The sequence below is a fragment of the Hypanus sabinus genome, chromosome 24, assembly GCF_030144855.1.
Source record: "Hypanus sabinus isolate sHypSab1 chromosome 24, sHypSab1.hap1, whole genome shotgun sequence".
Classification (NCBI taxonomy): domain Eukaryota; kingdom Metazoa; phylum Chordata; class Chondrichthyes; order Myliobatiformes; family Dasyatidae; genus Hypanus; species Hypanus sabinus.
In genome coordinates this window covers 13,684,917-13,737,895 of record NC_082729.1, presented here as the reverse complement: position 1 = coordinate 13,737,895, position 52,979 = coordinate 13,684,917, and the positions used below count along the sequence as shown (strand labels likewise).

Here is a 52,979-nt window from a genome sequence, read left to right as displayed (position 1 = left end):
GAGTGATTGTGAGAGGGACACAGAGAAAGGAGAGAGGACAAAAGGGGAAAAATAATAAATAAAAAGATAAATAGATAAATAAGGGATGGGATAAGAAGGGGAGGAGGGGCATTAACAGAAGTTAGAGAAATCGATGTTCATGCCATCAGGTTGGAGGCTACCCAGACGGAATATAAGGTGTTGTTCCTCCAACCTGAGTGTGGCTTCATCTTGACAGTTATTTTTTCCCTTTTTTTTCCTGTCCCATGATCCTCCCTTCTCCAGCTCTGTATCCTTTTCGCCAATCACCTTTCCAGCTCTCAGCTTCACCCCATCCCCCTCCGGTCTTCTCCTATCATTTTGGATCTTCCCCCTCTCCCTCCTACTTTCAAATCTCTTACTACCTCTTCTTTCAGTTAGTCCTGACGAAGGGTCTCGGCTCGTAACGTCGACTGTACTTCTTCCTATAGATGCTGCCTGGCCTGCTGCATTCCGCCAGCATTTTGTGTGTGTTGCTTGAATTTCCAGCATCTGCAGATTTCCTTGTGTTTGCGCCATAAGTTGTGGGAATAGTTCAGCACAAGAAGCAGAAGACGGGACTTAAACTCAAAACTGGAAGTGGTTCAAGCCATCCTTGAACCTGAAGCTCAAAGTAAATTTATGATAAAACTACATATATGTCAAAAAAGGATCTAGTACCTTCCCAGCCTGTATGACTCATAAACTCTTCAGGAGAGACAGATGCCAGGAGTTGACTTTATATACCGCTGGGCTAGACATGCCTAGGCATCATCCCCGATGAAGATGTTAGAGTTTGTCATTGAAACATCAGTTAAAATCAACACCTGGACCTGGCTAGAAGCCCAAGAAGAGTTTATATGTCTGTATGTGTCACTATATGCAACCCTGAGATATATTTTCTTGCAGGTATGCCTATAATAGAATCAATGAAAGACCACAGCAACAGGGCGGACAACCAGTAAAAGGCAATGAACTGCAAAATCAAAGAGAAAGGCAGAAAAAAATAATAATAATAAGGGGGAAAGAGAAATAACAGACATAAAATATCTACACAACAGTCAGATGAAACTTCTAAGGATATACTTTCATCAGTGAAAACAGGAATCTCTCCATGGAAGCATATGCAATTCTGGTAAGAAGTAAACACCACTAAAGTTAGATGAGAGCAAAACCCAGACAAATTAAGACATTATCACTAATGAAGAATGTTACGAAGGATGAACAACTCTGATGAGCAGAAGGGTGCAGAGTTGCCCATGCCCCCCCTTTTGGAGAATCGCAAATCGCTACTATTTCGATGCTGTTATCAAGGAAGTAAGAGAGACAAAGGAATGCTGCCAAGGCAGTTGTTATTGATAACAGCTCATGAAAGTTAATGAGAGAGAGACACAGCTCAGAGATACACAAGGTGGAATGTCTCCCACTGACAAAAGCTGTTGATTACTACTATTGTCTTTTGGAGAAGGATTGTTTACTTGGTACTGTTCTATTCATTGAAACCCCTCAGGGGGCAACCAGAGTGGGCTGGTTTGATGGGTTACATCATCCCAATCTGATTGATACCTGAGACCCTGTGAGTGGGGATAAAAGTGAGGTCTGGGGTAACAACCCTCAGACGCACCAGGAGAAACGCTAGTGAGCATCAGAATCCCCACGAAACAGGGTGGGAGACCGAAGACCGAACGAAGGGTCGGTAAATCTTAACTCACAGTGTTTTGTAGCGAGACCGGTGGAGGCTTGTGTGTGTGTCCACCCTTGCCTGGGTGACGAGTCCACCATGGAAGAACGGTCTAGCTAAAGGACAGAGGGGTCATACGTGAATGGCCACAACAACAACGCATCAACGGATCAAAATCGTAAAGGAAGGTTGGCAAGATAATAGCTGTTACTGTTCACACGTTTTCTCTCTCTCTCTCTCTCTCTCTCTCTCTCTCTCTCTAACAATTGCAACACATCGACAAACAACTACCGCAGCCTGCATGAACTGAACTGTACTTTATATTTCCATCTGACAATTCATTATCCCCAAGACAACGCTAGAGCTTGTTTCATTAGTGATTATTATTGTACCCGCACTTTTAGTTTTAGCATTGCTAACATATGTTCTCTGTATATTCGCATTGATATTATTTTGTATATTTTTTTGTAATAAATATTGTTGAAAATAGTATCACCAGACTCCAATGGACACTTCTATCTTTGTTGGTAAGACACCCAGTTACGGGATACGTAACAAGAAAAACCTTACCAATGATAAGCATGACCCTCCATGGAAGACATTCCCATGGTCTGAACAGACTAGATGTCAACAAGGAAGCATTGGCTCAAAGCTGGAGTCCTCTTCTCAGAAACAAAGGGGTTCCTTGTGGCCATACAAGGCCAGATGGTTAACACAAAAAATGATCAAAATTACATAATAATTAATCAACAACTTCAAGATGGTAAATGTAAAAAATGACAAGGAAAACCAGAAACAAGCCAGGATCCTGCAGCAATTTTACACAATCTGATTACTAATGTACAATGTACTGTGTATGTTAATCAAAATGGCTTCTTTGGTTTGCTAGAGTAGGAATGCTTTTATGTCTGATAAGTGTTTTCTCTTGCAGTTGTTTAGCATTGGACTTGCTGATATGGGGATTGTATTCATTTTTTAACCAATGGGGAATGTTATTTTGTCTTGTGGGGCTGGGAGCTTGGGGGTTTTCGCGGTCTTTTCAGGGGAGGCGGGAAGGAGACGCCGAGGAAGGTGGACGTGCGCTGCACTGCTCGGTTGACCACTGGGGTGGTCCCAGGTGCGAGGACGTGGAGGTCGGAGGAAAGTGACGAGGGGTTGAATGGTTTGATGGTTGAGCTCCAACGATGTACACTAAACTGACTGAACTTTGATAAGTTGGCGCCTTTTACTTTATTTTCTTTTCCTTCATATATACTGTATTGCATAGTACTCGTTTAGTTTTAGTAAAATCTTCAAAGTGTATTCCATAACAGTATCTGGTGTGAGTTTGATATTGTGTGTGTACGCACGGCATAAACTTGATTCTCACAGCGCCTGCGTGTACGGGAGGTGGGGTTGGTGAGTGGCTGGATCTCCTTTTCCCCTAAACATATACCAGCCTGTTGGGTAAGTGTTACATTTACTATCAAGTGGCAAACGTCATTCAAAATCAAAATCTTGCGTTAAAATACAAATGACTACAAATACAAGCCAGATCCAGTTTTAGAGTCAGAATACCACAGATGATATTATGACCGATCAGCAATTACAGATAAGATAATCATAATAACTGTCCGGATTTAAAAACACAAGCTAAACAAGCAATAACAACTTATTTAATAGCCATTTCAAACGCACATATCTTACAGAGATCAATAAGTGAAAAACACCACAAACAAAAGGAGGAAATTGAAATACTTTGGAACATGAACAGGCTCTACATTGTCCCGATAGTGATATCTACAACTGGTGTCATCCCAAAGTCACCACACAGCAGCATTAAACAATTAGGGCTATGTAGTAATATCTAGGTAAATCTTCAGAAAGTCTCAATAATAAACAGCACTAGAATAGTCTTAAAGTTTCTAGCAATTGAGAAATGAGTGCGTTCGGCTATGCCCGTACCTCAGGCTTTACCAGCTTGAGCTGAGAAAAAAATAAACAAACAAATAATCAACAAATAATCAATAAATATCAAGAACATGAGGTGAAGACTCCTTGAAAGTGAGTCCATAGGCTGTGGGAACACTTCAGTGCAAAAAGCAGAGGATGGGAATAGTGAATTTGTAACTTAAGTTCCTCATCATAAGGTATTTCATCTATTTATATTTATTGTGCATTATCTATTTATTTACAGATACAGCACAGAATAGGCCCTTCCAGGCCTTCGAGTTGCACCTCTGACAACCCAAGTTATCCCTAACTCAATCAGGGGACAACTTACAGCAACCAATTAACCTACCCGGTATGTTTTTGGACTGTGGGATGTCTTTATCTTTTGTGGGGGGGTTTTTCGCCTCGCATCAGGGTAACAATTATTTTGTTCTCCTTTACGCTTGTGTACGGGAAATGACATGAAACAACTTTTAAAACTTCAGCAGGGAAACTAGCTGCTCCAGAAACCCTGTCCCCCCTCCAGTTAACAAACAGCCTTTTTGTAATTTGGGAGGCAGCCACATATGATAGTTTGTTTACTGTGGAGTAAAGTCATGGGCACTTATGTTAGGATAGAGTTCTTCAGTATGTTGCTTTCAGCTGACATTCTGCTATCTGTCTCCCAGTATTTGATAAGATTGCCTGTGTTCTTGGCTCTGAAAGGTTGGATCTTTCACTGTTTCGTCCGTGGATTATCTACAATCACAGCACCTATTACCAAGTTGTCTGCTCTTTCTACCCATCATTTTTCCTTCAGTTAATGAGTTCCCTTATGAACCTCAGTCTTCAAGTGTTTGAAGAGCTGCTTTTTTATCATTCATGTTTGGGGGGAGCTGTGTAAACCAAGGTTCAAGTTCAAGTTGCTTTTCATTGTCATTTCGACCATAAACTGCTGGTACAGTACACAGTATAAACAAAACAACGTTCCTCCAGGACATGGTGCTACATGAAACAACACAAAAACTACACTAGATTACAGACCTGCACTGGACTACATAAAGTGCACAAAACAGTGCAGGGCAGTACAATAATTAATAAACAAGACAATAGGCACAGTAGAAGTCTGGACACACATTACAATGTCAGTCTAGACCCTGAGTATTGAGGAGTCTGATGGCTTGGTGGAAGAAACTTTTACATAGTCTGGTCGTGAGAGCCCGAATGCTTTGGTACCTTTTGCCAGATGGCAGGAGGGAGAATATTTTGTATAAGGGGTGTGTGGGGTCCTTCATAACGCTGTATGAGGGGTGCAGCGTGTAGTGTAAATGTCCGTGATGGCGGGAAGAGAGACCCCGCTGATCTTCTCAGCTGACCTCACTATCCGCTGCAGGGCCTTGCGATCCGAGACGGTGCAATTTCCGAACCAGGCAGTGATGCAGCTGCTCAGGAAGCTCTCACTGCAACCCCTGTAGAATGTGGTGAGGATGGGGGGTGGGAGATGGATTCCCACCTCTGAATGTATGGAGTTTGCGCATTCTCCCCGTGACATCATGGATTTCATCCAGATTTCCCCCCACATTCCATAGACATACAGGTTACGGTCAGTAAGTTGTGGGCATGCTACGTTGGCACTGGAAGCATGGCAGCACTCGCATGTCATCGCGTTGGTTGTTGTTGCAAATGGTGCATTTTACATGTGTATGCAATGCGACAAATAAAGTTAATCTTTATAAGTATATTCAGTTGGCTTTGATGGGTAACCAACTCAATGTCTCAAAGCAGATACTTTCCTGACTTCCATTACAACAACCAGGTGGACAGAGAAAACAATTCAAATATGTTTTTTATCTACCTTGAGGTATAAATATTGCCTCTGGGTATCCCTGGTCCATAACTTAAAACGCATAAAAAGGATTTGAGGGTCCTCAAACCTGTTGGTTCGAAGCGCATGGAACTTCAGCATAAACAACAGCAGGAGCTCCCAAACCACTCACCCACCCAACCCGCCCACAACCTCCAGCCCACTCCGAGTGGCGGAATCTGTGCTTGCCACACGGCCAATCCCAGAACCCACCGGAGCGACAGAAGGGAGGGCGATTGGAATAAAGAAAGAAGCTGCCGGCCGAACTCAGCCGATCACAACGTTTGGGAAGGGGAACTGACCGCTTCATTTTGGACTGTCTATTCAAAGTAACAGGTTTCCGAGTACACGGAGAAAATAATTCAGATACATTCAGACTGTCCAAAATGTCAAGTGTACATTTTCCTCCATGGATGCTACTTCTGAGTTCTTCTAGCAGTTTGCTTTTTTTAAAAAGAAAAATACAGATTCCAGCGTCTACAGTGTCCTGGGAACATAGAAAAACATTAAAATGTGTTTTTTTTTATTTCATTAGCCATCCTCTAACTTCCGAGAGACTGCTACTGTAAGGAGTCAGCCGATGAATATTATTTTTCAAGAAAGCTCACGCGTGATAGCATTGGGGTCCCTCATACTGTGACCCCGAGCTGAATTGGGTTACTAGGTGGGCAGAGAAAACTGCGGACATATTGCTTACTGCCCTCTACTGTGCCCATTGTCTTGTTTATTATTTATTGTAATGCCTGAACTGTTTACTGCACTTTATGCAGTCTCGGGTAGGTCTGTAAGTCTAGTGTAGTTTCTGTGTTGTTTTACGGAGTTCAGTGTAGTTTCTGTGTTGTTTTACGGAGTTCAGTGTAGTTTCTGTGTTGTTTTACGGAGTTCAGTGTAGTTTTTGTATTGCTTCATGTAGCACCATGGTCCTGGAAAACGTTTTCTCGTTTTGACTGTGTACTGTACCAGCAGTTAGGGCTGAAATGACGATAAAAAGTGACTTGACTTGGGAAAACTCTGAATACAGCATCCACTCACTACCCGGCCATTCGGTCAGCCTGCCCCGTGCAGTCGCCGCGCTCGTCCGGGGCGGGTCCTCCGCTGCGGCAGGTGGCGCTGTGCGCGCCGGTGGGGGCGGGCATAGGGGTGGAAGGAGCGGGCAGGCGGGCGTCACTGCATCGGCGTTCGGGCGGAAGGCGGAGCGGGTGACCGAGGCCGTTAAATGTATTTCATCGGGCCGAGGGTCGGTTGAGAGGAAGATGTCGCGGAGCCTGTGGATGGGCGATGTGAGTGGGGCGGGAGGGGAGGGGAGGGCGCCGCGTTGCCAGGGCTCCCTCCCTCCCTCCCACCGCAGGAGCCGCGTCCTCCTGCCCGCCCGCCCGCCCGGGCAAAGCCGGGTCACGGACACGCACCCCCTCCATCTACCGGTCTCGGGCCTTTCGGGGAACCGAGTGATTCTACACACACTTCTGCAAATGACGCCACGCCGGTAAAGTTGCGGCGATCCTGCAGTGAGTTGAGAGGGAGAGGGAGAGGAGAAACCCGGGGCCCCGGCGGGTAGGAGGGGGAGAGGGGGGAATCCGGGGCCCCGGCGGGTAGGAGGGGGAGAGGAGAAACCCGGGGCCCCGGCGGGTAGGAGGGGGAGAGGGAGAAACCCGGGGCCCCGGCGGGTAGGAGGGGGAGAGGGGGGAATCCGGGGCCCCGGCGGGTAGGAGGGGGAGAGGGGGGAATCCGGGGCCCCGGCGGGTAGGAGGGGGAGAGGGGGGAATCCGGGGCCCCGGCGGGTAGGAGGGGGAGAGGAGAAACCCGGGGCCCCGGCGGGTAGGAGGGGGAGAGGAGAAACCCGGGGCCCCGGCGGGTAGGAGGGGGAGAGGGGGGAATCCGGGGCCCCGGCGGGTAGGAGGGGGAGAGGAGAAACCCGGGGCCCCGGCGGGTAGGAGGGGGAGAGGGGGGAATCCGGGGCCCCGGCGGGTAGGAGGGGGAGAGGGGGGAATCCGGGGCCCCGGCGGGTAGGAGGGGGAGAGGGGGGAATCCGGGGCCCCGGCGGGTAGGAGGGGGAGAGGGAGAAACCCGGGGCCCCGGCGGGTAGGAGGGGGAGAGGGGGGAATCCGGGGCCCCGGCGGGTAGGAGGGGGAGAGGGGGGAATCCGGGGCCCCGGCGGGTAGGAGGGGGAGAGGAGAAACCCGGGGCCCCGGCGGGTAGGAGAGGGAGAGGAGAAACCCGGGGCCCCGGCGGGTAGGAGGGGGAGAGGAGAAACCCGGGGCCCCGGCGGGTAGGAGGGGGAGAGGGGGGAATCCGGGGCCCCGGCGGGTAGGAGGGGGAGAGGGGGGAATCCGGGGCCCCGGCGGGTAGGAGGGGGAGAGGGAGAAACCCGGGGCCCCGGCGGGTAGGAGGGGGAGAGGGGGGAATCCGGGGCCCCGGCGGGTAGGAGGGGGAGAGGAGAAACCTGGGGCCCCGGCGGGTAGGAGGGGGAGAGGAGAAACCTGGGGCCCCGGCGGGTAGGAGGGGGAGAGGGGGGAATCCGGGGCCCCGGCGGGTAGGAGGGGGAGAGGGGGGAATCCGGGGCCCCGGCGGGTAGGAGGGGGAGAGGGAGAAACCCGGGGCCCCGGCGGGTAGGAGGGGGAGAGGGGGGAATCCGGGGCCCCGGCGGGTAGGAGGGGGAGAGGGGGGAATCCGGGGCCCCGGCGGGTAGGAGGGGGAGAGGAGAAACCCGGGGCCCCGGCGGGTAGGAGGGGGAGAGGGAGAAACCCGGGGCCCCGGCGGGTAGGAGGGGGAGAGGGGGGAATCCGGGGCCCCGGCGGGTAGGAGGGGGAGAGGAGAAACCCGGGGCCCCGGCGGGTAGGAGGGGGAGAGGAGAAACCCGGGGCCCCGGCGGGTAGGAGGGGGAGAGGAGAAACCCGGGGCCCCGGCGGGTAGGAGGGGGAGAGGAGAAACCCGGGGCCCCGGCGGGTAGGAGGGGGAGAGGGGAGAATCCGGGGCCATGGGGGTGTGGCAGTGAGAGAGCTGAAACCCGGACCTCAGTAAGAGGGAGAGGAGAAATCCAGATCCCTGTGAGAGGGAGAGGGAAAAAGGGAGGGGTAGCCCGATTCCAGTAAGTGGGAGAAGGAAAGGGAGAATCTGGATCTCAGTAGGTGGGATTGAGGGAACCCTGATCCCAGTAAGAGGGAGGGGAGAAATCCAGGTCCAAGAGGGAGTGGGAATCCGGATCCCAGTGCAAGGGAGAAGGTGAATCTGGATCCAAGTGAGAGAGAGAGGGGGAATCCGGATCCAAGTGAGAGGAACGGGGTGAATCCGGATCCAAGGGAGAGGGGGAATCGGATCCATGAGAGGGAGAAGGAAAAAGAGAGGGGTAGCCCAATTCCAGTATGTGGGAGAAGGAAAGGGAGAATCTGGATCTCAGTAGGTGGGAGTGGGGGAACCCTGATCCCAGTAAGAGGGAGAGGAGAAAACTGGATCCAAGTGAGAGGGAGAGGGAAAAAGAGGGATAGATGGATCCTTGTAAGTGGGAGAAGGAAAGGGAGAATCTGGATCCCAGTAGGTGGGAGAAGGAAAGGGAGAATCTGGATCCCAGTAGGTGGGAGAGGGGAATCTGGATCCCAGTAAGTGGAGGAGGGAGAAGAGAAACCTGGGGCTATGGCAAGTGGGAGTAGGAGAGGGTGAACACCGGGTCATGGGGATGTTGGGGAAAGAACCCTGGACCCTGATAAATTCTCAGGAAGCTAGGACCTCGTTAATGGCAATTGAAAATGTTTGGTAAACCAGATGCTTCACCATTGGGATCTCTGAATGGTTGGATAGTGGATTATCAGAGTTGAACTAAAGAAATAAATCCACTGTTTTCTCTGCCCACCTAGTAATCTGTTGCAGATTTAGCACCGGGTCACATAAACGTGAGGGTTCCCAATACAGTACTATCTTGCATAAGCTTTCTTTAAAAAGAAGTTCGACTGACTCCATACAGTATCACTCTCTCTCAGAAGTTAGAGGATGGCTAATGCAAAAAATGTCACAGCAGTTAATCCAGAGGGTCTGCAGTTTAAAAATAGCCATGGCCAGCCTTTTTAGCTACATCCTGATGTAGCTTGTCAGGCCACTATAATCACAGAGAGATTAGCACAGAGACAAACATTTCAACCTACTAGCTCCACACAAATTATCGTTTATTGTAACCCTACAGTAATCCTTTTTTATTCTTCCTACATTTTCATAAAATCATGCTACCACTTGCCAACACTATAGCGTTAATTTACCATGGCCAACTAACCAACCAACCCACACATCTTTAGGATGTGCGAGGAAAACGGAGCACCCAAAGGAAACACATATGCAGTCTCGGGGAGCCTGTGAACTCGACACAGACGGGACCTGAGATCAGGCTTGAACTTTGGCCTCTGGTGTTGTAAGGCAAAGTTTCCACCAACTGGGTCAACCTATACAAAGTCAGAATCACAATCAGGTTAAATATCACTACTTGTTGTGAACTTTGTTGTTTTGTGGCAGAGTACATTGCAATGCCTATTGATAAAAACTATAAATTGCAATAAGAAATATATATATAAAATGTTAAGTAGTGCAAAAAGCAAAATAAAAGTGAGGTAATGCTCATGTGTTCATTGTCCATTCAAAAATCTGATGGCGGAGGGGAAGAAGCTGTTCTTGAGACGTTGAATATGTGCCTTCAGGCTCCCGCACCTCCTCCTTGATGTTAGTAATGATAAAAGGACTGGTCCTGGGTGATGGGGGTCTTTACAGATGGATGCCGCCTTTTGAAGGTGTCCTTGATGTGAAGGAGGCTAGTGCCCATGATGGAGCTGGCTGAGTTTACAACTTATGGTAGCCTTTTCCGATCCTGTACAGTGGCCCTTCCATACCAGACGGAGATGCAACCAGCTAGAATGCTCTCCACAGTACGTATGTAGAAATGTGTGGGAGTTACTGGTGACATACCAAATCTCCTCAAACTCCTAATGAAATATAGCTGCTGATGCCTTCTTTGTAACTGCATCAATATGTTGAGTCCAGGATAGATCCTCAGAGATCTTGACACCTCGGAACTTGAAGCTCCTCACCCTTTCCACTGTTGATCCCTCTATGAGGACTGGTGTATGTTCCTTTGACTTCCCTTCCTGAAGTCCACAGTAACGTCTTTCTGATGTTGAGTGCAAGGTTGTTGCTGCAACGCCACTCAACCCGCTGATCTGTCTCGCTTCTGTACACCCCCTCATCACCATCTGAAATTCTGCCAACAATAGCTGTGTCATCAGTAAATTTATAGATGTCAACCACTAAATTCCAGAACAAAATTGCCAACCGTACAGTTGGGGGTAAGGATATTAGTGAACTTGTTTGATTTTTTACAACAGTGACTTTTTTTTTGTAAGTTAGTTCCGTTTATGTAATTGTCATAGTGGAGTTCAGAGCCTTGTTTGCTGAATTGTTGCTGTAGAGTATTATCACCATGTCCTTTCTCAAAATATATCTGAGTAGATCTTCTTAAGAGGAAGTTAGATATGGCCCTTGTGGCTAAAGGGATGAGGGGGTATGGAGAGAAAGCAGGTACAGGGTTCTGAGTTGGATGATCAGCCATGATCATACTGAATGGCAGTGCAGGCTCGAAGGGCCAAATGGCCTACTCCTGCACCTATTTTCTACGTTTCTTACCTTTCTCAACTTAAGAGAATGACAGGTAACTTGTTGATTCACAATTATTGTAATGTTCTAATGTACCACCTGGCTGCTTAGTTTATGGTTGAAAGTAAAGGCATTTAAGTCAGCTATTTGGAAATTTTAAGAAACTCTAAAGCACCATATAGCCTCGTGTTTTGGACTTTAATTCATGCTCCTTCATTTTAGATGTGGGAATGCATGGAGTTTACAGCAGGGTGGGGAAAGGCAGATCACAGTTGCATGGTTCTTGCCAAATGATTACGATCAGGATTGAGAGGCCCTGGAGTAGAATGGCCATTTCCACCTAAATGCAGAAACATGTTTGTTAGAGGTGTGGAAGTGGAGAAAATTAAATGGGTTTTCTCAGGAGAATCCCCCACCAAAATTCCTCTGTTACTTCACAATGCTAAGAATCCTGACATTAATCTTGTACTCTGACTTCAAGTTTGATTTTTCAACATGTATCTCTTCACATTTTTTCGATCATACTCTATCTGCCACTTCTCTGCCCAACTCTGGACTTTGTCAGTGTCTCATTGTAACCTGCGACGATCTGCAACACCATCGACAATTCCTCCAACCTTCGCGTCATTGCAGTCTTCCACTTCCTCATCCAGGTCATTTATAAAAATCACAAAGTCCAAGGGTCCCTGAACAGATCCTTGCAGAACCCACTGGTCACCCACTTCAAAGCAGAATACACTCCACCTATCACCACTCTCTCCCTTCTGCAGGCAAAATTTCTGAATCCACGCAGCTGAGTTTCCATGGAGACATTTAAAAAATCAAGATATTGAAAAGAGAAGCCCATTCTTATATTCAATAACCACCTGCACCCCTGCTGACTTTAACTGGAATAATTCATCATTAATCAAAAACCATCCAAAATTGAAACTACTAAATATAAATTTAATGTTTAAGTCATTTGTTAGACACTGAAATAACATTGGCCTAATTCTTTACTTTTTTTGCAGTTGGAAAATTACATGGATGAAAATTTCATCTCGAGGGCGTTTGCCACAATGGGTGAGACTGTAATGAGTGTAAAAATCATCCGCAACCGGGTGACCGGGTAAGAACAGTTCTATCTTGTGAATAAATTATTTCTTGAAATATTAGAATCTTGGAGCGATCTGAAATTTATTGATTTTTTTTTAATGTTTCATCAACATTATCTAATTGGGCAAAATCCCAGTGAAGGTGAGCATGTGGAGCTACCACAAAAGGGAATAATTTAGAACAATAAAGCTTAAGAGTACGTATTGGAAAGCTGAGACAGTTGCTATAAAAGCATTAATAAAATTAACTAAAGGTTTAGGAATTGTTATTACCCCTCAGCTATCAACCACTTGAGCCAAAAGGGACAACTTCACTTCATCATTGAAATTTATTTATTGGAATAGGCCCTTTTGGCCTTCAAGCCACTGCACTCAACAATCCCCGATTTAATCTGAGCCTAATCCTGGGGCAATTTGCAATTAAAGTTAACCTACCAACAGGTAGGTCTTTGGACAGTGGGAGGACACCAGAGCGCTCGGAGGAAACCTTTGTCGTCATGGAGTGAGTGTATAAACTCCTTACAGACAGCAACAGGAATTGAACTCTGGTCACCTGTACTGTAAAACATTGTGTTAACCACTATGCTGCCGTGCTGCCCCCAAATGTTCCCATAACCTATGGACCCATTTTAAGGACTCTTCATCTCATGTTCTTGATATTTATTGCTTATTTATCTATCTATTATTATTTCTTTCTCTTTGTGTTTGCACAGTTCGTTGTCTTTTGCATTCTCGTTGAGCACCAAAGTTGGTCCGTTCTTTCATTGATTCTGTTGTGGATTTATCGAGTGTGTCCGCAAGAAAATTAATCTCAGGGTTGTATATACAGGTAGTCCCCGAGTTATGAACATCCGACTTATGGACAACTCGTACTTACGAATCGAGGAAGGAGAACGCCGTCTGCCATTTTAAGTCGGATTGCGATGCCGTCCGCCATTTTAAGTTGTTGCGTTGACACTGTGTTGAGTGTTTAACTTTGTATTTGGCTTAAAATTTTCTTAGTAAGATTCACCCTGACCCCGCCCGCCCCACCCCGTTCTGGTCGGCTGGTGGCGCAGTGAGATCAGCACCGGGCTCAAGTTCAATCCAGTGACAGACCACTCCCGTGCCGGGTTGATGTTGATCCAGTGACTCCCGTATCATCCGTGCTGGTTTGATGTTGAGCTCGCAACTCGACCTCGTAAAAAAAAACACTGCCACCTCCAGTTTAAATTCCCACGCGGAATATTGTGGAGGATCGAATACCCAAACCCAGCGCAGCCCCCACTTGTCCCATCGCAGAGCGGTGGTCCTTAGGACCCAGCGGACCTCGGGAGCCAGCGCAGCTTGGGACCCACCGCCCACAGTGCTTCTGTTCCATTGATGGGAAGCGATCGCGATTGAAAATAAAGTGAAAATAATAAAGCGCTTGGAAAGCGGTGAAATGCCATCGGTCATTGGAAAAACATTAGGTTACAGTTAGTCAACGATCAGAACAATTTTAAAGGATAAAGTGAGAATAATGGAGCATGTGAATGGCCCTGCCCCAATGAAAGCTACAATTATTACTAAGCAACACAGTGGATTAATTATTGGAATGCATACGTTTCTTAAGTGTTTTATATGCATAGAAAGGTAAAATATATACTATAGACTAAGACAAATGTTTGACTAACTGACGCTAAATAATACCGGATGTACTTGTTCCGACTTATGTACAAATCCGACTTAAAGATGGACTAGGGAACAGAACTCGTACGTAACCCGGGGACTGCCTGTAGTGATATATAGGTTCTTTAATAATAAATTTACTTAGAACATTGAACTTCTAAAATTTTCTTTTAATGAGGAAGTTTCTTTTCATTACTCTCCAAAACACTTCAACTCCTATTATTGTAAATTATTATTGTGTATGCTATTATTCTGCACTTTATTCTTAGTTAATGTTATTATTATATTTATTATTGTTGCTAATTGTGATTTTAAATGTTGCTGAAGTAGTGAAATAACCTCCCACTTGGAATCAATAAAGTACTTATTAAACACCAAATGGCATGTAGGCACATTCCTAACTTGGGGCAATATAACACCCAATTTTGGACGAGTTCCACAAACAGCAATTATACAAGCTATAAGAGGTTATTTTGATGTAGGTTAGGACTCTGAGAGAAATCCACTGTTCTTCAAATGTTCTCCCAAAATTTGTAAATGGATATGTACAGCCCTGTGCAAAAATCTTGGGCATATGCCATGTATATAGCTAGGGTGCCAAAGACTTCTGCACAGTACTGTATTTGTCTACATGGAGCGGAGAGCGTGTTTGTAAATCTGGCAGGAGCAAAGGATTCTGGGAATGGTGAGGGTGGTGCGCCGCTGGAGGAATGTGGGACAGGTGGCAGAGAAGGAGTGCCAGTGATGAGGGTGGTGCAGGTGTTGACGCACCCAGCCCTGAGTCATCAGGCAAGGTCGTTTGATTCTAAACAATTGGTGTATGTCTCTCTGGTGCTTTCCTCTCCCTTCCCCTTTTCCCAACTGTGATTCCCCTCTCCCTGCCCCCTTCCCACTCAGTCCACCGTAAAGACCCATATCAGAATCAGGTTTATCATCACTCACATATGTCATGATTTTTTTTTGGTGGCATCTGTATAGTACAATACAGTACCGTGCAAATTACCACAGTATTGTACAAAAGTCACGGGTATCCAAGCCAAATATATGTGCCTGACTTTTGCACAGTTCTGTGTTTAGTGGATAGAGAAATGGAACTCGGGTTTGACATCTCTTCAAAACAACAGTATTTCTAACTAGACAAACACACACTAGGAAATGTACTAAAATAGGTTAAATTTTTGTGCTCGAATCTGTAGACTTTAAATCCACATATTCTGAGTCTGCTGACAGCAGTTGGGCATTAACCAATTTCTAATGTAAATTGAACGGTTCATAGGTTCTGGGAGATTTTTATGTCCCCTTGAATTGTACGTTTTACAATCTAGAATCTGCTAAATAAGTAATGAATCACAAGTGTTGTTAGCTGTGTTGTAAAGTTTGGCACACACATTGATTCCTTCTGCCCAGAACGATGTTAATTAGTCCAGTGAAGGTTTATTAGATAGATGCCTGGGATCAAGGGGTTAGTTTATGAGGAATAATTGAGGATATTACTCCTAGGCTGTCTGAAGAAGAATATGACATGATCTCTGGTAAAACAAGGCTTTGATTTCAAGTCAAGTCAAGTCACTTTTTATTGTCATATTGACCATAACTGCTGGTACAGTACACAGTAAAAATGAGACAACGTATTTCAAGACCATGGTGCTACATAGGGCTTAACAAATATGATGTAATTCCTGGCCAGGAGGGATAGAAATAGAACCCAGCCATTAAGATCAAGATGAATATCTTAATTCAGGGTTCTGACTAGTAAATTGCTTGTTGCAATTACACACATGGGAAACTTCTGATGGGATTTTCAAAGTGAAGGATTAAATTATCTTAACACAAAGCATTCTTTAGTTCACACATATTACAATTTTTGTATAAATACATGCATATGTCATGTAATACAGAAGATTAAAAATTGTTTGATAGTTTTTTTTACCTAATTCACTCATGAATGCTAATTTGCGTCAAACCATTACAAGTTAAGAGATTTTGTACTGGGATCTGAACAAAGTTTGATAAGACAGCATTCAATGAGGGAAGGGTAGTGCTTTAACAGATGAAACCTTGAAAATAGGTTACAATGAGGAACAAAGACCTATAAATACATTTCATGTTCATGAGCAGTTATTACCCCTCAACCATCAGGCTCATGAACCAAAAGGAATAACTTCACTCAACTTCACTTTCCCCATCACTGAACCTATGGACTCATTTTCAAGGACTCTTCATCTCACGTACTCTATTTATTATTAATTTTTTCTATTTGTATTTATGGTTTGTTTTCTTCTGTGCACTAGATGTTTGTCCATCCTGTTGCGTACAGTCTTTCTATTGTGCTTCTTGCGTTTACTGTAATTGCCGGCAAGAAAATGAATCTCAGGGTTGTATATGGTGACGTATATGTACTTTGATAATAAATTTACTTCTAACATTGAACTTTGGAATACTCTAAAGAGGGATCTGTATGCTGAGCCTTTAAGTATATCCAAAGCTCAGATAGGTAGATCTTTGGATCAAAAGAAAAGCAAAGATTGGGGAGTGGTCTGAAAAGTTGAAACTGGCTTTGAAGGTTAGATTTAATTGAATGATGAAGCTGGAATGAAGGACCATTTGGCTTACCCTTACTCCTGCACAACATCCCTCACAACAGTATCCAGGTGGTATACTTATTTTTGAGGGGAATGGCCACAGGGGTGGTTGGCGCTGACTGCCTATTCACATTTCCGTTTCAGCCGAGTGTCACCCAGATACTTGCCCGCTGCAACTTCCCTGTCACTCTGATCAATTATCTCACTCTCCTGTCCAAGACAAAGGTCATCCAGCTGCTGTTCCAGATTCCTAATACAGAATTTAAGGAGCTGCAGCTGGATGCACTTCACACAGATGTCATTCCCTGGGAGACTGTGCCTCCCAGGACTCCAGCATCTGGCATGAAGAACACACAATGGCCATTTGAACTACACAAGGTACCCCTGGCACAGTAAGGTAAAAGGAAAACTTAACAGGAGCTTACATGGCCAACTTACCCGGAGTTGATGCCTCTTCTAAGCCAAAGCCTGATACTCCCACTCTCACCACTGGTCTGCTCCGCTTGTCCCTTCTGTACTTCTATTTACTCATCTCTGAGCTGCTCCCGCCACTGACTGGGCCGCCGGAATGACACCAAACTCCTGTGAAACTCTCATTTTAAACTAGTACGGCCTTCCTGCGAGAAACCTCCTCGCCATGTTCTGCTCCTGCTGCAGACTGGGCCACTGGAATGACTGAACCGTCTTTGTAAGAGTATGAATTGGTAGCTGCTTCTTCCTACGTTGCAATAGTAGCAAAATAATTAATTGATTGGGAAACACTATATGACCTGACAACTTATCAATATAAATCCTTTCTTTCTTATTGCGTGTGGCAAATCCTAACAAATTATAAATGATTAAGCTGATAATTAGTTCCTCTTGAATATTGCATTATTTGTTCCATATTTTATATAATCTCATGTAATCTAATAGTTGATAACATTTTTTGGTCATGGTGTACCATGAATTGTTCACTTTTTGACAATTCTCTCCCATTCAGGACACCAGCAGGTTACTGCTTTGTGGAGTTCGCAGACCAGGCTACTGCAGAACGATGTCTGCTGAAGATTAACGGGAAAAAACTTCCAGGTGCCTCACCTGTAAGTATTTTGGTCAAAGTGTTAAAGAAGGGGATAGCATTGTGTAAGAAAAGAGAAATCAATTCAACAAAACTACTGGGTGATGTTACTTTAGTTTGTAAAATGTATTTGGATCGTCTGAATTTATGTTTTGGCAGTTGGGTGTTTTAATACCTAAAGAATATTCTTCTATCCACCCGACACTGATCTGTTTAGATTGGCTAATTTAGCTAACTTATGGTAAGACTTGTTAAAGGACATGCCTGTCACACAATTATTGCACAGACAGTATTGCAATGTGACGCTGCTAATAGAACTGCGTTACAAGAGAGCTGGGTTCAGTTCTGGACGTTGCCTATTCAGAGTTTGCAAGACATGACAGGTAATTGAAAATCAGGAAAAAACTGGAAGCCTAAAAATGAAAGAGAAATTTCTGGAAATACACAGCAGGTTAGGTTGCATTGCCAGGTTGAGAAACAAGAGTCAGTGCTACAGGTCAGAGACGTGCACGGATCCTTGGCCTGGCAGCATTGACTCTTTCTCTTCCCACAGGTGTGACTAAACATGCTAAATATACCCAGTATATTTTATTTTAGTTTTGAAATGCTAATTGACTACTGTAATAGCCCCTATTGTGAGGGTGAGTAGTGTTCTCTCAGGTTAATAATAACGTGGAGAGAATGTAATTAAAAAAAAGATAAAATTAGTGTAGAATTAATGTAAGTGTCTGGTTGATCGTCAGCATGGACTTACTGGGCTCTCTGTAATGTGTCTCTCCATGAATGTAACTTTGCAATTCTAGCCCTCTGTTTCATATTTTGCTCTAAGATTTGATATTTAATGAACAAATTTGGAAATAAATAGGGCATCAGATGAGATTTCAGCATCACATTGTAATTTTTATTTATATAGCAGCACTTCCATACCTTATAATTCCAAGGCCTAAATAAATGCAATATACACAAGGAAAATCTTAGTAGCAAGGTGTTGAAGGGAAGGCTTCTGAAGCAAGGGGTGAAATTAAACTCCTGTTAAAGCAAGAGAAACGGAGTATTTCAGGAAGATTCCAGAAGGCAGACACTGAAATGAAGGCGTAGAGCGAGTTCTGACGTGAGAGGTGTAAGCTGAGATTGAAAGCTGTATGAGGCCACTGACAGAGAACTAAGTGATGGTAGCAGGTAAACATAATTGAGAATAAATATGCAATTCATTATCTTTAGGACTTCTGTACGTCAGACTAGCAGATTTTCCAGACTATTAGATAAGTCTCCTTTTATAAGGTATTTGTATTTCACTATTTTAATACGTTACACAGTGGTGTAATAAAATTTCCAGTGAAGTCATGAGGTTAAAGGGAGCAGGAAATACACGAACATTCTAGACCTCAGCCACCAATCTACCCTCATTTCTGACTTCTGACATTGAGTACCCCAACCCTGGCATTAATATACCTACTATCCCCCAGTCCAGAGCTAATCCCTTGCCTCATTGTGAACTCCTACCTCAGTACACCCCATCTTGCATTCCAGACTAAAGAGTGAGTCAGATGCCGTACCATCAAGGCTTCCAAAACAAAAATCAGATACTAGCTTAGGGGCTGCCAACCTTTTTTTATGCCATGGACCCCTACCATTAACCAAGGGGTCTGTGGACCCCAGACTGGGAACCCCTATGCTAGGTTGTCTGAGTTTTACTGCACTACTTTATAGAGTCATTTTCTGAGACTTATACTAGCCGTATTCTTAAGGCTCATAAGCAATGTCACTTGTTAATTAAGGTCAAACGTTACTACATATAACAAATTGATTTTTTGCTAGCAGCCCAGAAGATTTAAGCTTAACTATGCCACTTACGGGAAGCAGCCAGATAACAGGTAATTTATTATAAACTTTTACATTTGTTGATACTCCTCTTAATTGTGTCTTTGAAAAGAATTCCTGTCTACCAGCTGCATTATTCCTCTTGGGACAGGATCCACTTCGGCTTCCTTCAGTTCAAGAGGGCAGATTTCAGCTTATAGGGGCCACAGCGGTGCACATCAAGCATGATAAAGACATGTACAGTATTCCTCTGCACCATAATTGCTCACCACTCACGGACCATGCTTAACTGCAAAGATACCCGAGTTATTTTTTTCCCCTCCATTGCCTGCATGTTCATGTGCCAGTGGACATGAAATAGCTCTAATGAAATCTAAAAATGACACCCTTTATTTATTGATTGATTGAGGTACAGCACGGAGTAATCCTGGCCCTTCAAGCTGCACCGCACAGTAACCCACCAATTTTAACCCTAGCCTAATCACAGGACTATTTACAATGACCAATTAACCTCCCAACTGGTACATCTTTGGACTGTGGGAGGAGACTGAAGGAAACCCATGCGATCCCAGGGAGAACGTAATACTCCTTACAGATGGAGGCGGGAATTGAACCCGGGTTCCCTGTACTGTAAAGTGTTGTCTAACCACTATGCTACCATGCCGCCCCATGTTGAATCTACTAGTTTTTAGTCCGGCTTTCACAGTTTGTGACCAATGTGTTCTTTATCTTCTCATTCTTCATGCCCTGTCTCTGGCTTTTGTAATTACTGAATGTGCCATTCTCTTTCAGTTTTTCTGCTTTCTTGTTCAGCTGACTGGGATTGCCTCTGGCCTTGCACCTCAGTACATCCCATCTTGCATTTCAGACTAAAGAGAGAATGCTTCCATTCCGTGGCACACAGTCATAGCCAAAGAATACACAGCAAGCGCTTTGTTCTTCTTGCACCATCTTCTAATAGAGTCAACCAGGGATCCATCCTTGATGGCATCATCCTAGAAAGTGATGTCAAGTTCTTCGAGTTCTTTGACAATACAATATTGCAGCCCTAGATCTTTAGACCTGCCCACTTCCTCAGTGTGAGAATACAAGAAATAAAAGCAAAAAAACGCTTTCAGAATGCCAGATTTTTCACCTCTGTCCCACTTCCCTTCACCAACCCCATAACCCAATATTCCTTCAATATCTAAGAGCAATAGAAAAGTACAGCATAGAAACAGGCCCTTCAGCCCATCTAGTCCATGCCAAACCATTTAAACTGCTTACTCCCAATTGAACTGCCCTGGAACTGTAGCCCTCCGTACCCCTACCATCCATTTACCTATCCAAACTTTTCGTAATCGTTGAAATTGAGCTTGCATGCACCAGTTGTGCTGGCAGCTCATTCCACACACTCACAACCCTCTGAGTGAAGGAGTTTCCTGTACTCTTTCAACCTTATTTACATCTTTCCTGTAGGTAGGTATCCAAAACTGCACACAATACACCAAATTAGATCTCATCAAATTCTTATATAGCTTCAACATAATATCCCATTTCCTGTACTCAATATTTTGATTTATGTAGGCAAATGTGCCAAAACTTTTCTTTACAGCTCTACCTGTGACACTGCTTTCAATGAATTACGGACCTGTATTCCCCGATCTCTTTGTTCTTCCATACTCTTCAGTGCCCTACCATTCGCTGTGTAAGTCCAACCCAGCAACTTTTTCTTTAACTTGCTAAATTTCCTCTCATTAAAGCATGTTCTTCACTGCTTAGTTTAAATCCTGAACAATTGGAATCAACCATTTCAATTCCATGATTTGCTAGGACATGGCCCCAGTCTGATTTAAATTAAGCTCAGCCCAAATGAACAGCTTCCCCTTTCCCCATTATCTCATAACTGAAGCCCATTTCTCCCAGGACGATGTTTGAGCCACACATTGAATTTGGAGATGCGACTTGGGAATTAATTCATAAATCATTTTATTTATTAATTGATTTATTCAGGTTCAGCACGGAATAGGCTCTTCCGACCCTTTGAGCCACGCTGCCCAGCAATCCCCCAAATTAATCCTAACCTAATCACAGAACAATTTACAATGACCAATTAACCTTGTACATCTTTGGACTGTGGGAGGAAACTGGAGCATCTGAAGGAAACCCACATGGTCATGGTCACTCCTTCCAGGCAGTAGTAGGAATTCAGCATGGGTCACCTGTACTGTAAAGTGTTGTGCTAACCATTATCCTACAATGCCGCCCCAAAACAAAGTTTTGACTTGAAATATTGACAATCCCTTTCCCCCCACAGATGTTCCTCCAGCACATTGTTTGTTGCTTCAGATTCCAGCATCTCCAGTCTCTTGTCTCACCATTACATTCCTTTTCACTTCCACAACTATAATGACCTCCTGGTACCACATTATTGTAGTCAGTTTGCTCATCGTTTCAAATTCATTTTATTGTTGTATACACCAGCGTGCCATGAAATTCATGGCCTGTGGAAGCTCAAATTATACATAGTTCAATGGTTCAATTAGTATCGCAAATGTTTACAGTATACAACCTGAAATTCTCACTCTTCGCAGACATCCATGAAACAGAGAAAAAATTCCCAAAGAATGAATGACAGAAAAACGTTAGAACCCCAAAGCACTCCTCCCATTCTCCCTCTCCCACGTACAAGCATTAGCAAAAGCATCAACCCTCCCCTCTCCCCCCAATTACTCCAGTGAAAGCAGCACCCCCCCCCACCGCACACCATGCAGTAATAAGTCCCCAGAGACCGTGATCTAGACTCCATCAGAAACTACTGTCCTTCCCAACACTTCAACATCTCAACAGGCCCTCTCTGTCCCCAATGAGGAAGAGAGAAATAATGTTCCTGCCACAACAAGATGGGAGCTCAATAGCTTGCTGTTTTGACGTTGCAGCCTGCATAGTATAATTACTGCTACTGTAGTATTAATAATACAACAACAATAAATATAGCAACAAATGCAAAATAACAGAATGGTCTCAAGCAGCCATTCTCAGTGGGGGCCCTGGAACATTTGAAGGGGGCCGCAGACTGAAAACTGTGAGAAGGGGAGCCCTAAGTGTTTATGGGGGCCCTGGTAACTGAACAGATGAAATACCCGAGCAGCAACCTTCATTGGAGTCAGTAGTTTCCCTCCTGTTTATAATATCTTTCCAACACACTGTTTGAATTTGGCGCATCTGGTAAATTCATTGCTTAAGCTCCTCCCACACGGCCTCACTTCAGAGTCATTCGCGAATCAGACTGCACCGGGTCAACATGTTCATTCGAAGGATCTCGCATCCACTATCGCCATACTTCATTTGAAGAACAACCCACCCAAGCTGAGGCAGAAGTTAGTTCAGTCAGTTTCAAAAAGATTTTTGGATCAAGAGTGATCTGCCGAATAAATTTACAATACTGTGGGAAAAAGCCCAAAGATTTTTTTGTTGCCTTTCCCTCAACATATTTGGTAGAGAGTGAATTCTGCAAGGTTGTTTCCTTGACAAAATCCAGGAACAGAATTGATACTGCAACAAGAGGTGACCTCTGACTGTCATTGTCTAATCTGCAGCCCGATATCATGAAACTTACAGAAAAGCACCTAGCTTGGTTCGCATTAGGCCTGATAGATATTTAATTTCATACAGTCTTTTTCTAAGTTTTGTCCAGTATGTCGGAATGTTCAAGTTTTCTTGGTGTTCAATAATAAATGATTTTCTGTCTATCTGTTTGTGTTGTATTCCTGTTTGAAAGGAGAGCCCTGGAACCTGAGAAGATTTCCTAAGGGGGCCGTGGCCAAAAAAACGGTTGAGAATCACTGGTCTAAAGTATAGTAGCACAAAATAAAATGCTGAAATGACAATAATGAATGAAATAGAATTAAGGGTTTGATAAGGTGGCAGCACCATCAGGAAGGGGGATGTGAAAGAGATGATTGTAATTTCAGTTTCTATTTTAATCCACAAAACATGTAGGAACCTTGCACCTCATGGACAAGCCTGAGGTTCCTGCAACACTATCTCTGGATCCCCGTATTGTTACTGTGACCTACCAGATTCCTTACTGATTAAACTGTGTGGAAATAGCAGTCATAGGACATTATTAGACTCTTGGTCTGCATCCATCAATTGAACTTCAGGAAGGCAGAATTCATAGTTTGTGTCAGGGGCAAGGGAATCAGGTGCTTCTGCTGCTGTAAGTTGGGGGAGCAGATGCTTGGGTCCAGATATAACTATCATTCATTCTTTGGGATTTCTCATTTGGTGGGTGTCTACGATGTGTAAGGATTTGAGGTTGTATGTTGTATACATTCTCTAATATTAAATTGAACCATTTTGAGTCCTTTCTCAAATGCCTCAGATGGAACTAGAACTAGTAAAAATATTTTGCAGCCATGGCATCCTATTTACATGAGCTGAACTTCTAACTGTATTTTTGCAGTTAGGAAGACTTGCTTGTTTCACTCACCTGTGCCTATTCATCAACCCACTGCTGTTGAAACTCTCCTCTCTGTGTCGTTCTTAATTCCAGAAGAAGTCCAAGCTCTCGTGGTCAACATCCTCTGCTTGTTCAGAACAGCTAGGTTCATTTGCTAATCAGTATCATGTTCCACCAAGCCAGTGTGAATGATTTTCTGTTAATTCTTCCAAACCCAATTTTCACCTCAGCTCAGCTTACCCCCAATTCTTATCTTTTACCCATCCATCTCTGCCTTTACCCTACCCTAAATGGTCAGTCATCTGCCCTGAGCCTTTGTAATTTCCATCCCCAAGCCTTCACATTTCTCTCTCCTTCTTTGAGGCTGTTCTTAGAGCCAATCTCTTTGACCAAACATTTAATTACTACCCCCACCCCCAGCATCTTTTGCTGTGATTTGGTGTCAAATTTGTTTGATTAAATCCTTGTAAATTCCCTGCAATGTACCATTCAGCTAGGTTTTCTAATACACAGAAACAAACTGAAACAAATTCAGAGTGGATGAAAATATAGTCACATTTTATTATTTATTTCCAAGGGAAGATACCTCCACACATTATCGCCTGGAAAATAGCTTCAATCTTATAGCTCAAACAAACCACTTTTATACTTCTACAAAATTAATTAGGTTGCTCCATTCCATAATGGCATTCTTCCATTATCCACAAAGTTTCTAGGTCTTGTCATCTGTTTGACTTGTCTTTAGAGGCTGCATCCTGTCCTGCTTTTCTCTGTTGTCAAAACATCCTCCTGCCATAAAATGCACACATATCCTGTTATAAAACACACATCTTGATAAAACACATACACAGACTTATAAGCCTCCAATTCAAACTAACAAAGCACCATGGGATTTCACAGATTCCATTTTGTCACATTACATTTTACCAAAGTTGCAAATTCATAAAGTCTTCAAGGTTACGGATATATTTCCACTTCCCTCAGGATTTTTACCTGCATAAAAGTAGCTGTTGTATTTACAGAAAAATTGAGGTGGTGGTCATACTCCGCCCAGTGTAAAGCGATGCAGATTTTATTCAGCAATGGCAAATTTCTACATAATTTTCTGATGACCATCAGCAATACGCTGAGGTGAACAGTTACAATCGGTATCTAAGCATAGAAAGCAACCAATAGTTGAATTAAAACACACTGCAAAACAATTAAAATTATTAATGGAGCAAGGTGTTTGGAATTCAGTAACAATGTTTATGTATGTTTTCACCCTATACAGTTATTGCAGAAAATTAATCAGAATTTCTCTCTAATGTATTTGGGGTCATATTCATAGTCAATGCTTCAAACACATTTAATGCTTGGGGATTAATGTTTTTCATATATTTTGTCTAGTCCTGAATACTCATTGTTTGTTGGAGACTTAACACCAGAAGTGGATGATGGAATGCTTTATGAGTTTTTCGTTGAAAAGTATCCCACGTGTAGAGGAGGGAAAGTGGTATTGGACAATCTGGGAAACTCCAAGTACGTACCAGTTTTTAAAAATATATTAGTTTTAAGTTCAATGTTCTTTGAATAATGTCATCCATATTCTAGAGTGATCATAACCTTTCTTGTGATATCTCAACAAAAAATATTTTAAATGATATTGTGTATAGATGGAGCAAACCAATGCATTGGTACTGTGAATAGTGTGCCACAGACAGAATATGAGATAATGCTCGCTGTTTATCACCGTCACTGGACGTTAGCCACAACAATGTGATGTGAGTGTTGCCTACAGCACCACTCCGTGGAGTTTTTATGTTCTCCCTGTTCGTTAGCTAATGCAAATCTGAAGATTATGCTCCCCCTATTCCATGGGCTGAATTTGTTGGCAGTGTGATGTTCCTCGCATGGAGTTTGAGTGCAACGAAAGCAATTGTTTTACTGGGCCTACTTGATTCGAGAGGATATTGAAACATGCCTTAACTTGAGGCTTGAGGACTGCCTGGGAGTTTGCATCGGGCTTTGCTTCAGTCTGAGCTGTTACCAGCTACTGCACCGGATCAAAGTAAGCAGCAGAGAGTTGTAAGATTACTCAGGTCCATCATGGATACTAGCCTCCATAGTATCCAGGACATCTTCAGGGAGCAGTGCCTCAAGAAGGTAGCATCCATCATTAAGGACCCCCATCACCCAGGGCATACCCTCTTCTCATTGCTACTGTCAGGAAGGAAGTACAGAAGCCTGAAGCCACACACTCAGCAATTCAGGACCAGTTTCTTCCCCTCTGCCATATAATTTCTGAATGGACATTGAACCCATGAACACTACCTCGCTACTTTTTTATTTCTGCTTTTGCACTACTTATTTAACTTAACCCTCTCTCTCTCTCTCTCTCTCTCTCTCTCACTCTGTCACTCACACTACAATTTACGGTACTTTTTATATGTTATGTTTTGCATTGTACTACCTCTGCAAAGTTAACAAATTTCACGACTTATGCTGTTGATATTAAAGCTGATTCTAATTCTGACGTGCACCATCTTCTTTTGGCCACCCTTTTCTCTTTTTTGTTCAGTCCTCTTCACCCATCCAATCCCCATTCATTTCCAACTTGGTCCCATATAATGAGAATCAGGTTTTAATATTACCGGCATATAATGGAAGAGAGATTCTATGTATTACCACGTGCAATCAACTTCACTTGCCCCTTCATTGATATGTTCCCACAACTAATGATCTCACATTCAAGGACTCTTTATCTCATGTTCTCATTACTTATAGCTATTTATTTATATTTGCATTTGCACAGTTTGTTGTCCACTGCACCCTGACTGATCTTAGATTAATCCTGTTATAGTTACTATTCTATTGATTTGCTGAGTATCCCCCCAAAGAAAATGAATCTCTGGATTGTATATGGTGGCATATATGCACTTCGATTATAAATTTACTTCAAACTTCATTTAAGTGTGCATGGTAAAATATCCGAGGGACTTTGGTTGACCAATTCAAAAGCTGTCGTACACAGGCAAAGTATTCAGGTAAGAAATGAAACATAGGTTTTTCAGTTTTTCATATGTTTTTCAGCTTTTTTTTCCCCTTTTGTTTTTTAGAGGCTACGGCTTTGTGAAGTTCTCAGATGAAGCTGAACAGAAGCGTGCACTTGCTGAGTGTCAAGGCGCTATTGGCATTGGAGGGAAAGCTTTAAGACTGAGTGTAGCAATACCAAAAACGTAAGTAGCACAAAGGTTGGGTGTTGCACTTCCTACACTATCTTTCTGAACCTTTTATTTGCACTATTAAGTTTAAAATAGTCCTTTAGAAAAGTTTGGGGCAATGTTTATATCTAAACACTTGTAGAATCATGGTTATGTGCCATGTTGTTTGACGTGGGCAATCATGGTCTTTTGTCTGTCTTTAATATGCCCGAGGGGAAAACCTAGTTCATGCTGTTGTTCCTTTCTCCATTAATGACCGTGATTGTTTTTGGCAAATATTTTTGCTGAAATCGTTTGCCTTCTGGGCAGTGTCTTTACAAGACAGGTGACCCCAGCCATTAACAATACTCTCCAGAGATTGTCTGCCTGGCGTCAGTGGTCGTATAACCAGGACTTGTGATCTGCACCGCCTGCTCATACGACCGTCCACCACTTGCTCCCATGGCTTCACCTGGCCCTGATCTGGGGCTAAACAGGTGCTACCCCTTGCTCAAGGGTGACCTGTGGGCTAGTGGAGGGAAGGAGCACCTTGCACTTCTTTTGGTAGAGACGTATCTCCACCCTGCTGCCCAACTTGTAGAAAACACTGCGCTAGATTAATTGCATCGTGTTACTCAAATGCACTCGTATCCCAAAAGTTCTTATCTACAATGATTAGTTTTAGTTGGAGTGGTAAGAAGCTGTGATTTCACTAAGTGCTTTAACACTAATGTGCAGAGACCCAGAACATTTTACATTAGTGATAAAGAATGGAGGTTTTGTAGAAGAGTTAAGTTTGCAGATGTAACACCATTGAAGTATACAACACTTAATTAATAAAATTATATCCAAATCTCAGAGGCAATAATTACTGTCAATTACAGCTTAAAAGCTAATTTGTTGTTGTGTCTCAATTTAAAAGCACATATTTATTTTTCAGGAACTATCTTTTTACTGTAATGTGACAGGTAAAAATGTTTTTAAATTTCAGAAATCGTGTAGTGAAGGCACCCGACTACAGCCAGATGTATACTTATAACTACAGCCAGTACTACCAACCATACCAGAATTACTATACTCATTGGGGGTATGATCAGTACACTGGAAGTTACAGCTACAGCTACCAACAGTATGGTTATACACCAAGTACCATTCAGGTAATGTTTTTGAAAAGCTAGAGAACTAGACCACCACCTACTACATGTTAGGTTGATCAAAAGAATTGTTCCCATTTTTCACACTCAGCAGCCACTTTTATGAGGTACCTCGTCTATGAAATAATGTGGCCACTGAGTGTATGTTCATGGTCTTCTGCTGCTTTAGCCCTTTCACTTCAAGCTTCAACATATTGTGTATTCAGAGATGCTCTTGTACACACCACAGTTGTAAAGTGTGGTTATCCTCTGACCCCTCTCACTAACAAGACCCACAGAACTGCCTCTCGTTGGATGCTTTTTCGTTTCTCGCACCATTCTCTGTAAACTGTAGAGACTGTTGTGCGTGAAAATCTCAGGATATCGGCAGTTTCTGAGATACTCAAACCACCCTGTCAGGCATCAGCAATCATTCCACTTAGATCCCATTTCTTCCTCATTCTGTTGTTTGGTCCGAACAACGACAGACCCTCTTGACCATGCCTGCATGCTTTTATGCAATGAGTTGCTGCCACATGATTGGCTGATTTAGATATTTGCATTAACGAGCATAGACCATAAGACCATAACATATAGGAATAGAAGTAGACCATTTGGCCCATCGAGTGCTCCACCATTCAATCATGGGCTGATCCAATAATTCCACAGATTTACCACCCTCTGACTGAAGGAATTTCTGTGCATCTCAGTTCCAAAAGGGCGTTCTTCAATCTTGAAGTTGTGCCCTCTTGTCCTAGAATCCACTACCATGGGAAATAACTTCGCCATATCTAATCTGTTCAGGTCTTTTAACATTTAAAATGTTTCTATGAGATTCCCCCCCTCATTAGGCTTCATTGTATTCACTCTGAATGCCTGCATGGAAATGAATCTCAGGGTACTATGAGGATGTGTACCTAATAAAGTGGCCACTGAGTGTATAAGCCCTCTACACAATTTTCTTTTGTTTGTCTTTATTGCTTTCTTCCAATATCCTGTATTGAAGACAGCTATCAAGTACAAATTATATTGAATGACTTTGAAAGTTCAGTTTGGAGTTATTCAGCAATTTGGAGGTGATGTAACAAATGAATGGACAAAATGATGACTAATGGGGGATAATGCAGGGAAATTTTCGACTCACTTTCATAGGAAGAATATTAAAGCAGAGCCGAATGAAGTGGTGTCACTCTAATGGACGCTTCAGAGAGATCTGAGTGTACATGTTCAAAAAACTGCAATTAATGTCAAGCACAGCATTTAATTTGCAACATTAATGTAATGTTGGCCTTTGTTTTAAGAGGTTAGAGTAGAAAGGGTAGGGAAGCCTTGCTACAGCAGAGCTTTGATGAGACCACTCTTGGGAAAATGTTTCCCGTTTAGGAGGATGAGAAGTATTAGTATTGAAATAGGAGCTGATTTGAAAGGGGAGACATCTTCCCTAGTGGGCAAATCTATACTGAAGGGAATTGTTGTAGGATATAAGATGGTTCATTTAAAACTGAAATGCTGAGTTACTTTTTTTGATAGTCATAGAATCATAGAGAAGTACAGCACAGAAACAGGTTCTCTGGCCCATTCTCTGAACCATTTAAGCTGCCTACTCCCATCAACTACAACCCTCCATCCTCTACCATCCATGTACCTATCCAAACTCCACTTAAGTGTTGAAATTAAGCTTGCATGCACTGCTAGTGCTGGCAGCTTGTGCCACACTCTCACGACCCTCTGAGTGAAGAAGTTTCTCGTCATTTTACATAGAGATATAGAAAACCCACAGCACAATACAGGCCCTTTGGCCCACAAAGTTGTGCCGAACATGTCCCTACCTTAAAATTACTAGGGTTACCCATAGCCCTCTATTTTTCTAAGCTCCATGTACCTATCTGAAAGTCTCATAAAAGACCCTATCGTATCCGCCTCCACCACTGTTGCCGGCAGCCCATTCCACGCACTCACCACTCTCTGCATAAAAAACTTAACCCTGACATCTCCTCTATACCTAATCCCCAGCACCTTAAACCTGTGCCCTCTTGTGGCAGCCATTTCAGCCCTGGGGGAAAACGTCTGACTATCCACATGATCGATGCCTCTCATCATCTTATACCCCTCTATCAGGTCACCTCTCATCCTCTGTCGCTCCTTAAACTTTTCACCTTTCACCCTTAACCCATGACCTGTGGTTGTAGTCACATCCAACCTCAGTGGAAAAGGACTGCTTACATTTACCCTATCTCTACATAGAAACATGGAAAGTAGGTGCAGGAGTAGGCCATTCAGCCCTTCGAACCTGCACCACCATTCAGTATGATCATGGCTGATCATCCAACTCAGAACCCTGTACCCTCTCCATACCCCCTGATCCCTTTAGCCACAAGGGCCATATCTAACTTCCTCTTAAATAGAGCCAATGAACTGGCCTCAATTGTTTCCTGTGGCAGAGAATTCCACAGATTCACCACTGTCTGTGTGAAGAAGTTTTTCCTCATCTCAGTCCTAAAAGGCTTCCCCTTATCCTTAAACTGTGACCCCTCGTTCTGGACTTCCCCAACATCGGAAACAATCTTCCTGCATCTAGCCTGTCCAATCCCTTTAGAATTTTAAACGTTTCAATAAGATCCCCCCTCAGTCTTCTAAATTCCAGTGAGTATAAGCCTAGTCGATCCAGTCTTTCTTCATATGAAAGTCCTGCCATCCCAGGAATCAATCTGGTGAACCTTCTCTGTACTCCCTCTATGGCAAGAGTGTCTTTCCTCAGATTAGGGGACCAAAACAGCACACAATAATCTAGGTGCGGTCTCACCATAATACCCTTCATAATTTTGTGTACCTCTATTAAAACTCCCCAGAATCTTCTGCAGTATGCTCTAGGGAATAAAGCCCTAGCCTGTTCAATCTTTCCATATAACTTAGGTCCTCCAGTCTCAGCGACATCATCAAAGGTTGAGAGATTTTGGATTTCTGTACCCCGGACATAGATTTTTGATTTGGGAAATCATGTGTTACAGGGATCTTGCAGGAAAATGGTGTTAAAGCCAACAATCAGGTCAGCAAAATTAATGAATAGTAGAGTAAGGTCTACTCCTGCTCCTATTTTGTATGTGTTTTATATTATGTATCAGCTGTGAGCTACTTATTTGTGGGTACCACATTTACACCACAATTATCAAGAGAAATAGAGAATCATCACATTCTTCAGTGGTATCTTTTTTACTGCGATCTGTTAAGTGTGGGGGCACTTTGAAATATCCTTCATTGTTTGCCTTCCAAAGTGTATTTTTAGTTCAGAAAAATTAATTTCTAACAAAGTAATGTCATTGTAATTGATGAGCATATGGCAGTGCTAAAGTTGGTTGAATGATTCTGTGTTTAAAGGTGAAGTATTTTCCTGCAAATTTTGTGAAATAGTGCCCGAATTAGTCACACTGCTACATCTTTCTACCATTCATAGTGATGCATTTAGTTTTTTTTTGTTGTTGGAGTTTTTAATGATTTGTTGATTACGTTTAATACATGCATGGTCAGCATTTATTTCCCACGCTTGATTACCATCTGCTAACTCTCTGGCTATTTCAAAGTCAAGCACAATCATTCCTACAGTTCTAACCAAAAAGCTCCGAAACCTGGGCCTCTGTACCTCCCTCTGCAGCTGGGTCCTTGACTTCCTCACTGGAAGATCACAGTCTGTGCGGATCGGAAATAAATCAAGTCAAGTCACTTTTATTGGCATTTCGACCATAACTGCTGGTATAGTACACAGTAAAAACAAGACAATGTATTTCAGGACCATGGTGCTACATGAAACAATACAAAAACTACACAGAACTATGTAAAAACAACACAGAAAAAATTTACACTAAACTATAGACCTACCCAGGACTGCATAAAGTGCACAAAACAGTGCAGGCATTACCATAAATAATAAACGACAATAGGCACAGTAGAGGGCAGTAAGTTGGTGTCAGTCCAGGCTCTGGGTATTGAGGAGTCTGATGGCTTGGGGGAAGAAACTGTTACATAATCTGGTTGTGAGAGCCCAAATGCTTCGGTGCCTTTTCCCAGAAGGCAGGAGAGAGAAGGCTTTGTTAACACCTCCACCTCACTGACACACCACAAGGATGTGTGCTTCGCCCACTGCTCCACACTCTCTATACCCACAACCACTCAAACACCATCTATAAATTTGCTGATGACACAACTATTTTGGATGGTGACAAGAAGGCGTATAGGAGTGAGATAGATCAGCTGGTTGTGTGGTGTTACAGCAACAACCTTGCACTGAATTATCAGTAAGACAAAAGTACTTCGGAAAGGGTAAGACGAGGGAGCACACATCAGTCATAGAGGGATCAGAACTGGAAAGAGTGAGTAATTTCAAGTTCCTGGGTGTCATCATCTGTGAGGATCTATCCTGGGCCCAATCGACGCAGATACAAGGAATGCACCTCAGCAGCTATATTTCATTAGGAGTTTGAAGAGATTTGGTATGTCACCAAAGACACTTGCAAATTTCTGCGATGTACTATGGAGAGCTTTCTCACTGGCTGTATCATTGTCCTGTGCATTGAAAGAAGCTGCAGAAAGTTGCAAACTCAGTCAGCTCCATCATGGATGCTGGTCTCCCCAGCGTCCAGGACATCTTCAAGGAGCAATGCCTCAAAAAAAATCCGTCATTAAGGACCCGACCACCCAAGACATTCCCTCTTCTCAGTGCTACCATCAGGATGGAGGTACAGGAGCCGGAAGGCACACACTCAATGATTCATGAACAGCTTCTTTAAAAATGATTATTTTATGACTGGTAGTTTATTTGTCACCATTTCTAATACTTATTACAATCTGTATGACTCAGTTGATTATTTTCAAATTCCCCTTTTGAACTCCTCTCTGCAGATCATTTATCTGGATCACTCTTGTTCTGTACATTATTCATGTAGCTCTATCCATTGTTCTGCTGTCCCCTTGATGTTTTGTAAACATTATGATTTTTTAAAAAGCTGCAAATCATACAAAGAGATTCTGCAGATGCTGGAAATCCAGAACAGCACACATGGAATGCTGGAAGAGCTCAGTAGGTCAGGTCGCATCTACAGAAAGGAAAAATGTCGATTTTTCGGGCTAAGAGCGAAAAGCTCCTAAGGATTGTAAACTCAGCCTGACCCATCGTGTACGTCAGCTGCCCTACCATCAAAAGACGATGCCTGAAGAAGGCAGCATCCATCATTAAGGATACTTATGATCCACGAAATGCCCTCTTTTCATTACTACCAGAGGGAAGCGGTGGAGCCTGAAGGAGTATACTCAATGTTCTAGGAACAGCTTTCCCCTTCCATCATCAGATTTCTGAATGGTCCATGAACCCATGGGAAATACCTCACTATTTTGCTCTCTTTTTTGCTGTGTATTTTTAAAAATATATTTCTTGTTGTGGCTTACAGTAATTTTCTATGTCTTTCACTGCACTGCCACAAAACAACAAATTTTACAAGCTATATCAGTGATAATAAACTTAATTTTGAATTTTAACTGCAACAAAGTTTAACCACTTAATGAATTATTTTGACCTTACTAAAAAAAGCTTTGCTACCACACATTTCTACTATGAGGAACTTCTCCCAACTGTCAGCAAAGTTGTGCTACTTTTAAATTAGTACTAACAATTTCACAAGCTCCCACCATTTGGGCAACTGCTGACAAGATCATTTAGGATAAAGTTTCAAAGTTCAAAGTAAAATTTATCATCAGAGTGCATACATATATCTTTGAGATTCTTTTTCCTGCGGCATACTCAAGCAGATCTATAGAACTGTACTTGTAAACAGGATCAATGAAAGAGCAAGAGCATCACAGACAGCAAACTGTGCAAAGTTTGTGTGGACAAGTAGCAAAAAGACAAAATAACCGAACCGTACCAGAAATACATTGGGATATGTCGGTTGAAACAAACTTATTGTTATTTACAGAGTTATGAAGAAGTTGGAGATGATGCTCTGGAAGGTAAGCTCAACAATTTTACTGTGTCTAATATAGTTTAATCAAAATCTACCAAGGTAGTGGTATTTTAAATTGATTTGCCTGTCCCTTTATTGTAATTGAAAATTTATTATAGTCTACAAGGTTAATAAAATAGACTTGTTGTGCAACAACAGTTCACAAGAAAGCCTCACATTCTTGTTATCACTGGTACCTGCGATTCTTTCCCCCCCCCACCCCACAATTTTACTGTTTGTCATTTTTTCACACTTTTATATGCTCTTTCAGAAAAAAAATGACAGAATTTCATTACAGAGGCAGCCACTTCACACTTTTACCTTTCAGTTGTATTATTTTTTACTATTTCTTTATTCAGTGATTGGGTTGAGTTGTTTTCTGATCTTGGCAATCCATTTGCAAATGTGTCATCACCATGCAAGGAGACATCATCAGGGTGCTGTTTATTTGGGCTGTGTCTTCTGAGTGTTTGGCCTTTATATACTTATCAATCCACTGATTGGCCATCTTTATGGAAACTCAGCTGTGATGTAGGGAGTGGGGGATTCTTGTCACTGATTGGTTGTGTGATGAACTTTGTGTGTTGTGTTCTGGAATTTTGCCCTCCTTAAATTTTGTTTGAAGTTCACCTTATGGTTGATTTGATAATCTATCAGATAGAGTGTTAGCATTGAGACCACCAAAATTTCCCTAGGCAGGCTTCTGAGATGGTTATTGGTTGTTGACGTTCTTCACTATGATTAGTTCAAAGTTCAAAGTAAATGTTATTATCGAAGTACATATATGTCACCATATACAACCCTGAGGTTCATTTACTTGCGGGTATTCTCAGCAAATCAGCAGAATAATAACTATAGCTAGATCAAGGAAAGATTAATCAAAGTGCAGAAGACAACAAACTGTGCAAATGCACATATAAATAAATAGCAATAAATAATGAGATAAAGGGTCCTTAAAGTGAGATCATTGGTTGTGGGATATTTCAATGATGGGGCAAGTGAAGTTGAGTGAAATTATCCCATTTATTCAAGAGCCTGATAGATGAGGGGTAATAACTGTTCCTGAACCTGGTGGTGTGAGTCCTGAGGCTCCTGTACCTTTTATTTGATGGCAGCAGCGAGAAGAGAGCATGACCTGGCTCGTGAGGATCTCTGATGAGGGATGCTGCTTTCCTGCAACCGCGTTTCATGCAGACGTTCTCAATGGTTGTGTGGGTTTTACCCGTGATGTACTGGGCCGAATCCATTTCTTTCTGTAGGACTTTCCGTTCGAAAGCATTGGTGTTTCTGCACCAGGCTGCGATGCAGCCAGTCAGTAATCTCCACCACACATCTATAGAAGTTTGTCAGAAGTTTAGATGTCATGCCTAGGTTGTGGGGATCTCTGAGGTTAGACGCTGCTTTCCTCTGACAGCGTTTCATGTATACTGCAGCATGACCTCTGTCACGTCAATGATGCTACTGCTTCTTTAAACACTTTCAGTGCACTGATCCAGATTTTCCTGGAGATTTTGTCCATCATCTACTCATTAAAGGTGCAAAATTAAAAAGAAGATTATGGAGCAAGTGATGGACCATCTGGTATTTTCCTGGCAGCCCCTTCGTTATCTCCCATGCCTGGAAGTTAATTATTATGCTCCTCCCTCCAATTAAAATTAATGACAGCCACTGTTCCCATAGATAGAAGCTGCTCTTGTGCCAGCCCCACAATGATGCAGAAGTATTATATCTGATAAATTTTATTTACTTCATTTCTCATACTTCCCAATACTTGTTTTTTTTAGTCCTCTGTACATTAAAAGAGTCTGATGTATTTGAGAGATCCATTTTTTTATTATATGTGATAAAGTGATTTCAGTAAAGATCTTTCCAATCAAGTGCTTTCAATCCCAAATGAATTAGTATGAAGCAAAGTGACATGGCAAGGTACCTGTTCTAGTTACATCATACCTTTGTATCCTGCTATCTGGTGATTTTACTACACAAATACGGGTTATTAACTTTTAACAATATATCTTAGTTTTCTAGCAAACTCTCATTTTGTCATTATCCTAAAAACCTGTTCTACCAGTCGCATACAGATTGGTTCTCAGCTTGCCTGATACCTTGCCAGCAGGCCGGCTGTCAAAATTATCCCATAGCTAATATTCAGGTAAGATCTGGGCGAAAAGTGACAAATATCAGTTTCAATCCTGATACAGTTACGGAATTGCATAGATGTGGTGGGGGGGGGGGGTGTGTTCAGTAATTTTAAAATATATTGTATTCATTATTAATTCCAGCCAGTCACATAATTATTATTATATCACATATAATAACAGCTGGATTTCTGAAATATATCAGGTTCTCTTAATGTACAGAGAACTAAATAAGATGACATAATTCCAGGAAGTATCATGCCCGATGTATGAGTAGATATCTGAGTATGTGACAATGCATCCACCTTTTCCTGGTAGGTTTCTATGTCAATTTATTCTAATTAAGGGAAATATGGAGGAAATTATCAACTGAAAGTATTTATTGAAGGAAAATAGGGACTATTATTTGGTTCAAGCATCTGCTAATAGACAATTATCTTTCATAGGTAGTTTGGGATTTAGGATAATTTAGGATATTTTATTTCCCTTCATATTAATTTCAGTCCACTAGTTGTAACTCAGGTGCTTATCAATAAGAGAGCGGTTTTGGTTGACGAGTAGAATACTTACTGCCTGTTAAGCCGTGGGTGTTTAGGGGAACAATGAATGAAATCATCCATCTCTGGAAGAGTTCAGTGCTTCCTTCAGCCTATCAGTAGCTTCCTCTTGGTTTCGATGGAGACTCAGGAATATCGTCGCACTCAGATGTAGAAGAATTCTTCATTGCTATTTCCATTATAATTTTATTTTACTAGTCAGGCTTGTCAGTCCTGAGCTGAACCCCCAAACCTGGAGGACTGGTGGACCATTCTTAGTCTGGCCTCTACCCTTTGACCTGTTTGGCATGGGTGACCCTACTAAGAGCCAAAGCATAAAGCTCTGACTCTAGCCAACATAGCCCTCCCAATCATTGAGGCAAGCAAGCCTCCAAACCCCATACGACAAGGTCATGGTCCTCTTGGAGGTGGCGAGTAGAATGGTAGGAGATATCTATGGGAAATGGAAGGACAATATCCAATCAGCATTGCTTCTAATTGCAACTTTGAGATCATGGTAGATGCCTGACCTATGATTGTCCATTATATTTCATTTATGCAACAATGGCACCACTGTCATTTCTATGATGTTATGCATCATGGCACCAAGATACACAGAATAAATTAGCTTCAGACACAGGAGGTCAGTGCTAGAAGTCAGGAGCAGAGGAAGATGTGTAAGCCCAAGTGTAGTAACTTTCTCCCATCGTGGCAAATCCCTTGGCTAATTAGAATGATAATATAATAAACACAAGTAGAGAACACTGATGCCAACTCAACTGCAATGACAAGAATTTTAAAGCAATGATGTAATGTTGAATCTTTATAAGGCTGTGCTGAGGCCTCGCTGGGAGTATTGTGAGCAATTTTGGGCCTTTTTTGTAAGAAAGAATAGAGGCTTGGAGAAATGTAACACAGAAACAGGTCCCTTGGCCAATCCATTCTGTGCTGAACCATTTAATCTGCCTACTCCCATCAACCTGCACCCGGACCTTAGCCCTCCATACCCCTACCATTCATGTACCTATCCGAACTTCTCTTGAATGATGAAATTCAGCTCGCATGAACCCCAGTCAGCTCGTTCCACACTCTCACAACCCTCTGCATGAAGAAGCTTCTCCTCATGTTTCTCTTAAGCTTTTTCACCTTTCACCCTTAACCCATGACCTCTGTTTGTAGTCCCGTCCAACCTCAGTGGAAAAAGCCTGCTTGCATTTACCCTATCTATATGCTTATAACTTTGTATGGAAAGGAAAGGTACGTCGCATCTGGAGTTTCTCCAGTTAGATCACCGGCTCGTAACCCAGCACAGATGGAAAGCGTGCAGGGGAGCTGGCTGAATTGGAACTCGGGACCTTTCATCCCAAAGTCCGGCACTGATGCCACTACTCCACCAGCCAGGTCATAATTTTGTATACCTCTATCAAATCAACTCTCAGACTTCTAAGTTCTAAGGAATAAAGTCCCAACCTATTCAATTTTTCCATATAACTCAGGTCCTCCAGATCTGGCAACATCCTTGTAAGTTTTCTCCATATGCTTTCAACCTTGTTTACATCTTTCTTGTCGGTAGGTGACCAAAACTGCACACAATACAAATTAGGCCTCATCAATACAACTGAAACATAACATCCTATGTCCTGTACTCAGTACTTTTGATTTATGAAGGCCAACGTGCCAAAGGCTTTCCTTAAGTCCCTATCAGCCTATGCTAACATCGGAGAGGGTTCTAAGGAGGTTGCAAAAATGCTTCCAGGATTGAACGGCTTTTCATATGAGGAGTGTCCATGGCTCTGTGCCTATACTCACTGAAATTCAAAACAATGAGGGGAATCTCATTGCAACCCTTGGAATGTTGAAGGCCCTCAATAGAGTGTGTGTGGAGAGGTTGTTTCCTATGATGAGGGAGTCTAAGATCATAGGGCGCAGCCTCAGAATAGAGGGATGTCCATTGAGAACAGAGATGAGGAATTTCTTTAACTAGGGATTGGTGAATCTGTGGAATTCGTTGCCACAAGCAGCTGTGGAGGCCAAGTAATTGAGGCAGAGGTTGATAGATACTTGATTAGTCAGGGAATGAAGCATTATGGGGAGGAAGCAGGAGATCGGGCTGAGAGGGAAATAAATTGGCCATGATGAAATGCTGGAACAGACTGGATGGGCCAAATGGCCAGACTCTGCTCTTACATCTTAAGGACTGTGAATTGTTGATATATTAGTGAGTATTGTTACACCTGTAATTTGCAGTTCTAAAATTATGTGGTGTCTTGTTTATTGGATTGCACAGTAACTTTAGCATTTGTTTTGTAAACCTGAAGTCAGTTTTCTTCTTTGTTGATCCATGTAATGTTAGGACTATTGTTGGGAAGATGATTGCCAACCTGATGGACACTAAAGCCCTAGTTTATCCATTAAAAGAGGTAATGAGTCACTTTATAATTATGCCTAAAGCATTAAACATAATTATGTGAGTTCAGGAAATAAGAATTTTAATCAAAGTTTTGTGATTTTTAAAAAATGTTTGCTGGATGTTTTATGGAGGTTAAACGCCCTGATGTGAAATCCTTTCATTTTTTAAATTGTTCTCATATCCCATGGATTTCCTCCTCATAGTTTTCAGAAATTAGTTTCCGTAAATTTAATTCTGTCTCAGAAGAAAATAGAAGACCATCAGGAATAAGGCCAGTGGAAGATTAGAAAAGCTGAAAATATAGCTGGAACTTGAGACTGAAAAGATGGAGACACCATGCTAATAAAATGCAGATAGGCTCAGGGAGATATAGTGAAAAGAAACTTCAGCGATAGGCAATTTTATCTGTTGTAGATTAGCTCAAAGTATAGTAACTTTTATTATCAGAGTACATATATAGCTGCAAGAATAAGTTTGTGAAACCTTTGCAAGTACCTGTTTTTATGCATTAATCACTCATAAAATGTGGTCTGATCTTCATCTTAAGACACAATAATAGACAAACACAACCTGCCTAAACTAACACACAAACAATTGTACTTCTTGTCAATACTGAGTACACCATTTAAACAATCAAAGTCTAAGTTCAAAAGAGTATGTGAGCCTCTGGGGTAATGCCTTCTACAGAAGTTATTTGGAATCAGGTGTTCCAGTCAATGAGATGAGATTGGAGGTGTAGGTTGTAGAGGTGCCCTGCCCTATTAACAAAAATGATACGCAAAGTCAGATTACTGAGAGAGCCTGCTCTTCTCAAAAAAGATCTGCTTATGTGCACCATATCTTGATCAAAACAACTTTCAGAGGACCTTAGAAGAAGAATTGTAGAGATGCATGAAGGTGGAAAAGGCTACAAAAGCATTTCTAAGGACCTGAGTGTTCATCAGTCTACAGTAAGAGAAATTGTCTGCAAATAGAGAAGATTCAATACTGTTGCTACTCTCCCTAGGAGTGGGTGTCATGCAAAGATCACATCAAGGTCACAATGTGCAATGCTGAAGGAAGTGAAAACAAACCCGGGGTAACAGCAAAAGATCTGCAGAAACCTCTGCAATTTGCTAAGGCCTCTGTTCTTGTGTCCAGTATAAGAGACTACCTGGTTGTTCCACAGCGCTTCTGGGATAAAGTTCTGTGGATAGATGAGGTAGAAGTTGAACTTTTTGGTAGAAACGCAAACCACTGTGTTTGGAGGAAAAAGGGCACCGCACACCGATACCAAAACCTCATCCCAGCATGGTGAACGGAGCATGATGGTTTAGGGTTGCCTCGGGACCTGGACAGCTTGCAATTGTTGGGGGAACAATGAATTCAGAATTGTATCAAGACAATTTTTAGAATGTCGGAGTAGCAATCCGTCACCTGAAGCTTAATAGAAGTTGGATGATGCAACACAACAATGATCCAAAACACAAGAGTAAATCACCAACAGAATGGTGTAAAAAGACAAAAATTTGTGTTTTGGAATGGCCAAGTCAAAGTCCAGACTTTAACTCAATTGAGATGCTGTGGCATGACCTGAAGAGGGCTGTTCATGCAAGGTATCGCAGAAATATTGATGAACTGAAACAGTTTTGTATGGAGGATGGTCTAAAATTCCTTTTTGCCGTTGTACAAGTCTGATCAACAGCTACAGCAGGGGTTCCCAACCAGGGGGGTGACAAAGAGTGGCTTGTGTCCTTGAGTGATGAGTCAGGAGTCATCACTCAGCCAGCTGCCAGTGTGCCTTGAGAAGTGGTAGTAACATTTGTCCCAAGCACGCTCCAGTCTCCCGCTGCCCAAGTTAGCATCGAGGATTCTCATTAGTGTTACCTGGGAAGTTACACCTCAGAGTAAAGGAGTCTCATCATTGTTAGCTAGAAGGTTACATCTCAGAGTTAAAAATCATCTCATAATGCCAAAATCTTTATATATCCCGAATCAACCATCAAGTAACGACTTTGCGTTAAAACCAAACTGCAGACAGTAGGTAAATTATTCAATTATAAAATTTTTTAAAGCTGCATTTTGATAAAAAAGCAGCTGAAGTCATTCATTCATATTTGTCTCAGTGCATTAAAGAAGTTTTTGAATTTCAAAGGTTTTTTTTTCTCTTAAAAGGTTTTTTTCTTGAATCGTTGATAATTTTGAATTATGTTAGTTGAGGAGGTATCATGGTTAGCACCGAGCATTTTGAATCGTGTGATGGGAGTTCATATCTCCAGTAATCATCGGAAATAGGTGTGTAAATTCAATAGAGAGTAGCCTAATAATTCGCGTTGCGTCCCTGTAGCATTTCCACCTGACGATTTATCTTGGCTTAACCGCAGATAATATCGTAATATAATATTCGAAAGCATATTTCTCATGATACTTTGCTATAGGCTTGTCTGGTTGGGTAAAGCAGTCATTCCTGACAGATAGTTTTTCTCATATTAGCTCATATTTTTCCATTCATTAACCCTTCATCGTGTCAAAAAGAGGGAAGTTGAATGATGACTGTGGGTGCTTTGGTTTCACTTGCACAACAGGAAATAATGGCTTGCAAAAAACCCAGTGCATTCTTTGTAGCGTTGTGTTTTCCAACTCAAATCTGAAGCCATCCAAGCTTCAAGAGCACTTCAAGAACAAGCATGGCGTAGCTGATGTTGAAGGATATGATACTGGGTCATTGAAAATCAAAAGAGCTCGTTTTGATTCACAAGGAACTCTTCCAAAATTAGGTTTCGTTTCTGTTGAAAAACCACTACTTCTTGCTTTATACCAAGTGGCATATAAAATGGCCAAATCCAAGAAGCCCCATACAATTGCAGAAGATCTCATCAAGCCACATGCACTGGAAATGGCAACAATTATCCTGGGTAAAGAAGCAAGAAAAAAAAATTTGAACAGGTGCCCCTATCAAATAATGTCATTCACAACTGAATCAGTGATTTGAGTGAAGATATTTTGGACCAAATCATCTCAGATGTCAGAGCTAGTCCTCTTAAAATCTCTATTCAGTTGGATGAGTCAACTGATGTCTCCAGTTATAGTCAATTCATCACATTAGTGAGGTATGTCAATGATGGTGCTGTGAAGGAAGATTTCCTGTTTTGTAAAGATCTGAAAACAAACACAACTGCAAAGGATGTGATGCAGCTGGTGAAAGACATCTTTGCCAAACATGATTTAGGTATCAAAGTCATTGGTTCTGTGTGCACTGATGGGGCACCTGCAATGCTTGGAAATAAATCTGGCTTTTCTGCATTGATGAAAAAGGAGATTCCAGACTTGCAAGTTACCCATTGTTTTCTTCATCAGCATGCTTTGGCATCAAAAACATTGCCTCCAAATTTGAAGAATGTTGTTGATACTTGTGTGAAGATCATCAACTGGATCGGGGGCGTGCTTTGAACCATCGCATCTTCAAATAATCTTGTGAGGATCTGAGAAGTGAACGTTCAGTTTTGCTTTTCCGCACTTTGTCCGTTGGTTGTCACGAGGACACGCTTTAACCCACTTCTTTGAACTGCGGGAAGAAATCAAAGTTTTTCTGGAGGATCGTGAATGTGATCTGGTTGGGGCAATGGAATCACAGGAGTTCACCCAAACGCTGGCTTACTTAGCTGACATTTTCACTCGTATGAATGACCTGAGTGTTTCTTTTCAAGGAAAAGAGATAAACATATTGAAGGCTTGTGAAAAGTTGAATGCCTTCAAAGAAAAGTTATGCCTTTGGCGTCGAAGGATGGAAAGAGGCAGTCTCTCAAATTTTCCTTCACTAGAAGAGATGGTTGATGATGCTGGATCCATAACTCCTACTGTGGAAGAAATTGTGGCTCATTTGGAAATGCTGTCAGAATCGTTTGATGGATATTTAGCTGCTGGAGACCTGAAGATTTCAGAAGAATGGATCATGAATCCATATTCCTACAATTTGGAGAAAATGTCAGATGATGAAGAGCTGAAGGAAGATCTTATTGATTTGTGGACAAATCGAGCTCTTGAAATGCAATTTGAAAGCAAGACTGGAGGAGTTTTGTTGTGCAGCACTGGATATGTTCCCAAGACTTGGTGGAAAATCACTCAGTGTCCTCACTCCATTTGCAACAAATTACTTGTGTGAATATGGATTCAGTTCTCTTTTGTCAATCAAGACAAAATCTAGGAATCGCCTGAATCCACAGGCAGACCTGCGGATCGCAGTCAGCAAGAAAGTTCCATGTTTTGACAAAATCATGAATGAGAAGCAGGAGCAAAGAAATCATTGAATTTTATGTTCACAATTGGGATTGATTTTACTGTTTACAATTTTTTCTGAATAAATTAGAATCTAATTGTTCAGTTTATATTTGCATTTTATGCACTGAATTAAAAGCTTATTTTTTTTAAGTTCAATTTGTTCACCCGCAATATTGTATGTGGTTCAATTTGTGGTTCAACAATTAGAAATTAGACTTCTTCATCTTCAAATGTGATATTACTTTTGTAGGGGGTGCGAACATTAGTCAAACATTTCCTAGGGGTGTGGGGCATAGAAAAGGTTGGGAACCACTGAGCTACAGGAAATTCAAACAACACACAGGAAATGCTGGTGGAACACAGCAGGCCAGGCAGCATCTATAAGGAGAAGCACTGTCGACATTTTGGGCCGAGACCTGACAAAGGGTGCCTGGCCTGCTGTGTTCCACCAGCATTTCGTGTGTGTTGTTTGAATTTCCAGCATCTGCAGATTTCCTCGTGTGAGCTACAGGAAATGTTTGCTGAAGGTTATTACTGCTAAAGGAGGTTCTACCAGTTATTAAATACAAGGGTTCACATACTTTTTCCAGCCTGGACTGTGAATTATTAAACAATGTTTGTGTGCTATTAGTTTAGGCAGATTGTGTTTGTCTATCATTGTGACAGAAGAAAATCAGATCACATTTTATGAATACTTAATGCAGAAAACCAGGCAATTGCAAAGGATTCACAAACTTTTTCTTGCAACTGTATTTCACCACTTACAACCCTGAGATTCATTTTCCTGAAGGGATACTCAGCAAATGTAGAGAATAGTAACTATCGACCAGAGTGCAGAAAACAACAAACTGTGCAAATACAAATATAAATAAATAGCAATAAATAACGAGAATAGGAAATAACAAGTTAAAGAATCCTTAAAGTGAGTTCATCAGTTGTGGGAACATCTCAACGGATGGGCAAGTGAGTGTAGTTATCCACTTTTATTCAAGAGCCTGATGGTTGAGGGTTTGTCACTGGCCTTGAACCTGGTGGTGTGAGTCTTGAGGCTCTCGTATCTTCCACCTGAAGGAGCAGCAAAAAAAGGGCGAGACCTGGGTGGTGGGGATCTCTGATGATGGATGCTGCTTTGCTATGACAACGTTTCATGTAGATGTGCTCATTGGTTATCTCATTATATTATCTCAGCTTCTATCTCAAATTATCTCAACCATATTATCTCAAACATTTTAACACAAGTTCACTGCTATTTTTACTTCTCCTGCCGTTTTTTTTAAATTTAGAGATACAGCATGGAGCCCTTTTGGCCCTTTGAGTTGTGCCGCCCAGCAGCCCCCAGTAAACCTGATTTAACCCTAACCTAATCACAGTACAATTTATAATGACCAATTAACGTACCCTTTGGACCATGAGAAGAAACCAGAGCACTTGGGGAAAATCCACACATTCTATTGTGATGACTTACAGAGGATGCCAGAACTGAACTCCCAAACTCCAACGGCCCGGGTTGTAATCGAGTCTTTTTTTTAATATAATTTTTTTTATTTTATTTTTCAAATGGTTATAGAAGGAAAAAAAATTATCAACCCTTCCCCCCCCCCTCCCCTTAACCCCTCCCCTCTAACATATCCCTGTAGAAAGAGAAAAAAGAAAGAAAGAAAGAATGCCTGGATATCGGAAGATCCCCACATGCTCCATGGAGTTCATAATAGCTTTAGTATGTATATTTATTTCTTTCTCCAAATAACCAATAATTTTATCTTCGGAGCACCTATATACTTAATCCTATCTGTTGTAAATAAGGGCGCCAAATTTTCCGAACTATTTCATATTTATCTCTTAAATTATAAGTAATTTTTTCAAGTGGAATGCAGCTAAAAGCTGTATCTATTTTCATTTTCTTAATATATGTTAAAATTCTTTTTCTTTTCACCGGTCCATTAAGCCCATTAACATTAAAACTTTAAAAATTCAGTAAATTAGTCATTTTTAACAGGGTTACTCCAGTCTATAGTAATACCTAACTTTTCAACTTTCGTAATACCTTGGGGAATCTTTTTAAAATTCTCCGTGTTGCTGTGTCTCTCCCCCCCCCCCCCCGCCCCAATTGTCCAGGCAAAGAAAAAAAGATTAAAGAAAAATAGATTATAAAGAAAAAAATAACAAAATATCCCCCTACTAATGTTGTGAATAAAATAAACACAACATTACCCCCCTCCGTTGTACGGGTCATGGCAATTGCCATGATTACACACATGAATCCCGTAGCAATCGATCCGAAGTTCCCCCCCAGCTCCCCTGTAACATAAAAAAGTATATATAAGATAAGAAAAAATATCACTACTCTCAATTAATATTTCTCAAATTTTTACCTTTCTCCCCCTGTATCATATAATCAAGAATATATTTAAATATTCTTTTGTCCTTAAACATCCATCAACTCCATTCGCTGTCCTTGTCTTCGTCTTTAATCTGTTTCACTTTTAAATCTTTGGCTGTGGTTAGCGAATATTTGGGAGTTCTTGTGCAAATTCTTCTGCATCCTGATAATCAGTAAAAGATCTTCTTTTTCCGTCATCCAAACAAAATATCAGGGTTGCCGGGTGGTGTAATATAAAATTATAACCCTTTTCCCATAAAACTTTTTTCGCTGGGTTAAATTCCTTCTTTCTCTTCAAAAGGTCATAACTTATATCAGGATAGAAAAGAACTGTTTTCCCTTCTATCATCAATGGCCCGTTTCTCTTTCTGGCATGTTGGGCAGCCGCCTTCAGGATCTTTTCTTTATCTTGATATCTTAAGCATTTTATCAAGATTGATCCTGGGTTTTGATCAACCTGAGGTCTTGATCTTAAGGCTCTGTGAGCCCTTTCAATTTCAATTAACTGGGCTCCTTCTTCCATTTCCAAAATTTCCGGAATCTATTTTTGAAAAAAAATTTATTGGATCCTCTCCCTCTATACCTTAAAGAAGTTCAACAATCTTAATATTATTTCGTGTGCTAAAATTTTCAAGTACATCCACTTTTTCCAACAACCGTTTTCTTTCTGATGTCCAGGCAGAAATATTATCTTCCATTTTATTCACCCTATCAATGGTGTCTCCAATTGTTTCTTCCAAGTTTTTAATTTTCTTGTCCATTTTGTCTTGTCTTTTAATATCTTTTTTATTACTTTTAATGCTTTTAATTCATGCGTTATTTGCACCAAAGATTTTTTTATGTCTCCAATATCACCTCCAGCCTCTTCCTGTTGCTCTTCTTTCTTTGTCTTTTCATCTTCGTCTGATTTATCCAGAGAATCTGATTCCACCTCATATTCACTTTCACTTTCAGTTCCGATCATAGCTGGGATTTGTAGTTTGGGTTGCTCGTGTTTGCGCATGCCCCTTCCTTTACGCATGCGCAATTCCTGTTGCTCTTTTTTTTTTGGAAACGGTTGATGTTGCCGCAGTTTCCTGTTCTGTATCACCGGAGGTAAAATGCACTTGAGCCCGAGGCTCTTTCATGGCGGCCGGCCTTGATTCTTTTCCAACTTGTGTTGTCTTCAAAGTGGTAGTTTTCTTCTGCTTCTGTTTAGGAGACATATCAAGACAATCCTGAGTAGTTTATAAGTTATTTTTAAAAAGTATTTACTAACATTTCTTCACTTAAACATTATTTTACTGGTTTTTTATGGGAGAGCTGGATTTCCACGTCTCGATCCCACGTCATCACGTGACGTCCCCCTATAGAGTCTTTTCTGAGGTGAGGTAAGTTCCACAGGAAATGATTAGTTGAACCATGGTATGGAACAGAATGACAGCTTCTAATAAGTGTACAGAGGTCTATATGATGACATTCGTCTTGTCTCAATGTACAGTGGAGTAACCTCTCCCTGTGCAGAAGGTACGGAGATCCTGAGATGACCCTCTTAGCCTCACCTGTGTAGTCCATAACCCTATGAAAGCTCATGAAGCAATATGTTTGGCACCAGCTTGGCTGCAGGAGCTGCTGGAAGGATGTTCAATGATGTCCAGCCTCCTTTGGGGCTCCACTCCGGACTTTCTATCTGGGTTTACTCCTGTAGCCATCGCCTGTCTGGAAGCTGCCCACAAGGCAGTGGGGCTATTTACCCAGAGCTGGGGATCTGGTTCTCGAGCACCAGGTCATGTCCACACGCCGGTGGGCTTGCGTGCTGCTTGTGCAGGGCCCAGACCTCCTCCCCGTCTTCTGTAATTCAGCCTGAGTCCAAAAGCAGTTCAGCTTCCGTGTGTTGCCAGCAAGGAGGCACTACATGAGGCTTGCTGCTGGAGAGGCCGTGTACTGGTAGGGAGAGGCTTACACCTTCAGCCCTACTGCTCACGAGATTTGTGAGCCAGCAGTGGACGCTGAAAGTGAGAGTGGCAAGCGTGAGGGATATATAAATATAATAATGAGGAATGACATGCAAAAAGGATGGTGCATACACAAACTTTGGGAGGAAGGAATGAGAATAACAAGCCTTGAATTTTTATTTAATATTTTGGCTATATATACAAGCGAGTAGAACCATTGCCTCAGAGCAAGAGACCCAGGTTCATTTCTGGCCTCAAGTGCTGTCTGTGTGGTGTTTGCAAGTTCTGCCTGTGGCCCTTTGGATCTACCCTTAGTGCTCTGGTTTCCTCTCAAATCCCAAAGATGTGTGATCGGTAGGATAATTGGCTATTGTAAGCTGCCCCTATTTTGCAGGTGAGTGTTAGAATCTGAGGGGGAATTGCTGAGAGAAAATGAGAAAAAACTGGGATTAATGTGGATTTTGTGTAAATGGGTAGCTTTGTTGTTAAATTGAGGTTTCTCTCACTAGGATCATAGAGTACCAAATGAAGAGGTTCATAGGATTTATGTGAATTACAACACCAGAGTGCCTTACGATTCTTTATTGTATAACTTGTTTTTGATAACCAAAATATTTATTTTAGGTCTAATAATTCCAAATACCAGCTATCGCAAAGATTCCTCACATAAAATCTGTATCTTTGTGTGAAGGATTACATTTCCCAATGCATGTTTTTTGATGTTTAATATTACTTCATATTTGCAATTGTGTATTGTATATTGAAGTGTCACTATTACATCTGTCATGATTCAGATCCAGTTCCTTACTTTGATGTTGAAGAAGCTAATGCACAATTCATGGAACAGAGTGAAGAGTTCTACGATGCCCTAATGAATTGCCATTGGCAGCCATTGGACAGTGTTGTATCTGAAATCCCTGCCTCGGCCCTGGCCTAGCTGCTAGAAAACCGTGAAACTACTAGATACTCTATGGGATTGTGTTTTTCCCTTCACTCACATTTTCTGTAATAAGGTTCCTGAGAAAATGGACTTAAAAAATGCTGCACCCTCTTTTTCTAGTTTTATCCAAGGTTTTAAGCAAATAATTTCAAAAGAAATGTTTGTTTTTAGAATATTAGAATTAGAGCTGTTCAAATCATTAATCTGTTTTGCTCTGGAATGTTTTAAATGTGATTATAAATAGGAGCAAGAGCCAGAAATGTTATGTGGTATTCTCATAACCAAGTGTGGGGGTTCATAATTCCATGTGAATCGCAACACCAGAGAGTGCCTTATGGTTCTTTGTTGCATATGTCACTACTTCTGCGCAATATTGATTTTAAACCTAACAAACTCAAATGCCCACTGTCGCAAGGATTCCTCACGTAAGATCTGAATTTTTGCAGAAAGTATTGCATTTATCAATGCAAGTTTTATGATATTGCTGTTCACACTTATAGGCTGATACAGTATATTGTACGTGTGTGTGTGTGCGCGCGCGTATATGTTATGAATTTTAACATTGCTCACCTTCTGGGCTTTTGTGTTAAAAATCTACCAGGGTAAGCTAAAAAAAAAGGTGTCATTGTGGTCCTTTGGTATAAGATTCTGTTTTGATTTTAAGATTATCAAAATAAAGGACGAAATGGAGGTTGTGATCAAAGTGAGTGTAGGACATTGTTACTGGTGTACGTTCTTCTCAACATCTACCTCCAAAGCACGGGTGATTACAATCTTTGAAGCATGGGGTCAGATTTGCTTCCAGCTTTCAGAAACGCAAGAACCCCAGCTGAAGTAACGAGCTATAGTTTAAAGAAAAAGATAAGTAATGTTAATGAACAATATTTTCTTTATTCTGCCTGTGCATCTCGCTGAATTTTATTTTTAGGTATTTTTCCAGGGTTGTTTCTATGACCTGGTTACTCACTACTGAGTAGGACTCTAGATTTGTAAATTTATATAAAATAAAGATATGGTATAGTGTGAAAATTTATTTGTTAATAGAAGTGTCAGGAATTTATTTAAGGCCATTAAGTCCTGCATGCAAGTGTTTATGTTTACATTTTCCTAGTTATGCCTTTGTTAATTTTTCAATTTTACGAAATGCAGAAGCCTGTAAAAGCAAAATTTATTTTGTAAACTAAAAATAAAGGCATTTTTTTAAAAATGAAAGTTTTGTTCGTGCTGAGTGCTATACCTTTTCTGAATTCACTGTCACGCTGGAATATGGGTCAAGATCACTACAGGGAGTCCAATCAGATCTGTCGCAGATCACTGTTTTCAATATGACACGTCGGATATACACTATTGCATAAAAGCACAGGCTGGAGTTTAATAATAGAAATATTGTGCGCTCATTTAAATGGGTATGTCAATATTGTTTCAGGTGACCCATGACAAGTAGGTAGCATAGTGGTTAGCACCGGTTCAATTCCCGCCATTGTCTGTAAGGAACCCATACGTTCTGTCTGTGACTGCAAAGGTTTCCTCCACATGCTCCAATTTCCTTCCACAGTCCAAAGACATACAGGTTGGTAGATTCATTGGTTATTGTAAATTGTCACGTGATTAGGCTAGGGTTAAATTGGGGGTGCTGGGCGCCTCGGCAGTAAGGGCCTATTCTGATTATGAGGAGAGATTGAGTCGCCTGGGACTGTACCTGCTGGAATTCAGAAGAATGAGAGGAGATCTTATAGAAACACATAACACTATGAAAGGGATAGATAAGATAGAGGCAGGAAAGTTGTTTCCACTGGTAGGTGAAACTGGAAGTAGGGGATATAGCCTCAAGATTTGGGGGGGGGAGTAGATTTAGGATGGAGATGAGGAGGAACTGCTTTTCCCAGAGAGTGGTGAATCTGTGGAATTCTCTGCCCAATGAAGCAGTGGAGGCTACCTCGGTAAATATTTTTAAGACAAGGTTGGATAGATTTTTGTATAGTAGGGGGATTAAGGGTTATGGGGAAAAGGCAGATAGGTGGAGATGAGTCCATGGCCAGATCGGCCGTGATCTTATTGAATGGCGGGGCAGGCTCAATGGGCCAGATGGCCGACTCCTGCTCCTGTTTCTTATGTTCTTATTCCACGTCATACCTGAATAAATAAAGTAAAAACTAACCACGTCAGCATAATAATTTCAGAATCAGGTTTATTGTCACCATGTGTCGTGAAATTTGTTAACTTAGCAGCAGTGCAATGCAATGCATGATAATATAAAAGAAAAAGGTAGATCAATTACAGTTAGTGCATATATGTATATTGAACAAATTAAAAATAGTGCAAAAGAGAAATAACATTAAAAAAAAGTGAGGTAATGTTCATGGGTTCAACTTCCATTTAGGAATGGGATGGAAGAGGGAAGAAGCTTCCTGAATTACTGAGTCCCCTACTTCTAGCCTTCAGGCTTCTGTACCTCCTTCCTGACGGTAACGATGAGAAGAGGGCATGTCCTGGGTGATGGAGATCCTTAATAATGGACATTGCCTTTCTGAGGCACCGTTTCTTGAAGATGTCTTGGGTATTGCAGAAGCTAGTACTCAAGGTGGGGCTTCTTTTGGTCCGGTGAAGTAGTAGCCCCCTCTCCCCCATATCGGGCAGTGTTGCAGCCTGTCAGAATGCTTTCCACAGAACATCAATAGACATTTTCAAATGTTTCAGTTGACAAACCAAATCTCTTCAAACTCCTAATGAAATATACTCGCTGTCTTGCCTTCTTTATAGCTGCATTGACATGTTGAAACCAGGTTATATCCTCAGATCTTGACATGCAGGAACTTGAAATTATTCACTCAGCTTCTGATTCCTGTATGAGGATTGGTTCGTGTTCCCTCGCCTTACCCTTCCTGAAGTCCACAATCAGCATTTTTGACTAACTGACATTTAAAACATTTTTTTAAGTGGCTGTTGCAGCTAGCAGATCAGGAACAAGATGTACAAAAAAGCTGGATGAACTCAGCAGGTTAGGCAGCATCCGTTGAAAGAAGCAGTCAACGTTTCAGGCCGAGACCCTTTGTCAGGACTAAAGAAGGAGGGGACAGGGGCCCCATAAAGAAGGTGGGGGGAGGGTGGAAAACCAATCAGGAAAGATCAAGGGGAGGGGGAGGGGATAGGCAGGAGAGGTGAAGGAATCTAAAGGGAAAGCACTATGTGTAGTAGAAGAAGACAGTCATGAGAGGTGATAGGCAGCTAGAAGAGGTGACAGAGTGAAGGTGGGATGGGGGAAGGGAGAGGGAGGAAATTACCAGAAGTTGGAGAATTCGATGTTCATGCCAAGGGGCTGGAGACCACCCAGACGGTATATGAGATGTTGTTCCTCTAACCGAAGTTTGGCCTCATCATGGCAATAGAGGAGGCCATGTATGGACATATCCGAATGGGAATGTGAAGGAGAGTTGAATTGATTGGCAACCGGGAGATCCTGTCTGTTGTGGCGGACGGAGCGGAGGTGCTCGACGAAGCGGTCCCCCAATCTGCGTCGGGTCTCACCGATGTAGAGGAGGCCGCACCGGGAACACCGGATGCAATAGATTACCCCAACAGACTCACAAGTGAAGTGTTGCCTCACCTGGAAGGACTTTTTGGGGCCCTGAATGGTGGTAAGAGAGGAGGTGTCGGGACAGGTGTAGCACTTACGCTTGCAGGGATAAGTGCCAGGTGGGAGATCTGTGGGGAGGGATGTGGAACGATCCCTGTGAAAAGCAGAGGGGGTAGAGAGGGAAAGATGTCTCTAGTGGTGGTGTCCTGTCGAAGGTGGCGGAAGTTGCAGAGGATAATATGCTGAATCCGGAGGCTGGTGGGGTGATAGGTGAGGACACGGGGAACACGGTCCCTGTTGTGGTGACAGGAGGATGGGGTGAGGGCTGAAGTGCGGGAAATGGAGGAGATGCTGGTGAGGGCATCATTGATGACGGCAGAAGGGAAATCACGATTCTTAAAGAAAGAGGACATTTGGGATGTCCTGGAAAGGAAAGCCTCATCCTTGGAGCAGATGCGGCGGAGATGGCGGAACTGGGAATAGGGAATAGAATTCTTGCATTTGGCAGGGTGGGAAGAGGTATAATCAAGGTAGTTATGGGAGTCAGTGGGTTTATAGAAGATGTCAGTGGACAGTCTGTCTCCAGAGATGGAGACCGAGAGATCGAGAAAGGGGAGAGAAGTGTCAGAGAGAGACCAAGTGAATTTGAGGGCTGAGTGAAAGTTAGAGCTCAGCATGGGTGCAGGAAGCAGCACCAATGTAGTCGTCAATGTATTGAAGGAGAAGTTGGGGAGCAGTACCAGTATAGATTTGGAGCATAGACTGTTCCACATAAC

General features: G+C 42.2%; 1 protein-coding gene across 4 annotated transcripts; it reads left to right on the top strand.

Moving 5' to 3' along the window:
* Window positions 1–6,573: 6,573 nt before the first annotated feature.
* On the top strand, window positions 6,574–49,494 carry LOC132380485 (tRNA selenocysteine 1-associated protein 1-like). 4 transcript variants are annotated; one of them, XM_059949327.1, is made up of 10 exons: window positions 6,574–6,733; window positions 12,089–12,186; window positions 17,387–17,486; window positions 19,283–19,338; window positions 25,119–25,250; window positions 26,828–26,947; window positions 27,903–28,068; window positions 34,008–34,041; window positions 39,062–39,128; window positions 48,484–48,616. In XM_059949327.1, exons 1-9 carry the CDS (start codon window positions 6,707–6,709, stop codon window positions 39,079–39,081), a joined length of 753 nt encoding a protein of 250 aa, XP_059805310.1. In that variant the 5' UTR covers window positions 6,574–6,706; the 3' UTR covers window positions 39,082–39,128; window positions 48,484–48,616. The 4 variants fall into 4 exon arrangements, with proteins under 4 accessions (XP_059805310.1, XP_059805308.1, XP_059805309.1 ...); XM_059949325.1 differs by lacking the exon at window positions 39,062–39,128 and having other exon boundaries at window positions 48,484–49,494; XM_059949326.1 differs by lacking the exon at window positions 39,062–39,128 and having other exon boundaries at window positions 6,575–6,733; window positions 19,286–19,338; window positions 48,484–49,494.
* Window positions 49,495–52,979: the final 3,485 nt, after the last annotated feature.

Coding starts and splice junctions, on each gene's coding strand:
- LOC132380485 (XM_059949325.1), top strand. CDS start 6,707: ATGTCGCGGAGCCTGTGGATGGGCGAT. Junction 26,948..27,902: donor AGTGTAGCAATACCAAAAAC/GTAAGTAGCACA, acceptor TTTAAATTTCAG/AAATCGTGTAGTGAAGGCAC. Junction 28,069..34,007: donor ATACACCAAGTACCATTCAG/GTAATGTTTTTG, acceptor TGTTATTTACAG/AGTTATGAAGAAGTTGGAGA.